This window comes from Nicotiana tomentosiformis, chromosome 11, assembly GCF_000390325.3.
Source record: "Nicotiana tomentosiformis chromosome 11, ASM39032v3, whole genome shotgun sequence".
NCBI lineage: Eukaryota > Viridiplantae > Streptophyta > Magnoliopsida > Solanales > Solanaceae > Nicotiana > Nicotiana tomentosiformis.
The window spans coordinates 125,233,711-125,292,501 of NC_090822.1; the positions used below are offsets into that span (position 1 = coordinate 125,233,711).

General features: G+C 36.4%; 3 protein-coding genes across 3 annotated transcripts; 2 read left to right on the forward strand and 1 right to left on the reverse strand.

Annotated features, from left to right (window-relative positions):
* The first annotated feature begins 7,489 nt into the window (after positions 1–7,489).
* Positions 7,490–14,794, forward strand: LOC104116472 (DNA (cytosine-5)-methyltransferase CMT3). Its single transcript, XM_009627332.4, has 21 exons — positions 7,490–7,868; positions 8,099–8,139; positions 8,266–8,365; positions 8,735–8,842; positions 8,924–9,043; positions 9,131–9,230; positions 9,638–9,810; positions 10,202–10,267; positions 10,345–10,611; positions 10,780–10,838; positions 10,924–10,990; positions 11,095–11,424; positions 11,503–11,571; positions 11,653–11,739; positions 11,846–11,933; positions 13,202–13,290; positions 13,375–13,479; positions 13,559–13,602; positions 13,699–13,768; positions 13,863–13,966; positions 14,438–14,794. The coding sequence occupies exons 1-21, from the start codon at positions 7,551–7,553 to the stop codon at positions 14,601–14,603; spliced, it is 2,571 nt and encodes an 856-aa protein (XP_009625627.1). The 5' UTR covers positions 7,490–7,550; the 3' UTR covers positions 14,604–14,794.
* An 848-nt stretch (positions 14,795–15,642) lies between these two features.
* Positions 15,643–17,803, reverse strand: LOC104116473 (probable rRNA-processing protein EBP2 homolog). Its single transcript, XM_009627334.4, has 2 exons — positions 17,712–17,803; positions 15,643–16,758 (listed from the first exon to the last, which is right to left on the reverse strand). The coding sequence occupies exon 2, from the start codon at positions 16,742–16,744 to the stop codon at positions 15,839–15,841; it is 906 nt and encodes a 301-aa protein (XP_009625629.1). The 5' UTR covers positions 16,745–16,758; positions 17,712–17,803; the 3' UTR covers positions 15,643–15,838.
* Positions 17,804–56,412: 38,609 nt separating this feature from the next.
* On the forward strand, positions 56,413–58,566 carry LOC138900780 (uncharacterized). The gene is made up of 5 exons (XM_070188341.1): positions 56,413–56,566; positions 56,971–57,031; positions 57,495–57,580; positions 57,833–57,924; positions 58,098–58,566. Exons 3-5 carry the CDS (start codon positions 57,567–57,569, stop codon positions 58,352–58,354), a joined length of 363 nt encoding a protein of 120 aa, XP_070044442.1. The 5' UTR covers positions 56,413–56,566; positions 56,971–57,031; positions 57,495–57,566; the 3' UTR covers positions 58,355–58,566.
* The last annotated feature ends 225 nt before the right edge of the window (positions 58,567–58,791 follow it).

Genomic DNA, 58,791 nt, shown 5'->3' on the forward strand with positions numbered 1-58,791 from the left:
TTTCTGTTTTTAGTAAAAAAAAATCAGTTTTTACAAAAAAAAAGTTGCTTTAGAAAATTATTTTTCGGGTTTGGGTAATGAGTCTTTTTAATTAATTAGGAGATATTTAGAATTGACCAACAAGACGATGACACGTGTCCCTCTATTTATATGAGGGGTATATTTGAACCCAAAGTATGACTCTAGGGGTATAGATAACCCAATAGTATAACGAGGGGTATTCTTAGACCATTTTCGAAAATACAGGGGTATATTTGGACCTTCGCCATATAAAATATAACTCAAAGTAACAATATGGAACAAGGAAAAATAAGCTAAGAGATATATAGAGAAAGAGAGAAGAGATTCTTATTTTTTCTTCATAACAAAATGATTTTACCCAAAAGTGATGGAATTAATTTTCCAATTTTTTTTTTCTAACAACCAAATATCATAAAATCAATTGCAATATTTTCTAAATTGTTATGAAAATAATTATATTGTGGATGTCCATTTATTACTCCGCTATAGATAATCTTCCTGAAGAAGATTATCTATTTAGTACTCTGTTGAAGTTTATCTACAAGCAGCTGATGCAGGCAGGTAGAAAGCAGCTCAATGAAATGATTTGCAGCAACTTCTTATTAAACAGGCAGGTTGCAAGCAGCTCATGCAGACAGCTTACAAGCAGCTAAAGAAAAAAGCCTTGCAGCTGCTTCCTGAAAAGCCTCGCAGCTGCTTCCTTTCTTCTATAAATAGAGGAGTTTTTAGTTCATTATGTATATAAGTTTGAAGTTTGAATAATATACCAGTTTCTCTCTATACTTGTCTTTACTTTACGGTCTTTATTTTATAACACGTTATCAGCACGAGACTCTGCTATCTCGAGTAAATACTTTGAAAGTATCACAGGTATGAACTTTCCTTTTCTAAATAATGTCAAATCTTTCTAAACTTGAATTTGTAGCCCTGAATATATCGGGCAAAAGCTATATGTCTTGGGTGCTTGATGCCGAAATTCATCTTGATGCGATGGGTCTGGCAGACACCATCAAGGACAAAAATCAGGCATCAAACCAAGACCGTGCCAAAGCAATGATATTCCTACACCATCACCTTGATGAGGGCCTGGAAATGGAATATCTTACTGTTAAAGATCCAATCATACTGTGGGATAATTTGAAAGAAAGATATGACCACCTGAAGATGGTCGTTCTTCCACAGGCACGATATGATTGGACTCATTTAAGGCTACAAGATTTTAAATCTGTCAGTGAGTATAATTCTGCTATGTTCAAAATTATTTTTCAATTAAAATTATGTGGTGATAATATTACTGATCATGATATGTTGGAGAAAACTTTAACTACTTTTCATGCCTAACATGCTCCTGCAACAGCAATATCGAGGGATGGGATTCAAAAAGTATTCTGAACTTATCTCACATCTTTTTATAGCCGAACAACATAATGAGCTATTAATGAAAAATCATGAAATCGACCTACTGGTTCTTGTCCATTCCCTGAAGTGAATGAGACGAACTTCCACCAAGCTAAGCGTGGAAGAGGACGTGGCCGTAGTCGGGGAAGAAACACTAATCATGGTAATAATAATGCACCAAAGAACCATCCTCACCATCAGTAGTGGAAAAGGAAAGAACAAAAATATGAAGCGGTGCAAGCAGCAAGCGCATAAAATGCATGTTATAGATGTGGAGGAAAATAGCACTGGTCACGTACATGTCGTACACCAAAGCACCTGGTTGAGCTGTATCAAGCCTCCCTGAAGAAGACTGAGAAAAATGCTGAAGCAAATTTTATTTCTGAAGATAATTTAGACTTCATGCATTTGGATGTAGCTGATTACTTTGCACTCGCGAAAAGGAAAAACAAGTCATGTGATTGGTAATGAATATGTAGAGATGTAAATATTTTAATTTTTGTTGTTTGTAGCAGATAGTATGGTTATGTAATAGTTGTAAATAAATAAAAGTTATGCTTTGATAATAATGTTTACTATCATATTTATTTTGTTTATGTCATTTTGAAGAATATGGATAATCCTCAAATTATGTTTTGATCAAAGACCAATCATGAAGGTATTTGTGTAATTGATAGTGGAATAACTCATGCCATATTCAAAGATCAGAAATACTTTTCTTATTTGCATAAGGAAAAAGCAAATATTTTTACAATTTCTGGTAATATAAGTTTGATTGAAGGCTCTCGAAGAGCCATTATATTTTTGTCTATGGGAACAAAACTTATTATAGACAATGTATTGTTCTCCTCCAGGTCCCGAAGAAACTTGTTAAGTTTTATAGATATTCACCAAAATGGGTATAATGTTGAGACAATTGATGAAATGAATGTGAAATATCTTTGTATTACAAAGAATATTTCTGGCCAGAAATGTATTGTAGAAAAGTTACCAACTTTATCTTCTGGCTTATATTGTTTAAAGATTAATACAATTGAAGCACACTCTATCGTAAACCGGAAGTTTACTGATTCAAATACTTTTGTGCTTTGGCATGGCCGTTTGGGCCATCCTGAATCAATAATGATGAGATGAATTACTAAAAATTCGAGTGGGCATCCATTAAATAACCTGAAGATTCTTACAAATGATGAATTTTCTTGTGATGCTTGTTATCAAGGCAAAATAATCACTAGACCATCACCAATGAAGGTTGGCATTGAGTCCCCTGCCTTTTTAGAGCGTATACATGGAGATATATGTGGACCTATTTACCCACCAAGTGGGTTGTTAAGTTATTTTATGGTCTTAATATATCCATCTTCAAGATGGTAACATGTAGCCTACTATTATCTTGCAACCTGGCGTTTGCAAAGTTATTAGCCCAAATAATTCGATTAAGGGCACAATTCCCAGATTATCATATAAAGGCTATTCACCTTGATAATGCTGGAGAATTCTCATCTCAAGCTTTTGATGATTACTGTCTATCAGTTGGGATAAAAATTGAACATATTGTAGCTTATGTTCATACTCAAAATGGCCTTGCAAAGTCATTTATTAAACACCTGCAGTTGATAGCAAGACCACTACTTATGAAAATAAAATTACCCACTACTGTTTGGGGCCATGCTATCTTGCACGCAGCATCACTTATCCGTCTCAGACCGACACATTATAATAAATATTCTCCGTCACAATTAGTTTTTGGTCATGAACCAAATATTGCCCATCTACAAAATTTTGGATGTGTTGTATATGTGCCAGTAGCACCGCCACAGCGTAGTAAGATGGGCCCGCAGAGAAGGTTAGGAATATATGTTGGGTTTGAATCACCCTCTATTATTCGCTATCTTGAACCATTGACGGGAGATTTATTTACTGCTCTATTGGCAGATTGTCGATTTGATGAAATAAATTTTCTACAATCACGGGGAGAGAAAAAGGAAATCAAAAGAGAAATTGTGTGAAAAGTTTCATCATTATCTCACTTTGATCCACGTACCCCTATATGTAATTAGGAGGTCCAGAAGATCATCTATTTACATAATATAGCAAATCAAATGCCAGGCACATTTACTTATTTGAAAAAGATAACTAAGTCACATATCCCTGCAGGGAATGTGCCTATCTGAATTGATGTCCCAGCAAGACCATCTACTAGCATAAGAGCTAGTGAACCTAAAGCACGCCTGAAACGTGGTAGGCCTTTGGGTTCTAAGGATCTAAATCCTAGAAAAAGAAAATCGACATATGATCAAAATGATATTATGAAGGGATCTCCTGAAGAGACCCACGATCTGATTAGTTATGAGATTCTTGAAGAAATCAATGAACCCGAGACTCAAATGAATGAGGAGCTTTTAATAAGTTCTACTGGTGATGGGATTAATATAAATCGATATGAAATAGTGGTGGATAATATATTTACATATAATATTGCACTTAACATTATGCAAGATAGTGAGAATCTTGAACCCCGGACTGTCGAAGAATATCGATAAATATCTGATTGGCCAAAATGGCAAGAGTCAATTCAATCGGAATTGAAGTCACTTAAATCCTCACAGACGGCGCCAAATTGTTTGACCAAAAAATGCATATATTGGTTCAAATAATTAAATTTATGTAGTTAAGGGCTAATCTTAATTAACAATAATATCCCTAGGTAGAGTTTTCAAAGAAGCAATAATATTAGATGGGTTCAATCAGACAATGGCAACAATATGTAATAATTGTTCTAGAAAGCAAGAGCAATAATGTAGCATTCAATAACAATGAATAGGAATAAATGACATTTAAGTAATTAATAGGAATGATTCACCCAATAAAGGATGGAATAAGTGGATGATCCTCCTCACAATGATAAATGACAGACAAATCCTTGAATATTCGAGTTATTCTCAGATATGATGGAAAAGTATGGACAAAAATCTTAGTGAAAATGTGGTGTTTGTATCTTAGCAAGAGAGAGAGAGACGAATCTTTAGGTCAAAGTGTGTTCTTTACAAATGAATCTCACATGCTCCTATCATTGTCTTTTTTTCTATTTATATAGGATATGTTTCTAAGAAACCCTAATAGAACAAGTGCAGAGAATATCCACTAAAATATTCTCTTTAATGTCCTATCTCGAAAACTAGTCATTACAGCTCTGTCAACGGTACTCGCCCTCGTCCCTTGTTGGCACCTCGACTATGGCTCTAGTTGATGATGGCCCTTGTTGACTACGACTTTTGTTGACTACGGCTCATGTTGACTCTTCGACCACATACTTTGCTGCTTCTTGAGCCATCTCGACAAATGACGACTTGAGATTTTTTTCCTTAGTATTGTCTGACTTAAATATTCCACAGAGAGATTTTGACCCATACAATTAGACCTAGACAAAACAATTAAGGAATACATAATACCTTTCCCTTGACCAAATGAAACTCTCAACTCGGAACTTATGTTAGCACATCTACAAAAGTATAGGTGAAAATTCAATGAGAAACATATGTTTATATCTTATCTAAATTGTTTTCGAACCATTGAGAACCTGATCCAAAGCAATCAATGTTGTTGGTCACTATTTGCTGACTCCACTGTCGGATATGATCCCAATCATATACTAGGAAAAAGTTTTGCGTTTCGTGCGATTATACAAAATTCACTAATTTAAAAGTTATTTATTACAAAATTTTAGTAAATGGGAAGAGATAAAATTCTTTATATATGCATACAATATATAATACATATTGATGTAATCACAAATTTAGTATTTCTTTTTATTACAGTTCTGATGAGCTGCATCTTTTATCCAACTTTCTTCTAAAAAGTGCTAAAGAAATTTTTCTTTTAAAGAAAAACTTATATATATATAAGGATTCTCACAACGACCTGGAGTCGATTATGAAGAAACATATTCACCCGTTATGGATGCCATAACATTTCGATATCTCATCAGTTTAGCCTTACGTGAAAGGCTTGAAATACATTTAATGGATGTGGTTACAGCTTATCTATACGGGTCACTTGATAATGAAATTTACATGAAAATTCCCGAAGGATTTAAAATGCCTGAAGCATATTCAAAATCTCGGGAAATGTACTCAATCAGATTACAAAGATCTTTGTACGGTTTAAAGCAATCTGGGCGCATGTGGTATAATCGCCTCGGTGAATATTTGCTGAAAGAGGGTTACATAAATATTGTTATTTGTTCATGTATTTTTATAAGGAAAATGGCTTTAGGATTTGTTATACTTGCTGTTTATGTTGATGACATAAATCTTGTTGAAACTCCAGAAGAGTTCCAAAAGGCAATTGAATATCTTAAGAAAGAATTTGAGATGAAAGATCTTGGAAAGACAAAACTTTGTTTTGGTCTGCAAATTAAACATTTAGCAGACGAGATCTTTATCCATCAATCTGCCTATACAGAAAGGGTCTTAAAATGCTTTTACACGGACAAAGCGCACCCATTGAGTACACCAATGGTTGTTCGATCGCTTGAAGTGAATAAAGATTTGTTCTGACCTCCAGAAGAGGATGAGGAACTCCTTGGTCCCGAAGTACCCTATCTCAGTGCAATTGGTGCACTAATGTATCTTGCTAATGCTACAAGGCATGACATAGCATTTTTTGTTAATTTACTAGTAAGATATAGTTGTTCTCCTACACTGAGACATTAGAACGAGATTAAGCATATATTGTGATATTTAAAGGGAACTCTTGATATAGGTTTGTTTTATGCTAACAAAGATAGTGCATATCTTGTTGGTTATGCAGATGCAAGTTATTTATCTAATCCCCATAAAACTAGATCTCAAACCGGGTACGTATTTACATGTGGAGGTACTATCATATCATGACGCTCCACAAAGCAATCTATTGTTGCTACTTCTTCAAATCATGCTGAAATAATAGCTATTCATGAAACAAGTAGGGAATGCGTATGGTTGAGATCAATAATTCATTTTATTCGAGAAAAATGTGGTTTGGAATGTGAAAAAAGGCCCATAATTTTATACGAAGACAATGCTGTATGCATAGTCCAATTGAAGGGAGGATTTATAAAAAGGAGATAGAACGAAGCACATTTCACCAAAATTATTTTACACACACGATCTTCAGAAAAATGATGACATTGATGTGCAACAAATATGTTCAAGTGACAATCCAACAGATTTATTCACTAAATCTTTGCCAACTTCAACTTTTGAGAAGATGATATACAAGATTGAAATGCGAAAACTCGAATATTTGAAACAAGGTTCTCATCAGGGGGAGTAAAATACACGATGTACTTTTTTTTCCTTACTAAGTTTTTTTTCACAGGGTTTTCCTTATAAGATTTTTAATGAGGCAGCTAGAAATGCATATTACTAAATATGTGTACTCTTTTTCCATTATTAGGATTTTTTCCACTGGGATTTTTCTAGTAAGGTTTTAGCGAGGCACGATATCTTTTAATGAACATCCAAGGGGGAGTGTTATGAAAATAATTATATTATGGATGTCCATTTATTACTCTGCTATAGATAATCTTTCTGAAAAAGATTATCCATTTAGTACTATGTTGAAATTTATCTACAAGCAGCTGATGCAGGCAGGTTGCAAGCAGCTCAATGAAATGATTTGCAGCAGTTTCTTATTAAACAGGCAGGTTGCAAGCAGCTCATGCAGACAGTTTACAAGCAGCTAAAGAAAAGCCTTGCAGCAGCTTCCTGAAAAGCCTCGCAACTTCTTCATTTGTTCAATAAATAGAGGAGTTTTCAGTTCATTGTGTACATAAGTTTGAAGTTTGAATAATATATCAGTTTATCTCTATACTTATCTTTATTTTACGGTTTTTATTTTATAACATAAATCAATATATTCCGAGAAATATTACCTATCATATCAAACAGACCCAATCACTAACCGGACGTGACCCCGCAGATTTCAATCCACTTCCGAAAATGCCTACAATTCCGGGTTCCCGCTTTCATCACGACGCTTCAAAATTTTCACCAAGTCCCAAAAGCTCTCCATATATATATCACTCATTTCACACTTTTTCTACTTTTTACACTCTCCAACCCCAATTCCCTTCCCTTTTCGGCACAATGCCGAGCAAACGGAAGGCTTCTACACCGAAGGCTTCTACGGCGGCAGCGACGAATAAGAAATCAAAGGGACGTGCAGTGGAAAAGCCGGATCCAGTAGTGGAAGCGGCATCTTCTACAGTTGAGTGTGACTTCGTAGAAGATGAAGTAGAAGTTGAGGAAACAGAGTGCGAGAGCTCGAACGAAGAATCCTCGTCTGCCCAAAAGGTGAGAAGAGCTGCGCAAGCGAATGAAGATCAGGAGTGTGAGTTTTCTGGTGATTCGATTTCGCATACAGAAGCTAGGCAAAAATGGCCTCATCGCTACATTAATCACAAGGTTTGTTTTGCACATTATTGAATTACGCGCTATTTTGTGCTTTTTGCATATGTCTACTCTTTAAGAAATAGTTAGCATTATGATACACTGATCAAGAAAACACTATGAGTAAATGTGTACTGTTTAGAGTCCATGGGCTCTTTAGTAGTAATATTGTTCTTCTTGTTGTTGTTTTCGCTGTTATTTAACATATATGTAATTTTTATTTTTTTATTTTTACCAATGAGCAGGATAGAGTGAAATCAAATGGTAAACCTATGACCTTAAATGAGTAAGTTTGCAAAGGCCGCATAAAGTTGTTCATTGCACAATAGATTTTGCCTTCTGTCTTTTAGCTTCATCTAGTTTATGTTTGTGTCATCTGTTCCTTATGTTATATATTTTGAATATGGTCCAGCCAAGATGATGGCGACCAATTAATCCAGGCTAAGTGTCATTTTACCCAGGCAGTGGTTGATGGTCAGATTTACAATCTCGGGGATGATGCGTATGTACAGGTAAATACTACAATGCTTAAGTATAGTTAGTCTTTCAGTTCGGAATTAATTACACCTTTAAAAATTATTGCATGTACTAGATACTATTTTGTTATTTCTTTTGGAGTTTCTAGATTCTAATTGATTTTCTTACCATTTTGGTAAGAGGTTTTCCTTCACTATTTGTTTGTGAAAAGAAGGAAGAACAGAAAAAGTTGCTTGCTTATCCCTTGAACTCTTCGGATAAGTTATGTTTACATAAGTTGAAGTGGGAAAACAACCTTAATAAGATGCATAATCGTCCTAATATTTCCTTTCTAATTATATGCATATGATCATTTTATGGATCCATATATAAATCAGTCATTATTTGCCTTTTTAAATATATAGGCTTCAAGCGATGAAGATGATTATATATGCAAGATTGTTGAATTTTTTCAAGCTGTTGATGGTATGCAGTATTTTACTGCTCAATGGTTTTACAGAGCCAAGGATACTGTAAGAAATTCCTAACTTATGAAGGCTAGTTCTTCTTGTCCTTTTGATGTTTGATGCTTCTAACCTTTGTTCTTTCATTAGGTAATTAAAGCTCATGACCAGTTTATCGACAACAAACGTGTATTCTTTTCTGAAATCAAGGATGATAATCCTCTTGGTTGCCTTGTAAAGAAAATCAAGATCGTTGCTATACCCTCAAATGTATGTTAGGTTTTGCTTAATAAGAAGATACATTGGCTCTCTTGGTTTTAACAAGCAACACTAATACGTGTTGGATTTTCTTTGTAGGTAAGGCCACCGCTCAAGGAAAGTTTGAGATCAAATTCTGACTATTACTATGACATGATGTACCTGCTTCCATACTCATCATTTGTTAGCTTACCACAAGGTATTTTTCAAGTGTAGTGTTCATTAATTTAAAGGCTGAAGCCAATTGTTTTCTTAAAGGTTTGTTTGGTTTGTCAACACATTTTCTTGGGTCAAAATCACTTTCCTTTACAAATATCTCAACATTTAGTTTTATTTTCTCCGGTCAATACTTAGATATTATCGTCAATTTTTAACAACACGCAACAATCTAATCAAATATTTAAAGCAAAACACTATTTAATTTGTTGTCATTATTATCAATCTTTAATAATACTTTTCAGGAGTTATTTTCTTCTCACCAATCAAACACTAGAAACTATTTTTCAAGAAAATAATTATTGAAGAAATCATTTTCCTTTATACCGAGCACACAAGTGAGATATTTCTCTGATAATATAGATAACAGCGACTGTGCTATTTTTGCAGATGTTTCAAGTCCCATTAGTGAATCAGATTCTACCATATCTAGCGATAGTGATACTGTAGATGTCAAAGAACAAAAGCTTGAAAAGAACCTCTTGGATCTCTATTCAGGTTGTGGAGCAATGTCCACTGGGTTGTGCCTGGGTGCTGATATTGGCGGTGTCAAGCTTGTTACTGTATGTTCTGTTACCTAATATGGTTGTTCTTGTCCTTTTCTAGCTGTATGTTTGCTTTTGTTGAATTGTGTAACCACCTTTATCTAAAAATTTAAACCATTAAAGATGACACAATTTTATTTACTTGAATGTGCCTTCAACGTACCTCTTCACATGCACGCCTACTTCTTTAACTAGCCAAGTTTGTGGAAAGACGTAAAGTGGCAGTGAGATTTGAATGCAATATCTTTAATGTTGTGATATCATATTGAAATGTGTGATTACTTTATAAAGGTTAATCTACTTTATCTTAAAGGTTAAGCTATAACAAAAAAAGATACTTTTATTTATATTATTATGTCTCAACAATTTTAGGTAGATTTATTTATTTATTTATCTATCTTGACTGCAGAAATGGGCTGTTGACCTAAATCAATATGCCTGTGATAGCTTGAAATGGAATCATCCAGAGACTGCGGTAATGAACGATAGCACATTATGTTTATCTATCTTCCTTTTGTTCTTTAAATGAATATAATTGTATGGGTTATGCAGGTAAGAAATGAGTCTGCTGATGATTTCTTATTACTTTTGAGGGAGTGGAGGCAGCTTTGTGCATCTTGTTCATTGTTGAGAAATAATACCCCGACACACTCTTTCCTGAAAGTAAGAGATGAGGATGACAAAGATGACAATGATAATGAAGACGAGGATGAGGGATCTGGTGATGATGAACAAGGTGAAATTTTTGAGGTGGAACAGCTTTTAGAAATTTGCTATGGAGACCCAAAGGAAAAAAACAAGCCTGGCCTTTACTTTAAGGTATTTATTCACCATGTTTGAACTCTTTGCATCCTAACTTGCCTACTTTACTGAGAACTCTTTGGTATAATAACTTGTATACTACTTCCAATGAACATCTCAAGCTTTTGTAGATAAGTTAGTGTGTTTCTGTTGGTTCCTCATCACTTAATTACTATTTATGTCAAGGTACGTTGGAAGGGTTATGGCCAAGAGGAAGACACTTGGGAGCCAATAGAGGGCTTAGAGTATGAATTCCAAACTAACCAACATATTGTGAATCCATATTTTGAATTATTAATACATTTATCTAAAGTTGATATTTACCTATAGTGGTTGCCAAGAGAAAATAAAGGACTTTGTGGCCAAGGGCTTCAAAGCAAGTATTTTGCCATTGCCTGTAAGTTGCCTCTCTATCTTTGCCTAGTTTTGGATCTCTACGATATGAATTTATCTTTCTGATTGTAATGCATTGAATCTAACTTTTCTATTGGTTGTACTTAGGGGGAAGTACAGGTCATATGTGGGGGCCCTCCTTGTCAGGGAGTAAGCGGATTTAATCGATTTAGGAACTCAACGAATCCATTAGGAGATTCGAAAAATAAACAACTTGAAACATTCATGGACATTGTGGAATTCTTGAATCCACGATTCGTATTAATGGAAAACGTAGTAGATTTGGTCAAGTTCGCAGATGGATTTCTAGGAAGATATGCACTGGGTAGACTTGTTGGAATGAACTACCAAGCACGGATGGGAATGATGGTAGCCGGGGCTTATGGACTTCCACAATTTCGTAGGCGTGTCTTCATGTGGGGTGCCCTTCCTTCAGAGGTAAAAGAATAATTACTTTTATGTGTTTATTTTCTTGTTCTTCCTTGTTCTCACTTTAAGTCTCATCTCGTTTTGCAGAAATTGCCACAATATCCGTTGCCCACACACAATGTTGTTGTGAGGGGTGGAATGCCCAAAGAATTTGAGGTACTCTACTGAACTTATTATAACACCATAGATTCTTTTATATTTGCTCTTTGCTGAATATGAATATGTATTTGAATGCAGTTAAATGTTGTAGCATATGATGAGGCCTTGAAAGTCGAGCTAAAGAGAGAACTTTTTCTTAAGGATGCAATTTCAGATCTTCCTCCTGTATGTAATAGATATCAAAGTTGCCTTAAGGACATACTTCCAATTGATTAAGCATATGCCTAACATAATTGCGTTCCTTTCTTTACGGAAATGTTTTTTAATTTAGGTGGAAAATGACGAGCCAACGGACGAAATGCCTTATATTGATGAGCCCAAATCTGCCTTCCAACATTTCATAAGATCAAGGAGAAATGGTGAGTCCATTTCTCTTGGTAGTAGTATGACATAGTCTGGAGTGACTGCTTTAGTGCGATATCATTGTACCTTTTTTGGATAGTTATAGTTTCCAGGTCAGCTTGTGGCACCTTAACTATTTCACCACTACCCAAGATACTAAGTCATTCCATCAAAGATTGGGCAAATAAGAAGAAATCACCTAGCTTTTTTTGTTTCTATTGGAAGTTGAACCATGATCTCGTGTTATTTTGTCTTTTTGATTGCTAGGCTACATATCTGCTGATTTTACATTGGCCATGTTGCTATCCCTTCAAAATCATTTGATATTTGCGATGCATAATAACCTGGGACGTTTCATTAGTTGTGCCCTTGGACTTGTTAATAAATGTGAAAGCTTGTAACTTTAGCTTATGTATGCCTGTTATGTGATCATGTATGATATCTTATTTTTATTCCTAGATCACCGTTTAAGTCTTATTATTCAACTTTATAATTTTCTCCTTGTATTGTGTATTCTCTGAATTAACTTTTGAATCTAATGTTAAATTATCTTTTGTCTATTCGTTCAATAACTCTTTAGAATCTTTGCATTCGTTCGTGCATGATAATTGAACTTAATCCATTATAAGAGTAAAGTCAGAGTAAAGTCATAAAACTAGTTTTTATGACATTAATATAACTGAACTTTACGCACTTAATAGTAAATTTGCGAAACTATTTTTTGTCATATTAAAAATAATTGATCTTTGCGCGGATCTCTCAGAAAATAAAAATGACCGGAATGTCAAATTTCTAGCACAGAACACAAATGACAATAAAAAATTCATCATGCAAAAAATTTGACTGTCCATGTTTTATGAAGCAAAAACAAATTAAAAAGGGGAAATTAATACTCAGCGCCAGAAATTTGTCCTTCTATTCATTTGTATTATCCAACCAATTCACACATAGTTTAGTTGCTTTAATGTTACAAAAGATAATTTTGTAACTTTCCTGTTATAAGGGTTAAAATTCAGTTATTTTGATGTGCTAAAATATAATTTTGTGATTTAATTGTTATAACTGGTAAAACTAGTGACATACATGAAATTAATCCTCAAAAAGTCACACCTTTTAGATGTTGGAAACATTGGCAAAAATAATAACTCTGATTCTGAAATTTTCTATCGCTTAACTAGATTTTACCTGAAATAATTCAGCATTTTACCAATGCATCTAGACCTTCAAATATGTCGGATGGTGGTGTAAGCCTTCTGTACATTTTGATAGCATTTTTATATTGTAGGGACATTAGGGTCTGTTTTGTATGATCATCGGCCCCTTCGGTTAAATGAAGATGACTATCAGCGTGTATGTCAAATTCCCAAACGGAAGGTATTACCCCTTTTACATCCTGCTATTTGTGGTAGTGATATGAACATGTCCCTAGGTTGTTGATTCCTTCTTCCATGATTATAGGGTGCAAACTTCAGGGACCTGCCTGGGGTTCGTGTTCGTGCTAACAATACTGTTGAATTGGATCCAGATGTAGAAAGAGTAAAAGTTGCTTCGGGAAAGCCTTTGGTATAATTTGCTTTTTGTGGGACTATGCTATTTTGACGTTTTTTTTCTTTCTATTTCTTATGATTTTTCAAACTCACAGGTCCCTGATTATGCCATAACTTTTGTTCGTGGTACTTCCACAAAGTAAAGATACAATGCTTTCCTAATTTGATTTAGCTTGCACTACCCTTTACCTACCATAATGGTTCTACTGTTGTCATGGTATTTGAAATTATGCAGGCCATTTGGTCGTTTATGGTGGGATGAAATTGTTCCAACAGTTGTTACAAGAGCAGAACCCCACAATCAGGTACCTTTGCCTTTGCTAGTTGTCTCAAAATAAAACATGCGCTTCTTCACTTGGTTTGTTCTAATGCCCTTTGTCGTTCTTGAGCCTCTTTCAGGTCATATTACATCCAGAGCAGGACCGAGTTCTTACTATCCGTGAAAATGCACGGCTGCAAGGTTTCCCTGACTACTACAAATTGACAGGGCCAATAAAAGAAAGGTAACTATTGAATCAAAATAGTGACCAGTTGATGGTGCATGTGTGTGATCTACTTTAGTAACTCATCCGCAAACATTTTCAGCTTACTCTTATTACGTCATTCTAAGGTCTAACAACTGCTCATGGACGTTTTTATGATATGACATGTAGAATATAATCTAGCTTGAATTGAACTCAGGAAACTAATCACTGAATATGCCAAATTTAACTTAGAGATCAGCCTATAGTTTTAAGGAACTGCTCAGATGTAGAGAGATTTATTTGAGCTGTTTTGGTCGAATGCAATTTAGCTTTCGTTATATCAACATATAAGTAGGACACTGTAAATTTTGTCTGAAAAATATCCTGCTTGAAGAGTCTAATTTCCAGAGTGAAATGTTTTTCAGTTATATAATGTTTTGCACTAGGAAATCTATAGCAACCACCTTTTAATTGCAGGGTCTGACTTGAATCTGTTTTTGTGTTTCATAGGTACATGCAAGTAGGAAATGCAGTTGCAGTACCTGTGGCTCGGGCTTTAGGGTATTCTTTAGCATTGGCATTGGAAGGATTGTCGGAAGAAAAACCCTTACTGTCACTACCACATAATTTTCCATGTCTAGAGGAACTGGGCTCCAATGAGGAATCTATAGATTAAAATGTAACTATTTGACCATCACACAAGCTATTCACCCGTAGGAAGATCTTGGGATTGATTGTTCCAATATCAATCATTCATTGCAAAATACATCGATTTTTTGTATGTATCACTTACTGCTATATTCGTGATTCACAGTTTAGCTGCTTTGGCATAAATGAATGCACAATTTAACGATTTTGATTATTCAACATATATGCACTTATAATGTTAAGATGTAATGATTTGAAGCCTGAAGGGCTGTGACATACATTTTGCTTTGATACTTGGAGAGTAAGATGGCAACAAAAAGTGTTAAGTAAAGATTGACTTTTGAAAGCTTTTGGTTTTAAATAAAAATGTGTCAGAAATGAAACACCATTTAACTTATCCATAATCCACTTACCTGATCTGCTACTCATAACATTCACATATAGCAGGTAGACAAATTGTTATCTTGTACGCAGTATGTCCCAGCTTTCTAGAGCGTGGTGTGCTTGCTCAAAGTCTGGAGGCAATGGCAGATGTAATGTATAAGTAACAAGTTCAACTGAATCCAACATTTTCAACACAAAGTATGGATACATATATAGGTGAAAAATCTCTCAAATTTAAGAAAATATTAAAACTTGAATGCATAATTATAAAAGTTTAATGGGTTCAGTGATAAGAGTCAAGGTCGAACACACCAAATTTAAATTCTGCATATGTTTGGAGTAGATAAGTAAATACCATTAGCTTTGAGTGCTATTTATGGAGAAAATAAGGGCAATTAAATTTGGCTGAGTTTAGAACTCACTGGTCATGAGTCACTTCATGATAAAAGAAGAGTATCAGTCAATCAGATGGCAAAGAATTCAAGGTTTCATCAACTTTTAGCCAGAACTGAAAGCTAAAACTAATGTGAAATGCAATGATGAGATAATGTTAACCTTAGAGCGGAGACACATAAAGAGAGAAGTAGTACTTCTAGAGACAGACAAAATAAATGAAATGACATTGAACAATAGACTCCTATACGGAGGAAAAGTTACACTTCAATATGGTATATAATGTGATATAGGGAAGACAAAGGTAAGGTATCATTCAGTTTCAAAGCCGGGCAAATTGACCATCAATTTGCAAAAACTTCTACTACAAGAGATATTAATTCATTCTGTTTGAAAAGCTCTCTATTAAATATTAATTTCATCCGCATTACAATGGAATAACTTTAGTCTAGTAGAACAAACTCTAGCAAGTAATAATAAGCAGAATCATCTCTTAGCTCGTTTGTTTTTTGCAGAAACTTCACCCTTTTGGAATCCTTTGAAATCATTGGTAGTCTCAGCAGTGTTCTGCTTCTTTAAACCTTTTCTCCCACCAAATCCAAACTTGGAGTCCCTAAATTCCCTGCTTTTCCTCTTCTTGTCTGGTCCCTTCCCTTTTCCACCAAACGTTTTCCCACCAAATGCCGCCTTTCCCCCTGAACGATCTCCAGGAGATACACCAGGTCTCTTCTTATTTGATCTCTGAAACGGTTTAGTCCCATCTTCATCAAAAGGCAAATCCAGGCCGGCAGCACCCTCCTTATCGAACCCACTCTGCTGCCTCTGCTTCCTCCATTTTTTAACGGACTCAATCTCCTGCTTCTTTTGCTTTGCTCTATCTTTCATCTTCTGTGCTTGTACTTCCTTGGCCAGTTTCTTGTTCTCTCTCGCCTTCCTCCTCTCTTCAGACTCCTCCATCTTCCTCTTCTCAGCTAAGAGTCGGCCCTTAACTTTCTCCATGTGAGTGTCAGTCTTCACCATTTCCGCATAATAATCAGCCGGCCTCAGAAAAGGTTCACCCTTTGACTGAAAGCTGAGGTACATTTGGCGTGCACCATCCAACGCCTGTGTGAAGAAAGAGTGCTCTCTCGCCAAGTCATCATTCACATCCACCACTTCTTGCTCTTCCCTGTCGATGTTAAGCCTGTGACTCCAATCTAAATTATCAGGCCAACTGATATCTCCCAGCCTTTCAAGCAAACCCTCCCTGTTATATACAGCAGTCTTTGAAGGTTCAGCCAACTTCACAACTTGCTGATCTTCTTCTTCATCTCCTTCTTCTTCCGATTCAGTTTCTGGGTCGGAATCCTCATTCTCTGGGTTCATAACGGCCAATTCATCCTCAACCATCATACACTCGACACTTTCTGATAAGAATAAAGAAAAGATAATAATAGAGTTACCAACTAACTTGTCCTATGCGAGCTTCACATTCTAGCTCAAATTGCCAGTCCCCAGCTCAAATAAAGGAGGCAGGTTGGGGATGATTGACAGCAATCATAAAACTATTAACAACCAAGTACTCTGACAAACCAACATTAACTCAACGACCATTCAGCTACACCAATTCAGATTAAATTGGTTTTTCAAATTCTCATTTATGAAAAGGGTAAGATTTGTAACCATTGTTTAGCAACTAGAATGCTCAAGTAAATGAGAAAAATTTACAGCTTTCACCCCAAGAACTGAACACTAAAAATCCAACAGAACACTAACAACATAGCAACAAAAAATTATCTTTTTTTATTTGATAAGTAACACAAATGATGCAAATAAAATAGTTTATTAGGTGAAGTTGTAGGAGTTAGCCATACTACATGGATACATGAGCTGACAATAATAACCAATTAGAATATGAGTTAACTAATTAGGTTAGCATTAGTGCTAGCTAATTAGCTAAATATTGGGCCTATAATATACACTCTTGTATTATATGTTGCAGTATGAATTTGCTCGCAAATTTTTTTTTTATCTTTTTAATAAACCCATATCTGTTCTTTGTTTTCTTTACCCTTTTCAATTCATATTTATAAATGATTGAAAATTATAAATTTCAACCCAGGAACTGAACACTAAAAATACACCAACAGAAATTGAACTTTACAAATTTCATCCCAGGAACTGAACACTAACAATACAACACCCAAACCCATATATTTTCTTTGTTTCTTATTTCTTTTTTCACTCTATATTTGTAAAGATTATTCTGTTTCAAGCCATAACCATAAAAGAAGCAAATAACATACAAATTAAGTGTCAAATAACCAAGACACAATAAAAAAACATAATTAAGGTTCCATAAGACAGAGAAAGAACTTACAACAAATGGAAGAATTCGAAAGAGATGAAGAGACAAAGTTCTGAGATTTTAACGAGGGTTTAGGGTTTAGTCTTAAATACAATTGGCGGGCTGAAATTTATGGGATTTTGGGCCAGAAAATATACGGGCTTGTAGGTACTTTGGGCTTTTATATTGTAACTCAAGAGGCTCAGGAATAGGCCCAGATGGCTAGATTCTCTAAATCTGATTCCAGTTTTTAATTTTTAATTTAGTTTATGCATATAAATTTATCGGAAATGGGTCAAACTACCCTCACTATTTGGCAAAGAGATTTTTACTTATCTATACCACATTATAAACTTATTTACTCATGTTAGAGAGGTTATCACTTAATTACATTATTATATACAATTTACCATTTATATACAAAATTTTATAAAGTACCATTAGAAAGGTATCTCCACCCTCGCCTTCTTTCTTGTGGGCCGCAAACTTCTCTTACTATTAAAAAGCACCATACTCTTATTATTCTAACTCAAATCAAATCAACTATCCTCAAAGCAAAACAAAGATCAAACCCTTTTTTTTTTTTATCCAAATGCTAAATAACTAAATTAGTTGTACTATATAAACATAGAAGTTAGGACATTGCAATTAATTCCGTGCAATTCACTTTCTGTTTTCAAATTTTAACGCTCAGTTTCTTGTACTCTACAGATTTGTTGGTTTAATTACAGGATGCTAGCTTAATATCTCTAAGTAGATTTCTTTTAGTTTATTGAAATCAATCAACTAAATAGTATTAATGAGAAGCAAGTAGACTGAATTGGGAACCTTGTTAATCCATTAAAAACTCCATTGATAGTCATTAAAAAGTTTTGAAGCTCTAAATTTGAAAATTGAAATTTGTGAAAGTGATATTTGTTTGGATTGGGTGTAGTTACAAATGATTGGGAATATTCTTTAGAGTTTATATCTAAATTTTGAGAGAATTGGATGAGGATTCAAGGTTGTTTTGGTTAGAATTTCATATTGACATTTGAAGAAGAAGACTTAAACAAGTTGTATATATTTTGTATTTCGGGTGTAGAAACGACATTCAAAATATATACAACTAATAGAATTGTATATATTTTGTATATAAACTGTACGTAAATTATAGTTTTTTTTTCGGATTCTGTAAAAAAAAAATTGAATTTAAGTTGTAGATATATTGTAGATTTTGACTGAATTTGTATATATTTTATAAAAAATATTAGTTACTTTCCGTAAATAGAAAAACTTAGACAAAATCGGGTAAATAAGTTTAAAATCTCGTATATATACAAAAAAGTCCCTTTGGTAAATGGTTTACATTTGCCCTCCATCCATCTATCAGTCCAAAAATACACACTAATTACATTCTTTTAGTAATAACCTACGCGATAGACCAAGTGGATCTTCAAATTAATCCGTTGGCGTCTTTTAGTGTCACGACCCAAAATTCCACCTCCGGCGTCGTGATGGCACCTAGTCTCTAAGACTAGGTAAGCCGATTTCAATTATATTTCAAGCTTTTTTTTTCTTCCTTAAATTAAATAGGTAATCAAAACTAACAGCGAAAACAAATATGAATACAACAACCACCCAAGACTGGTAATACGGGGTCACGAACTCTAACTGAATATATAGAATGATCACGAGAACCGAATATACAATACTGTTTGATTAAAAATTAATAGTACAATTGTCACTACTCGAAATTTCTACCTTCGGACCGTGATGGCGCCTAACATTTCACTTGCTAGGCAAGCCAACGTTAGAATAATATTAACCAATTTTTTAAAACAATTTTTACATTATTAATAATCAAGGAAACAAATGCGGAAGTAACGTCTGAAATATAGTGAATAATCCATAAAAATAACGGTGTCTAAATACCATCCCAGAATTGGTGTCACAAGTGTACGAGCTTCTAGAATAAATACAAATAAAGGCCTGAATAAAATAAAGCTATTTGGAAACAAACACACAACTAAAGTGAAGTAGATGGGGACTTTAGAACTGCGAACGCCGTGCAGTTATACCTCAAGTCTCCTCTGAGTAGCTGAAATTCGAGCAAGTCTATGGTACGCCGCTGAGATCAACTCCAAAATCTGCACAAGAAGTGTAGAGTATAGTATCAGTACAACTGACCCTATGTACTGGTAAGTGCTGAGCCTAACCTCGACGAAGCAGTGACGAGGCTAACGCGGGTCACTTACATTATCTGTACGCAATATTAGTAACAACAACAATAGTAGAAATAAATCAGGTAACTCATTTATAACAATTGAAGCCAACTCAGAAGTCATAACCAATTATCATTTCTATCAATTCTATTATTGTGTACAACCCGCTCCTCCAATATATTTATTTTAATCAAGTCTGTTGCGTCATGCAACCCGATTTCCCAATATATATATATATATATATATATATATATATATATATATGTGTGTGTGTGTGTGTGTGTGTGTGTGTGTGTGTGTCAACTTTTAAATAAGTCTATTGCGGCGTGCAACCCGATCCTCCAATATGGACTTTTAATAAGTCTGTTGCGGCGTACAACCCGATCCTCCAATATGGACTTTTAATAAGTCTGTTGCGGCGTGCAACCCGATCCTCCAATATATTCATTATAATTAATTCTGTTGCGGCGTGCAACCCGCTCCTCCAACATATTCATTTACCAATTCTTATAGAAGAATTTTTCCAATAAATACAATAATTAATATAAAATTATAAGACAACAAGCATACAATAATTATGATTTTATTACGAAACAAACAAAGGCTAATAACAATTTATTATAGAAATCAGAGAGAAAATATACAGTTTAATATTTAATATGCTAAATATCAGATAACAATTAAGACAAATAATTCAGATAGCATGTAACAATTAATGCAAGAATTCAAGAATTAATATTTGACAAAGCATATGAGAGAAATAGATATTATAACAATTAATTCATAATTTAAAATAATTTATGATTTTTCAAGTAAATACGCAAACAATTAATTTGACGACGTATAGACACTCGTCACCTCACCTATACGTCGTTCACATGCAATTCACATAACAATTAATTTTTAAGGGTTCTATTCCCTCAAGTCAAGGTTAACCACGACACTTACCTAGCTTTGCAAATTCCAATCAATTACTCAACCACAACTTTTCCTTTTAAATTTGTCTCCAAAAGCTTCAAATCTATTCACAAACAATTCGATATATTCAATACTAATCATAGGAATTAATTCCATATGAATTTACAAATTTTTCGGATAAAAATCTGAAATTTATTTAAATATTCGACAGTGGGACCCACATCTCAAATCTCGAAAAAACTTACGAAATCCGAACACCCATTCCGAGACGAGTCCAACCATACAAAAATTATCCAATTCCGATGTCAAATGGACCTTCAAATATTAAATTTTCATTTTTGGAAGAATTTATAAAAATCTAATTTTTCTTCCATAAATTCACGGATTCATGATATAAATGAGTATGAAATCATGAAATATAATCAATATAGGATAAGGAACACTTACCCCAATGTTTTTCCGTAAAAATCGCCTTACCCGAGCTCAAAAATGGAAAAGAGTTGAAAATGGGTCGAAACCCCATTTCCAGAACTTAAGTTCTGTTTCTGGGATTTTTACCCTTCGCGAACGCGGTTAGTGCCTCGCGTTCGCGAAGAACAAATTTGTGCTGTCCAATTTTACTCTTCTCGAACGCGAGGGCTACCTCGCGAATGCGATGCTTGCCTGGCTTGGCCTTCGCGAATGCGAGCTGCCCTTCGCGAACGCGAAGGCTAATTTTCCTGGCCAACCTCTTTCCCTTCGCGAACGCAAGGCTTCGATCGTGAACGCGAAGCTTCCAGCCTCTTCGCGAATGCGAGACTCCCCTCATGAACGCGAAGAAGGAAACCAGAAGCAGGTTTCTGCAGTTTCCTCAAGTCCAAAAATGATCCGTTAATCACCCGAAATCAATCCGAGCCTTCGGGGCTCCAAACCAAACATGCACCCAAGTCCTAAAATATCATACGAACTTGCTCGCATGATCAAATCGCCAAAATAACACCAAGAACTACGAATCGGACACCAAATCAAAGGAAATTTCCAAGAAAACTTTAAAACTTATATTTTTACAACCGGACGTCCGAATCACGTCAAATCAACTCCGATTCTCACCAAATTCGGCAGACAAGTCATAAATATTATAATGGACCTATACTGGGCTCCGGAACCAAAATACGGACCCGAGGTCAATAAATCCAACTTCAGTAATTTCTTAAAAATTATTAAGCTTTCAAGCTTTTAATTTTTCATCAAAATTCCATATCTCGGGCTATGGACCTCGAAATTCGATTTCGGGCATACGCCCAAGTCCCAAATCACGATACGGACCTACCGGAATTGTCAAAACACTGATCTAGGTCCATTTGCTCAAAATGTTGACCAAAGTCAACTCAGTTGAGTTTTAAAGCTGTATTTCACATCTTAATCCATTTTTCACATAAAAACTTTCTGAAAAATTGTACGGACTGTTCACGGAAGTCGAGGAATTATACATAATGCTTTTTGAGGTCTTAGAACACAGAATTACTTATTAAATTTAAAGATAATATTTTGGGTCATCACAATAATGAAATGAAAAGACTTCAAGGGACTGCGACGACCAAGCAACTCTACTTTGAATCCTTACGATCCCGCTTTAACTCTTTCCAAGTCCATTATCTCCAATACCTGGCTCTGCACAAAAATGTATAGAAGTGTAGTATGAGTATACCACGGTCGGTACCCAGTAAGTATCAAGACTAACCTCAGCGGAGACGAGGTACAGTCAAGACACTCACTAGTAAAAAAACAAACTGTGTAATATGATATACAAAATAGTAAGAAACAAATAACAATAAGGACAACACAAATCAATCAGTGAAATGCACAGCAGGACAACAAGAACACCGTTAATATTGCTCAACAAATAATAAATACAAGTACATCCAATTAAATCAAGTCTTTCAAATATAAATCTTTCGCCTATATACTTTTCAAATAATAATCTTCAGGATATAATACTTTCCAATAAATATATTTCGAATATACTCCCTTCAAATAAATATCTTTTAAATATAATTATTTCAAATAATCTTTTTCAAATATAATTCTTTCAAATAAATCTTCTTGAATAAAAATCTTTCCAAATAAATATTTTGAATATAATTCTTTCAATTAAAAAGTCACCATGTGACATCTCATTTCATAATCATACAATTACGGGTCTCAGCCTATTTTCATATTTTTTATAAACACGGGCCTCAGCCCACTTTTGTATTTCCACGGCACTTCGGGCCCATAATTAAATCATCATATTTTTCCGGCATCTCGTGTCCACTTTTCATACCACATTTGTACGGACAATTCACGTGCCAATAATGAAACCATCATATTTACTCATGGCACCTCGTGCCCACATTTCATTTCATAATCTGCCTGGCAATAGCCACAGGCTTCTATTTTCAACATAGATCTGACTATTATCAAGTTTGCCGAAACAACAAGACAATTTCACAAGATATAAAAAGAAACATAAGAAAGATCACAACATCACATAGAAATTACCAACGCAATAACTCCACATCATCATATATCGTCCCTGACAATAGCCACCCTTATCTCTCATATATCCACCCTTATCACTTCTATAATAGCCTCCCTTATCCCTCTGCCCTGACAATATCAATAGCCACCCTTATCGCTCCTATAGCCAGCCTTATCTCTCTTATAACCACCTTTATCGCTCCGCCCAGACAATATTCCAACAAACACAACAACAGTGAAATACCACCCTTATACCCACATAATATCAACAGTGGAATGCCACCCTTATATCCTCAAAATAACAACTCACACAAAATAATAATTTACACGAAAAATTATCACGGCAACATAGCAAAATCAATTCATATCATAATTTGCCCAATGGCCATAACCAAATTCCAAAGATACAACCAAATAAATTAATTTCACAGCAAATAGCCGAAGGCTCCACACAATATGTATAACACCACAATAATAATCAACAGAGATAGAAATTATTCAGTACAAAGCAAAGCCTTCATTAGTCCAAATTTAGATAATTATATTAACACATCTTCTTAAGCTTGCTTAATTAATTATCTGCATGGGGAAAATTCATAATGAAAATTAAATTCCAAGAAATATCAATAATCAAACTCACGGAATTCACATAAATATACAAGTAATAATTATATCAAATTGTCATATAAAAACAAATTCAATAAATGTGATTTGAGGCATGGCAAACAAATGATTAAATATATGCCAACAATTATCCAATTTACTACACAATATTCCCAAGACTTTAACTCAATACATTTTGCACATATAAGCCCGAGTACGTACTCGTCACCTCGCGTACATGACTTTTCACATTTCACAAAGGGCACATAAGACTCAAAGCCTAAGGGGTAATTCCCCCACTCGAGGTTAGGCAAGACACTTACCTTTATGATGTTATGTCGATATTTCAAAATCATCTCCTTTCTTGAATTGACCTCTGGAAAGCTCAAATCTATCCAAATTAATTGTATAACTTCATTAAAATTCATCGAAAATAATTTCGGATAATAATACGTTGACTTAAAAATTTATTCCAAAAAATCAACAAAAGTCAATGCGGGACCCGCCCCTCGGAACATGACATAATTTTTATTAAATCCGAAAATCCATTCCGATACGAGTTCAACCATACCAATTTTATCGAATTCCAATAACAACTCAACCTCCAAATCTTAAATTTTCTTTTTTGGAAGATTTTACAAAAATCTTGATTTCCTCCATTTAAATCCGAATAAACGATGAATATAATCATAGATTCATGAAATATAATCACTTTAGGATATAGAACACTTGCCCAAGTCAAAGTCTTGAAGAACTCCTCCAAAAATCACCCAAAAATCGAGCTCCAAAATCCCAATCGAAAATGGCAAAATGACCAATTTTTGTCCTTAATGTTTATGTCCAAAACCGCTTCTGCGGAAAGAATTTCGCATCTGCGGTCTCGCTTTTGCGAGACAAAATGCGCTTCTGCGATGATCACTGCCCAGCCACAAAGCTCGCACCTGCGGAGCAATTTTCGCAGGTGCGCATCATTTCCGCTTCTGCGCTGCCTCGTCGCGTCTGCGTAGAAAATATCGCACCTGCGATTGCGTAGGTGCGGAAGGCTGCCCGCATCTGCGACCTTTCTCCAGTTCTGCCCAGGTCTCTTCTGCAACGAAATCTTCGTTTCTGCGAGGTCCCACCTGCACCCAAATTTCCGCAGGTGGGATTCCAACAGCTGCTGCCAAAAACCAGCATTCACAGAAATTTCCAAACAATCCGCTAACCTTCCGTAATCCACGTGAGGCCCTCGGGACCTTAACCAATTTTACCAATACATCCCAAAATACAATACAAACTTAGTCGAGGCTTCAAACCACATCAAACATCGCTGAAATTACGAATCGCACATCAAATCGAATTATAAATTTTCAAATCTTCTAACTTCTATATTTTGCGCCGAAACATATCAAATCAATACGTAACGACTTCAAATTTTGCAAACAAGTCATAATTGACGTATTGGAGCCATTCCCATTTCCGAAATCGAAATCCGATCTCGTTATCAAAATTTCACCCTTCGGTCGGACTTTCTAAAATCTTCTATTTTCCAACTTTCGCCAAAATGCGTCGAATTGTTCTACGGACTTCCAAATCCAAATCCGAATGTACGCCTAAATCCAAAATCATCATACGAATCTATTGCCATCATCGAAATTCCATTCCGGGGCCGTTTGCTCAAAAGTCAACTCTCCGGTCAACTCTTTCCATTTAATCTTCTAAATAAGAATTGTTCTTTTAATTGAATTCCGAATCTTCAGTAAATCAAACTCGACCACACCCGCGGGTCATAATACATATTGCGAAGCTGCTCGGGACCTTAAGTCACTGAACGAGGTGTTAATTCTTAAAATGACAAGTCGGGTCGTTACATTCTCCACCTCTTAAACATACGTTCGTCCTCGAACGTGCCAAGAATCTTTTTGAGAATTTTAAATTACTGAGTGTATTCTTATACACATACTTGTGGGTGATTCTACGTTCCTGCAATTTAACACGGGTTCGACAACACCATCTCAATTGAGATTATTTCTTTTCTCCATTCTTATAAGCTTTAAAGCAAATTCCCTAACTCTCCAATCATTTCCAAAATGCTTGATTTTCACTTTGACACACGATATTAGTCTCAACTGGCTATAACAACTCATGCCTATGCACACATCAACTTTCTTGATAGTATTGAAGTACTTCGAAATCTTTCTGGGGTGTTACATTCTCCCCCGCTTAGGATCATTCACCCTCAAATACATAACATAACTTATCTCTTCTTTCGAACATATCAATCTCCCAAATTTTTCTATCTTCCAAATTTTTCAGAAATTTCGGCAGAGTCTCTCCTGTAAATGGGCCTATCCACCTACCATAGTAACACCAAAACAACTCCTAACAACACATCCACAACCCAACAAAGTACCACAATGTATATAACAATAACACTAATCTCAGTATTACAATCACTGCATTATCATAATGATATCAGGACATGAAGCACATCATATGTATGCCCATCACCACATCTCTGGTCTTAAAAGCTGTTCATAATTAATTCTAGCATCATCAATTAACCTCATATTAGCCAAAATCTCATTTAGAATTTTCACAACACTGATAACAGAATGTGAGGAATGAATACCTCATAAGAAGATGCCAGTATGCACGAACCAACCTTTGGGAATGAGAATAATCAAAATAAAGAAAAAGCAAAAGGTAACCAAGTTAGTAAGTAATATTAAAAGAGTGTTTGCGATATTAAAACATGTTTTACAAAGTCATGCAATAATTCGCGTCCTAATTTGGGGACCTCATTGTGCCCGAGGTAGGCCTAAGCGACACGTAGACTTGGAAAAAATTGATGCCAATATTTGCGTCATTTCATTAATGCCAAAAATGTTTACACAATAATGATCAACACGTTGGCATATTTTTCTCCAAGTAATGCACATAGTATGATAGCGTCCATTGGGATTGTGGAAATCCCGTCGGACTTTGGACGAGGTTCATCTTCGCGAGTTGTTACGTTAATAACGCTTCAACCTGTACTAGGTTTAGCATGATGCATATACATTCAATGTTGGAGTGAGGTTTCTAGAATGGCCTAGACTGGTACTGCCAAGTGGACAACTTGAGAGGGAAAGGCACGGGACCGTCGACTGCACCGCTGATCGACTAGTCTACCGCAAATAAGCCTTTCCGATTTAAAAAGGATAATTCTGGAAGAGCGCAGACACTCATCAAGTGCCGCTATATTGATAATTGGCACGAGTGGAGTATGATGTGGAGCATGCTTTATGCATTGATAATAATACGCTGCCAAGTATTTGCATAGTAAATATGTAAAAACGGTAAATGCAGTATTAAGGTAAAACATGAAAGGCATAAAAGAAAGACAAGGGAAGAAGTTAGTTCGTAGAATATATGAGAATGTAATAAAGCAAGCAAGGGAGTAGGGATGGGAGAGGCATGATATAGCAGTCTTTAAACAAATGAAGAGCAGTTAGAGCAAATAAGGGCGAATAGGGAAAGGGATGTGCATGTTATAATAAATTTAAGCAAATAAAGGTGGAGAAGGGAAGGGATGTGCATGTTATAACGGGTTTAAGCAAGTAAAGGTAAACGCGAAATGGATGTGCATGTAATAGCAAAATTTAACAAATAAAGATGGAAAAGGAATGCGTATTTTATAACAAAGAAAACTAATCCACATAAGCCAAGTTCATTATGGTAAGAGCTTAAGTATCCCCAGCAGAGTCGCCATGCTGTCGCGCCCCGTTTTCTTAGCGAAAAACGGGTTTCGACGTGTGACAACTCTTTTAAAAGGAAGAGATTAAAGGAGGAAAGTTGCCACCTAATGATTTTTAGGGTGCGTTAGGGCACCTATTTGCAAATAACTCTGTTTTAACTAGTCAACACCACCAAAGATTGGGTAAGGGCTCAAGTTACCTCAAAGAGAAGGTGTTAGACACTCCTCGAGGTCCACAACTGTGGGTCCCGGTCGAACTTAAATTATATGGATCAGTCTATGTGATCAAGTAAACAAAGAGAGTACAAAATCTAAGAATCTTATTACAAAGAGATCTTGAATAGGGAGGTGCAACTATTTTTCATTATAATAGAAAAGAAACAAAAAAAAAGGGGGGGGGGGGCTAAGGTTTTTTAGCCTAAAGGATTACCCCGTGCAACATAAATAATATTTCGTAACTCCCTTGAGATAGGGTGTTACTCATATTATCCAGTGGGCACAGACTATCATCTCCTGCTACCCGATTACTATGTTAAAGTTGTTTACTTAAAAGCGCTCTAATTCAATTATAAATCGTACCTTACGCATGCACTACCCGTCCCATGCCTATGGCCCAGGAGGCTTTGGACCTACTATTTGGATGGTTTTAGACTTTACATAGGCTGCTCAGAAATGTCAAAAACTAGGCGACATACAAAAAAAAATATTGGACTTCACATATAGGCAGTTAAGGCTCAAGTTTGCCTCCACACTTAAGCAACAAATGCACGCAAGACAAACTTCATTGTTAAGCAATCTGGAATTAGGAAAACTTAAATCCCTATAGGCATAATTTCTACGTGACAAGGCATCAGGGCTTGCAAATAGTTTCAAAGTCCAAGCATTGCTCACAGACAAGATTATACGATTTGCATGCTAATAAATGAAGTTGCAGATTTCCAGTTATTAAGCCTGCTGTGTCTAGGTGACTCGTGCAGTAAGGAATAATGAAAAGACAATTGGGAGGATCCCAGAAGTGCATAATAAACTATATATAAAGGTGCAACTTTGACTCTTATTAAGACGAAACAGCGTTGTCCTATAGACAGGATTTCTAATGTTTAGCACTTGGAGCTGATTTTATCATTACACTTAAACCTATAGACATGTTTTCTAGGTGAACAGTGTGATGTAGTGACGAATGAGATGATTAAAATTCTATAGGCATGGTTTCTAATGAACAGTACGAGATAATAGCAAATGAGATGATCAAAATCCTATAGGCATAATTTTCTAGGTGAGCAGTGCCAAGTAGAATAATTTCAATCCTATAGGCACGATTTCTAGTAGGCGATGAGGATTGACAGAAACATCGATGAGAAACTAATTCCTATAGGCAAGTTCTCTAATAACACATAGCAGTAAGAATAATTGCAGCATTTGAATTCATGTTTGCCAAAAGATAGTGTGTGTATGTGTGTGTGTTTGTCCTAATGACATGGTTTCTACAGTGCACATATAAATTGAACGTCACATGTAGCAAGTGAATCAATGGGTCCTATAGGCATGTTGTCTACCTATTTTACAAAAGCATTAAGAATCTACCCCTTCCCCATCTTTACTAACACCCCAATCATTTATACAAAAAGTTATTATATGCCAAATAATGAGTAAGATATAAATGTTATACAGATAATGACAATAGGCCCACATCAGGACCAAATAAAATATCCAACACTGTCTGGACCTTCAACAGCATATCCAGACTTTCAACAAAGAGCCATGTTCATCAACACAACCCAGAATCTATAGAGGAGCTCAAAGCCAAATCACACAATCATATTGCCAAGCATTGAATTACTTAGACCAACCAGCTTACATGTTCATGCGACAATATGAAGAAAGAACTTGGATAATTCAGGTTCCAGTATTAGGAGAAATGATTAGGGACCCAAATCCTAGTGTGTCAGAGTTCACAAGGGCCTCAAAAGGACCCCGAGCAGTGCTCACACTAGGAGGTCAGCAGTAAAGCCTAGGTAGCCTTGGCTTTTAGCCGGCTAAAGATAAGAAGTTCAGAATAGCACAAGTAGCAAGTGAGGAGAATGGACAATGGCCGAGGGACAGAACTGGGGGTACACTTATAACCTAAAGTAGACATAGCCAAATTGAGCATACAGAGAAACTAATCAAGGAGGCCAGTAGGTTCAGTAGGATTTCCATACATAGCAAAGTATCACATAGACAACCACATTTTGAAAGAGTTGGGGAAGAAATAGGTTTGCATGGGTATACAAAGATTATCATGTACAGATGCATGATACTAAACAAGTTGAGATCTAAAGAGGTCCAAATTAAGCTAAGTATGCATCCTAGTATCATAAGATAGACATATTAACTCTCATCAGGAAACAAGATTGCATTGAGACATGATAGGGAGCACACATTATGACAAAAACCACATGGGGGAAGGGTCAAGGGAGAAACAAGTTTGCAGTCACAGATGCACAATACAAACAAGTTAAAACCTAAGAGATTATGCTGAACATACATCCTAGTGTCATGCTAATCAATATTTAGACATGATGGGGGATGCACATTGTGACAAGCCAAATAATCACAGGATATCAGATGAACCATAGACATGCTGGGAACATATTAGCACAGAAGCAAGATCATGGAGAATAGTCTTAATACAAATTGAAACACATTGTACACGCAAGACAAATATTGCAGAGATTCAGAGCAGTATGAGATATCAAGTTCATACCAAATAGCACATGTAGGGATTCTGGGATTGACACAATAGACTAATTAACTAAAGAAGATCTAAGTTATGCCATAAAACAAAATGGTTCAAACAGGGCAGGGAAAACAAGTTGAGGTAACTGTTAAGATTCAGTCAATCACTACTGGGGTATGGGGATCATGCTGAGTGACACAATAGCAGGGGAACATGTCATAATTAACACAGGAAGTTCTAGCACAAGTGTGAAGCATTCATTATAGAGATTAAGGACAAAGCAAATAAGCATGTCTTAGGGAACATTCATGCACCAATACACTGGCTAAACGAACTTAAGAGGGTCAGATTATCTAAGTTAGACTTAGGCAATCTCAGAACTAGCAACATTAGGAGGAAGTTAAATTCTAAAGAGACTTAGAACAAAGTAGAATTAACAGAATCGTGCACACAGTAATCCAAAAAATATATTAAGCCATGGATTTCAGAGGTGAGAACACATGTAAATCAAAGACACATGGGGATAAAATTGCAAAAGTCAAGTGGCTTACCAATTAAACAGACAACGATAAAGAACAAAAGATCCACAAGATCATAGAAACCTCGATGCGTCAAAGTTCCCAAGAGTTTCGAAAGAACCCCGGGCAATGCTCGCACCAAGAGAAGGTTCGAACAGTAGACTCTCAGTGGCTTTGGGTTTCATCCGGCCAACACAAACACAGAACAAGATAATGAAGGAATTAACAGAGCAAAGCTTCAAATTTTAGTGAGATTGTATCCATCTGGTCCCTTTCAACGGGGAATGAGGAGGGGTTTATATAGTGACAAAAATCGAACAAGTAAACAAGGAAAACTGTAAAATAAAACATAAATAAGGAAGTATTAACATGCATAATAAATAAAATCGGATTAGGGAAAAAGAAATTAGGTAAACCCTAATTGACAGAAATCAAAGATTGGCCGAAAAACTTGGCTAATCGGACCCATATAGCCTGACCATGATGCACATGGGTGAGATATCATCCAAATTCAAGCGATTAAGGTTGAACGACCAGATTCTGAGAGATAGTACTTGCCATGTTTAGGAAAGTCCTAAGTGATACCATGATCTTGCAGGTAATACTAAAATAATACATAAAAGGCAAGAAATCATGGAAGGAATCCATGATTGAGAGAGATTCGGAGAAGAACGAGAGGGCGGCTAGGGTTCGTAGAAGAAAGGGGGAGGGTTTCAGGGCGGCGGGTTAGAGGGAAATGGGATTAGGGTTTGAGGTTGGGTAATTTAAAAGGGGATCAACGGCCAGAAATTTAAAGAGGGATTGGGGCCGGTTAATTAAATGGGTATGGGTGGTGGGTTGCTTGTATTGGGCTAGGGGTTATTCGGTTAGGGTATTGGGCCTTTTGGTCCGAAAATTAGTTAAAACAAATTGGGCAAGCTCTTTTAAATAGGAATTAAAAGGGAAATAATTTAATAAAATAGATAAATAAATATATAAAAATGCTACTTATGCAAATTAATACTTTAAACAATAATAAAAGACTTATAAAAAATGTAAAAATATTATTTTGACCCTAAATAAAATGTCAATTGCAATAAGAATGCAAAATATAGGCTATTATTGCAAATTTAGGCGAATAGCCTAAAAATACAATTGTAATTATATAAAAATGAAGTGAAAATATTTTAAAAAAATGTATTAGGGATGCAAATAATAATTTGAAGTGATTAAGTCATCACAAATAATTTAAAAGGGTAGTTACTGAATTTTTTTATGTAAATTAATGCGAGAAAATTAATTTAAAAGCTCTAAAATTATGGACAATTATAATAAGTGCTTGTGTAATTTTTATAAATTAAATAATAATGCAAAAATGATGTTTTAAAAGTATTTATACTTATTTGAAAAAATATGAGGGCAAAATTGGGTATCAGTTGGTTATTAGATTCGTGTGTCTTGGTTTTACCATGTATGATGAGCTCATAGCATTTCAGTTGTAGAAGTGCTTGTTGAACTTGCGCAACGGTTCTCTTCTTTGAAACATTTTCCATTTTTGGGTACACGGACTGCACAGTTTGCGGCTTGAATTCGATTGGTGTGGCATATTTGTGGGATAGTTGGGTTTAATAATATATGGTCATTGGACCTAGAATGGGTACTATCAGATTTGATTGTGGTATATTTGGGAGGATGACATTGAAAGTCTGCTTAGAAAGTGATTATGGTTCTGGTTGGGGCGAGATAACTCCATGACTCGTTGATCTGATAAGAGGTTATGAGATTTCACGTGTTTCTTTTATTATTAACAGTGTACGAAAGTTTGGGACAAGGTTATGTGGGATGTGGGGTTTAATATAGTACTTGGTTGGTTTGGAGTAGTTACTGAGATCGAAAATGGTGCTGCGAGTATGCGAGTTGTGTGATATATCATGTGATTACTATAATGATTAGGCCAGTCATTTTAAGGATTTAAGTCTCGTCCGGTGGCATAAGGCCCTGAACAACTTCGTATTATGTGTATTAACTTGCGTGCGTGGTTGAATTCAATTACCGGGTGATTCAGAGTGATTTGGGACACTTAGTCCCTAAAACGGAAGCTTAAGTCTTAGGATTTTGACCGTATACGGAACTGTGTGAAGACGACTCCAGAATGGAGTTTCGTCGGTTCCGTTAGCTCTGTTGGGTGATTTTGGACTTAGGGGCGTGTCCGGATTGTGTTTTGGAGGTATGTAGCTCATTTAGGCTTGAAATAGCGAAAGTTGAATTTTTGGAATTTTTGACCGGATGTGGACTTTTTGACCGGATGTGGACTTTTTGATATCAGGGTCAGAATGCGATTCCTAGAGTAGAAACAACTCCGTTATGTTATTTGGGACTTTCCTGCAAAATTTGACATCATTCCGGGTTGGTTAGTTTGGTTTCGGCATGAGTTTTCGAAGTTGGATGTTTTGGAAGTTCATAAGTTTGATTCGTGGTGCGATTTTTATTTTCGGCGTTGTTTGATGTGATTTGAGACCTCGAGCGAGTCCGTGTTAGGTTATGGAACTTTTTTTGTGTATTTAGACAAGGTCTCGGGGGCCCCGGGTGTGTTTCGGATGGGCTACGGGCCATTTCCTTCTATTTTTGAACTCCCGTTTTCTGTCATCTGGTTTCCTTAATCGATTTCGCATCCCTTCCTTCGCGTTCGCAAAGAGCAATTTTGGAGGGAATATTTGTTCTTCGCGTTCGCATTCCTTATTTCGCGATCGTGGAAGCCAACCTTTTCCTTCATCGCGTTCGCTTTCATCCCACACGTTCACGTAGCTATGCCATTCCACTCTTCGCGTTCGCGTACTACTTCACACGTTCACGAAGAGCAGTCGTTGGACCATCAGACTTTTCCTCTACGCGTTCGCGAACGTGTTGTCACATTCGCGAAGCACAACTAGTCAACTTTTGTTTTTCTTCTTCGCGAACATGGTTGTTCTTCCGCGTTCGCGATGCTTAAAGACGTGGGCAGAATATAAGATTTCCAAATCGAGGGTTAGGCCATTTTTATCATATCTTGACTTATAGAGCTCGATTTGGAGTGATTTCTTGTGGGTTTTTCAAGCAAATCGATTGGGTAAGTGTTCTTCACATAGAATTTATTATATTCCATGATTTTATCTTTATTTTTATTATTTAATTTATGTTTTGAGTTGAGGAAAATGGAGTTTTTTGAAGAAAATATTCAAAATGAAAAATCATGATTTGAAGGACGAAATGGTATCGGAATTTGATAATTTTTGTTCGGTTGAACTCATATCGGAATGAGGGTCCGGATATTTATGAAATTTGTCGGGTTCCGAGGTGCGGGCCCGGGGGTCGACCTTTGGGTCGATTTTTAGATTTTGATAAAGATTGAGACTTTATGATCTGGAATAGTTTCTTATGAATTTTATTTGTGCTTTGAAGTTATTTTGGTTAGATTTGAGTCGTCTGGAGGTCATTTCACCCGAGAAGTTCATTTTTGAGTATCGGTCTGTCTTCTTTGAGGTAAGTATCTTACCTAACTTCGTAGTTCCTTAGGATTTGAGTCTTCTATGCTAATTGTAATCCATGTACGATAGGTGACGAGTACGTGCCCAGACTTATTTATGGAAAATTAGCCTTTTAGGGATTCTTAGGTCCTTATTTTCATCGAATATGCAGTTGTTCTCGTTACGATTACACTTCTTAATTTCCAGTTTTACTTCTACCTACTTTAATTAGAATTAATTGCTTCATGATCCACTATTGTTTTTCATTTGATTCATATGTGCCTTAACTGAAATTGTTATCTCTTCTATTGCCGTGTTGTCTTTTCCCTAACTGCTTATCCTTATCTGAAACTATAATTATCTCTTCTGTAATTGTTCATCCTTAATTGAGGCAAATGATTATCCTTATATTGCTTATCCTTAATTAAAGTTGTTGTATCTCTCTCTTAATTGCCCAACCTTAAAAGAAAGATATCCTATATTTTAGTTGAGTTGTCCTTATTTGGAATTATTTGTCTCGTGTTAGCTCCCTCGTTGTCGAACTGTACATTGTGGACCGTTGTTACATAATATTTCCTTTCTTGTTGAGCTGTTCTTATTATGACTAGCGTTCTCTATTGTGGCTACTCCTTGTGAATTAGTTCCTCCATTTTCGTGAGTTCTGGAATTTCTGAGTTGACATATTTATCGTATCCTTGTATTATTATCATTGTTGATGTTGTACTTATTGTGGTGATGCACGAGGTTTCTGCCATGCGGTTGTTGTTATTGTGATGCATGAGATTTTTGCTGTGCGGTTGTGGTTATTGTGATGCACGAGATTTTTGCCGTGCGGTTGTGGTTATTGTGATGCACGAGGTTTCTGCCATGCGGTTGTTGTTATGGGGTTGCACGAGATTTATGCTGTGCTATTGTTACTATTGATATTTGCACATGCGGCGTGACAAGGCGGGATATATATATATATATATATATATATATATATATATATATATATATATATATATATATATGTGGGTTGCGCATGTGGCGATACAAGGTGAAAACATTGTTATGCACGTGTTGCGAGACAAGGCGGGCACTTACTTTATTATTGCACACGTGGCGAGACAAGATGGGCTGTTTCCGGGATTGATTTATGATGATTTGTGATGGCCTGGGGAATTCTTGTTGTTGATATTTGTGTAGTGGTACACTTACCCGTGTGAGCTTTATCTTGTGAAAGTTGTGAGAAAATATTCCACGTGCTGCCGTTCTTTTTCCTTATGCTTATTTGCTGGTATGGACTATGTTATGACACTTGCACAAGCATACACATAGTTAAGCACTCTTATCGGATAAAAGGTTTTCTTGATATTGTCGAGCATAGATGCTCACCCTTGTTTACCTGCCTTCTATGTGAGAATGGCTCTATTGGCACGTGAATCGTCAGTGTGGTTATGAGGTGTTATGAGGGCACAGGATGCCCAAGTGTTAGGGTTCAGGTATTGAGACCCGTGAGTTGTGATTTGTCCGAGGTTCGATACCTCGTAGAGTTTGATGACTAAAACCTGATGTAAAAGCGGTTGTAGTTACTGAGTTATTACTTGTCCTTGCTGTATTTGTGATTCCGGATTTAGGTTGTGTTCCATTCACCTTTCTATGTCATTTTTATGGTATTCCGCTGATACTTGTTGTTTTCTTTCTTATTGCTATTACTGTATTGCGAGCCATATTACATAGTTTATATGTAGATATCATATTTATGCTGTTCATATACTTATACTTGATCAGTTTATTAGACACTGGACCGCTTCACCATCCCGGGACCGTCGAGTTCTTGGGTAGCCTGGCAAATTAGCATGAATTACTTTATGGGTATAAGGGTGGCATTTCACTATTGTTATGTTTGTTGGAATATTGTCTGCGCGGAGCGATAAAGGTGGCTATAGGAGAGATAAAGGTGGCTATAGGAGCGATAATGGTGGCTATTGATATTGTCAGGGCGGAGGGATAAGGGAGGCTATTATAGGAGTGATACAGGTGGCTATATGAGAGATAAGGGTGGCTATTGTCAGGGATGATATATGATGATGTGGAGTTATTGCTTTGGTAATTTCTATGTGATGTTGTGATCTTTCTTGTGTTTCTTTTTATATCTTGTGAAATTGTCTTGTTGTTTCGGTAAACTTGATAATAGTCTGATCTATTTTAAAAATGGGAGCATGTGGCAATTCCAGCAGATTATGAGTGAAATAAAATATGGGCACGAGGTACCGTGAGTAAATATGATGGTTTTATTATTGGCACGTGAACTGTCCGTGCAGTTGTGGTATAAAAAGTGGGCACGAGGTGCCGGGAAAATATCATGATTTAATTATGGGCACCAAGTGCCGTGGAAGTACGAAAGTGGGCTGAGACCCGTGTTTACAAAAAATATGAATATGGGCCGAGACCCGTATTTGTATGATTATGAAATGAGATGTCACATGGTGACTTTTAAATTGAAAGAATTATATTCAAAATATTTATTTGAAAGGATTTTTATTCAAGAAGATTTATTTGAAAGAATTATATTTGAAGAAGATTATTTGAAATAATTATATTTGAAAGATATTTATTTGAAGGGAGTATATTCGAAATATATTTATTGGAAAGTATTATATCCTGAAGATTATTATTTGAAAAGTATATAGGCGAAAGATTTATATTTGAAAGACTTGATTTAATTGGGTGTACTTGTATTTATTATTTGTTGAGGAATATTAATGGTGCTCTTGTTGTCCTACTGTGCATATCACTGATTGATTTGTGTTGTCCTTATTATTATTTGTTTCCTACTATTTTGTATATCATATTGCACAGGATATTTTTGACTAGTGAGTGTCTTGACTGTACCTCGTCTCCACTGAGGTTAGTCTTGATACTTACTGGGTACCGACCATGGTGTACTCATACTACACTTTTGCACATTTTTGTGCAGAGCCAGGTATTGGAGATATCGGACTTGGACAGAGTTAAAGCGGGATTGTAAGGATTCAAGGTATAGCTTCTTGGTCGTCGCAGTCCCTTGGAGTCTTTTTATTTTATTGTACTGTTAATTTTTAATCAAACAGTATTGTATATTCGGTCCTCGTGATCATTCCATGTATTCAGTTAGAGTTCGTGACTCCGTATTACTAGTCTTGGGTGGTTGTTGTATTTATATTTGTTTCCGCTGTTAGTAATTGAAAAAAAAAGCTTGAAATGTAATTGAAATCGGCTTACCTAGTCTTAGAGACTAGGTGCCATCACGATGCCGAAGGTGGGATTTTGGGTCGTGACAGTTGGTATCAGAGCTCTAGGTTCATAGGTTCTACGAGTCACGAACGAGTCTAGTAGAGTCTTGCGGATCAGCACGGAGACGTCTGTACTTATCTTCGAGAGGCTACAGAATTGTTAGGAAATTTACACTTCTTTCATTCTTGTCGTGCAGATTTGTTGATTGTGGAATTTGAGCCTTTGTATCTCTATTCTCTCACAAATGGTTAGGACACGTGCTACAGGGTTAGCTGAGAAGGCATTTGCACATACTGCTAGGGCTGCAAGAGGCCGGGGCCGAGGTAGAGGCCGAGGTAGAGGTCGATGAAGGGCACGTGCCGCGACTAGAGCACTTGTCAGAATAATAATTGAAGAGCTGTCGGTAGCTCCAGTTGGGGGACAGGTATCAGAAACACCTGTTGTTACCCCTAGACTTCAGGAGACTTTTTCATAGTTCCTAAGTATGTTTGGTACATTAACTCAGGCGGGATTGATCTCTGTTGCACCAAATATATTGTAGATTGGGGGAGTAGCTAAGACTCCTACCACAACTCTAGAGTAGCAGGTTTATGTTGGTAAGGTTCCGGGTGTAATACCGGTACAACCTATTATTCCGGTTCAGCCTGAGGTCAGGCCAGAGGCATCAGAAGAAGAACAAAAGAGACTTGAGAGGTTTAAGAGGTATAGCCCACCTACTTTCAGTGGCATAGTTACAGATGATGCCCAAGGATTTCTAGAAAATTGTCACCGTATTCTCCGCACTATGGGTATTGTGGAAGTGAGCGGAGTTGCCTTTACTACATTTCAACTGTCAGGCACAGCGTATCAGTGGTGGAAAATCTATGAAGAAGGTAGACCATCAGATGTAACACCACCAACTTGGGCTCAATTTTCAAAAATATTCTTGAAAGAGTTTGTTCCCCAGACTCTCCGAGATGCGTGGTGCACAAAGTTTGAACGGTCGTGTTAGGGCTCTATGACAGTGTCAAAATATGCTATCAGGTTCAGTGAGTTAGCCCGTCATGCACCTATCTTGGTTTCTACAATCAGAGAGCGGGTCCGCAGATTCATTGAGGGGCTCGATTATGATATTAAAATATGCATGGCTCGAGAGTTGCAAACTGATACTCCATTTCAACAAGTAGTGGAGATTGCGAGGAAGATTGAGGGTGTTTTAGGCGAGGAAAGGGAGTCCAAGGAGGCCAAAAAGTCTCGAGGCTCTGGAGAGTTCGGTGGATTTTACTCTTCAGCTAGGACCCATTATAGCAGAGGCTCGTGCAGTCGGCCAGCTCAGTCCACACATCAGATTACTCGAAGTACTCCAGTAAGCTCTTACAATGTACCACCGGCACGAGATTCCTATAATGGTTGTTTTAGTTATCCGGCACAGACTTAATATGAGCAACCGCGACCTCAGAGGGGCTGTTATGAGTGTGGTGATACTAGGCACCTTATGAGAGATTGTTCCAGACTTGGAAGGGGTGAATTTTATCAGAACACTCAGACTATAGGCCCCAGTGCAGCTATTACCCCACGTGCACAGCCAGTTAGGGGTGGAGGACAGACGGGTAGAGGGCGCCTAAAAGGTGGAGGCCCGATCCGTTGTTATAAGCGCTATGATTTGGCTAAGGCCGATTCACCAGATGGTGTCGTTACAGGTACGATCCCGATTTGTTATATAAGGATATTTTTCCTTAATTTGATTCGGTTCTGAATATTGAGGTGAGTCCTCCTATTATGCTCTGCTTATGGGTGAGCTTCGTAATTTTGTGACCCACTTATATGTTTATCCCTGTTGGGAGATTTGAAGATGTGAGCCCGTGTCTGTCATTTTTATTTTGTGCACCATTGAGGGCTGTAAGTCCAAAAGTAATTTTTATTATTCATTACAGTGAGTTTTGATGTGTTTCGGAATAATTGATTCTAATTTTATGAATTATATGCCCTACCAGTATGAGGGTTCATTATGTGTTACGAAAAATATTTACGAAATTTATTGAAAAGAAGAAAGAAAGGAAATTGAAATTTCAGTTGGCACAATGTGCATAATACTTGTGATTCGGAGTTGAGGACGAGATCCTCACATTTTTATATGATGTGAAATATTTAAATCGGACTGCAAGACGCGATAGAAGTTATATAAGGACGAGGTCCTTGTGGTGAAATATTTATGAGTTTAAATTCTCCCTTTGTGAAGTTTAATTTGTACTATAGTACTAATAGGGAGTTACGCCTGATATGCTTATGTGATAATTCTTTTGTGTGTTTCTATGCCATAATTGTGCTGTAATTATAATCACTTTAGGATATAGAACACTTACCCAAGTCAAAGTCTTGAATAACTCATCCAAAAATCGCCCAAAAACCGAGCTCCAAAATCCCAATCGAAAATGGCAAAATGACCAATTTTGGTCTTTAACATTTCTGTCCAGAACCGCTTCTGTGAAAAGAATTTCGCATCCGCGATCTCGCTTTTGCGAGACAAAATGCGCTTCTGCGATGGTCACTACCCAGCCACAAAGCTCGCACTTGCGGAGCAATTTTCACTTCTGTGATGATCGCAGGTGCGCGACCTTTCTCCAGTTTTTCCCAGGTCGCTTCTACCACGAAATCCTCGCTTCTGCGAGGTCGCACCTGCGCCTAAATTTCTGCAGGTGCGATTCCAACAGCTGCTGCCAAAAACCAGCATTCACAGAAATTTCCAAACTATCTGCTAACCTTTCGTAATCCATCCGAGGCCCTCGGGACCTTAACCAATTATACCAACACGTCCCAAAATATAATACAAACTTAGTCAAGACTTTAAACCATATCAAACATCGCTGAAATTACGAATCGCGCATCGAATCGAATTATAATTTTTCAAATCTTTTAACTTCTATATTTTGCACCGAAAGATATCAAATCAATCCGGAATGATTTCAAATTTTGCACACAAGTCATAATTGACGTAATGGATCTATTCCCATTTTCGGAATCAAAATATGACCTCGTTATCAAAATTTCACCCTTCGGTCGGACTTTCCAAATTCTTCTATTTTCCAACTTTCGCCAAAATACATCGAATTGGCCTACGGACTTCCAAATCCAAATCTGAACATACGCCTAAATCCGAAATCATCATACGAAGCTATTGCCATCATCAAAATTCCATTCCGGGGTCGTTTTCTCAAAAGTTAACTCTCCGGTCAACTCTTTCCATTTAAGCTTCTAAATAAGAATTGTTCTTTTAATTAAATTCCGAATCTTCAGTAAATCACACTCGACCACACCCGCGAGTCATAATACATATTGCGAAGCTACTCGGGACCTTAAGTCACTGAACGGGACATTAATTCTTAAAACGACAAGTCGGGTCATTACATTTAGTGGGCCACATGGCAATCTTGTCCTGAAACCAAATATGGGTTTAATTTCAACCCATTAATCGGATCCGACCCTAGTTTTGTTATCACACCCACTCACTTACCTGACCACCCCCTTTCTTCTTCTCCTGCCATAAACCATCTCCGTGAAACGAACATGCCAAGAATCAAAGAAAATATGGGAAATAGCTGGACCCTCCATTTTCAGCTGATTGGCCATGTTTTCTCTCACTGTTATCAATTAATCCTTTGTCGGACACTTGGGTAACCATGACCTCGACGCCGTTTTCCTTGCCACCATCTTCTTCATACCTATTACCTTTGGCTTTTGGACATGTCATTCTTTTTAGAAAATTGGTGGACTTACGACAACAATGAAATCATAGAGCATGGAGGTAGCAAAAACATCAAGAACAAGCCAAGAAAACATCAATGGTATTTCCCGACCATATCTAAAAGATTTAGATCATGTTCATGACTACTTGTCATTGCTGGTTACCATTTCCAGCGAAGAGATCCGATGGTCTCCGTGGGCGGTGGTGGAGGAATGGTGTCAACAGTAGCACCCTAGAGAGAGATAAAGAGAGAGAGAGAGAGAGAGAGAGAGAGAGAGAGAGAGAGAGAGAGAGAGAGAGAGAGAGAAAGAGAGATGGGTTAGGTGTGATGAACATGAGATAAAGAGAGAGGTGGAAAGGTACGTGTAATGCTAGATTTCTGATGATGGCGGTGATTGGCCTATGGTAACGTCGACAGTGATGGTGATGGAGGAAGAGAGGCTAGGAAGAGGATTTTTTGGGGGTTTATATGGGTGGGGTTGGTGTGTTGGGTGAAAAGGAAGAAAGAGAAAGAAAAAATCAAAGAAAATAATGAGGCATGTCAAATAAATGGGGCGTGTAAAATACCTAGGTTTGATTTCAGTCCGATATTGCCATGTACCGAGTAAAAAAATACCACATCATTAATTTTGAAGGCCTATCTATTCTACCATTAGACGTAGGGGCAATTTTATTAATAGAATTAATGTCGTATGTATTAGGACGAAGAAGATGCCCGATGAATGGATGTGGAGTACGATGATTTCTGTGTATAAAAACAAGGGCGATATCCAAAGTTGCAATAATTATAAATAGGGGGATTAAGCTACTAAGCCATACTATGAAAGTTTGGAAGAGGGTGGTTGAAGCGAGGGTGAGGACCGATGTGTCTATTTATGAGAACCAATTCGGTTTCATGCCGGGACGTTCGACTATGGAAGCCATCCATATTGTGAAGAGGTTGGTGAAGCAGTATAGGGAGATAAAGAATGACTTGCACATGGTATTCATTGACCTAGAGAAAACATATGACAAAGTCCTGAGAGAGGTGCTCTGGCGATGCTTGGAGGCTAAAAGGGCCCCAGTAGCCTACATTAGGATGATTAAGGACATGTATGATGAAGCTAAGAATCGGGTTAGGGAAGCGAGAGGAGACTCAGAACACTTTCCGATTATGATGGGGTTGCACGAGGGATCAACTTTTAGTCCATTCCTATTTTCCTTGGCGATAGACGCATTGACGAGACACATTCAAGGTGAGGTGCCATGATATATGTTATTTGCTGATGACATAGTTTTGATTGACGAGATGCGGGGGTGGTGTTAACGAGAGGCTGGAGATTTGGAGGAAGACCTTAGAGTCTAAGTTTTTCAAGTTGAGCAGGACCAAGACGGAATACTTAGAGTACAAGTTCAGCAACGGTACCCAGGAAGGGGATATTGAGGTGAGGCTTGATATGCAAGTCATCCCCAAGAGAGGTAGTTTCAACTATCTTGGATCTATAATACAAGGTAACTGGGAGATTGATGAAGATGTCATGCATCGAATCAGAGTAGGATGGATGAAGTGGAGGCTCACTTTCGGTATTTTGTGTGATAAGAATATGGCGCTGAGACTTAAAGGTAAGTTCTATAAGGTTATAGTTAGACCAACTATGTTGTATGGAGCAGAGTGTTGGCCGGTCAAGAACTCTCATACCCAGAACCTAAAAGTAACTGGGATGAGTATATTGAGGTGGATGTGTGGGCATACCGGGTTGGATAAAATTAGGAATGAAGTTATTCGGGAAAAGGTGGGAGTGACCCTTGTGGAGGATAAGATGCGGGAGGCGAGGTTGAGATGGTTCGAGCATGTTAAGAGGAGAAGTATAAAATCCCTAGTTAGAAGGTGCAAGCGGTTAGCCTCGGCGGGTAGCAGGAGGGGTAGAGGTAGGTCTAAGAAGTCTTGGAGAGAGGTTATTAGATGAGACGTGGCGCAACTGGAGCTGACTGAGGATATGGCCCTAGACAGGAGGGTGTGGAGGTCAAAGATTAGAGTAGAAGGTTCGTATGTAATCGGGCGTTTCTCTTTGTCTTACTCATTTCGTTAGCATTAGTGTTAGTATGATATCTTTTATCCATAGATGACTATTACTACTTAGAGTTTGACTGCATTCTTGGAATCAATCTTATTTCATCTTGCTGTTATTCCTACTTGTTGTAATTACATCTTGCTGTTTTTTCTACTTGTTGCAATTACCTTTTCTTTTCAGCCGTTCTCTAGCCGAGGGTCTATGGGAAACAACCTCTCTGCCCTTTCAGGGGTAGGGGTAAGGTTGCGTACATCTTACCCTCCCCAGACCCCACTTGTGGGAAACTACTGGGTTTGTTGTTGTTGTTGTTGTTGTTGTTGTTATTATTGTTGTTGTTGTATTGTTGGACTAATAGATGGACGAAAGATATCTATAAACCGTTTAGCAAATAATAGGAATAGTTTTGACCCTTTTCCGTAATTTTATTACTATATATTCTTTTGCGTAAGAATACGTGGGAAAATTAATCTTAATTGTCAAAAGCTATTAAAAAATCTAACCTGAAGTCGTTGATATATATTTGAAGAGTTATAATTAGAAAAATAATTGTCTAGACTGTCACTCATGTGTGGGTCAAACCAATAATATATGCTTGTTTCACTTTTTACATTAATTTTTATCACCTAAGGATAGTACAAATAGTTCAAAGAACTTCAATACCAGAATAAAATACTTTAAAATTCATAGTAATGATTTATGATCAATGAAAGAAAAATTATAAGAAGAAAAATAAAAAGAAAAAGAAGCCATGTTAAGCCATGAACCATGAAAATGAACGCTAGCTAGACCATAACACATAAAAATAAATATAATAAACATTTGTTAGTATTACCAAAACACATATATTTTAACTTTTCAATATTAGTTCCTAGAGTTAAATCAACTAATAAATAATTTGAAAGTTATCTCGACAGACCTTGATGAAAACCTAACCAAGCACGTCATAATTGAGAAAATGAAAGATCCATTTCGACCTAGAAAATAAACCCTGACCTTTTTATTTTTATTTTTATCATATTTATATAATTTCAATTTCAATACCCCAATGAATTTATGATAGTATACGAAGTCATCTCTCGTCGTCTTCACCGAGCTTTTCATAGAATAGTTCCATAAAGAGAGATTAATTAAGGAATTGTACATACATTTTCTCATTTTGGCTTGTCACATAATTATCAATAAATATGTAAAAGAAAAGCTAAATCTCACATTAATAAGCACGTCTGATTTTGTGAATTCACTCCGGATGTAATTCAGCAAGTATTAAGCCAATGCCAAAGCCCATTTGCACTTCATTAGTTCCATATTTAATTAAAAAGACGGATTGAGAATTTAAATTTTATGTTACATTAATAATCGGGCTAACATACTAGATTATGTACATAATAGATTATGTACTAAATATTCTTATACATCCGATGATTTTTTAATACAAATATAGAGTCGAGGCAAATGCTACTAGGTTTACATTAACCTATACCTAGTAGGCTAATACTAAAATTCGCTCTATGTCTAAAATGTTACACATTTAATTTGCTCATAAAAGGTAAAAAAGTAAGAGTTCCTCTAAAGGGCGCCTCATATTATTTTCTTATATACGTTGTGAAGTAAAATATTGTCCACTATAGGTTTTAATGTTTTATACACCTTTCGAATTTTGTTTAGTGCATGTGTGTCCCGCCTTGAAATCCTTCGCCCTATACCCACCCTCTCTAGAGTGTATGCTTCAGCAGAAATCACACAAAAACCTGTAGTAAAATAACCGCTCATAACCTAACCTACAAAATATGTCATCACTGAAATTATTCTACTAGGTACTCTTTTCCGCTCTTCTTATATTTGAAAATCCAAAATACCCCAAGAAGTGGTGAAAACTCCATATACATTAACCTGTAGCATTTAAAATAGTGATTAATTAAGACTAGCATTTAACAAATGATAACAAAATTTTGTAAGTACACGAGTTGCTGTTGTTGTAATTAATGTTTACGTTATATTTTGCTAGTAGTTTATTTTCATATATACTTTTTATTTTCTCATTGCTTTCTCCTACTTCTTCTTCTTTAGCTTCATTTTTTTTTCTTCCAAATTTTTAGTTACTTCTGGCAAATTTCCTTTGTTCATTCCTTTAGAGTGTATCGACGTTTAATTTCTGGTTTGTGTTTACAATTTTGTCATAATATAAAACAAATTTTAAGATGACACTTTTTGACTATCATGTCAACTATAGTTTTAAATGTATGTTAATCTCTACAATTAAATCTACTTCAGATTATGTGAATCTTCAAAACCAATTTTTTAGTAAGTTAATACAAGTGCTAACTACTTGCCAATGGTTGATTTTGAATTGAGAAAACCAAAGAGAAGACTAGTAAATTTTTGTTCTTGTGATTGTGAGAAAAACAAAATACAATCAAAATGTTTTCTTCTTCCCTTGAATTCTTGTCAAAAAAGAAATCAAATCAGATGTCAAATCTCCAGAGTTTTCTTCAATCAGTTACACCCATTGTCCCTTCAAAACCTCTACCAAGGGTAATTCTTTAATTATTTTTAAAGAGACTTCTGAATATTTATTTGAGATTGAGGCATAGTAATAGATCGATATCAAGTTTTCTTGTTTGCTTATTTGTATATGTTTTCATACCTCATATATTCAAAGATATCATAAATTCCTTTATGTATATAGCTTTCATTTTCTTTCTGATGAATATGATATATAATCTATTTAGCTTATATATAGATCTTTTTAAAGCACATGAGATTCAAATGATAAAATCAAATATATTTAGTTCTCACTCCGCTTGTTTATCTAAGTAGAAAATTGGAACAATCTTTGATTTTAATGGCAAACTAGAGTTTATTTTTGTTCCTTTTTAGTCAGGTGTTCTCAGAAGAAAAATAATCAATTTTATGAACAACATTTATAGAATGCATCTAAAGTAATCATTTTATTTTCTAAAATTTGCTTGATGGTTTCAAAATTTATTTCCTATGCACTAGATATTTTTCTAAATTTGTGAATATATAGACTCTTTTATCACTTGTCACTTTTTCCTATTTCCTTTTTTTCATTTTGTTTTCTTTATTTTTACCATTTATCTCTCATTAGTTTGCTTTCTTTTTTAAATGTTGTAGAGTTACATGAATGATCCAATTGCAAAGGAAAAATCTGAATATTTCACACTTGGAGATTTGTGGGATTGTTACGAAGAATGGAGTTCATATGGTATTGGTGCTCCTATTGCTCTGAAAAATAATGAGAATGTTGTGCAATATTATGCTCCTTACTTATCAACCATCCAAATCTACACCATCAAATCTCCAACAACACTTAGGTATTATACTTTGATTCTCTTTACTATTTTCATTAATTATCGTTCTTTATTGATAATTTATCGTAATATTTTTTTATCGGTATTATGATCATAATATTTTTTGGCGGTATTACAATCCTTTAATCATCACACGAGTTTTAGAATATTTTCGTTATTTATTGGGGTTAAACTTATTTTGAACTCGCGTAATGAACAAACTTACTCTTTGCATGTACATTAAACCTATATATTACCCTTCCTCTCCCCCATATTAGGGAACTTGCTTCCCTTTTCTTTTTTCTTCTACACAACAATATTTTCTTCTTCTCTTTTCACTATTTTATTTCACACCATCTCCTCATCGAATCTCGATCTACACTTATTTCTATTGAATTCCTATTTTTTATTTTCTATTTAATTAAGTTCTCTTATCAGATCTCGTGATCATACTCTTTATCCAAGATATTGATCCAAAGATCGTGTGATAATAAACACAAGTTTTAATTTTTATTTTCACTTTACTCCTCCATTACCACCATGCAATTATCCTTCACCCATGAATCTTGAATTCACTCTATCATATTTTAAAATTTTTTCTAAAAGAAAGAGAAGTAACCAAAGGATGAAAGAGTACTACTCGTAGCTGCATTGGAAGAAAAGCTTATAAAAAAGTGGAGTGATTATGAGTTTGTAGAGAAGAATTCACGGCAAGGAGAAAACTAATTAGTAGACAACCCCAAACTCACATTGCAGTACATGCATCCTATTGAATAGAAGACATAACTCTTTATAGGAACTTCATCAGGGGTCATGCAAACCCTAACCTTCTCACATGAGATAGTCCACACGTGTAACCTCATATCGACCTCCTCTAAAGCCATTGCCACAGTTATATCCATCATGGAATCAATTAATCTTCATGGGTCCACACTCATCCGCCGACCGTAAGAATCCCTTCATCCATTAACATTACCCGAAGTTCCAACAATATGTAAAACTCAGGGCCATACTACATCCCCAAAATGATGATCAAATATTCACATTTTCCTACATTCCGATCAAGCCCCTTCTCGTCACATTCGAACTTTCTAGGTACATAAAACAACCCGGGTATCATCTCCCTCGAACCATCAACACTAGAAACGCCGATTCGATCCTGAAGTCGCAACACACAACCATCTCTGATAACTTCTTCTTAGGTACCATCTCTCAACACTGTGCCCAAATGCAAACAAATGAAGACCAACATGCCTATGATCCTCAATGCGTTCAATCAAGGACGGTGACACCACAATATTAACAAGAATTTCACCAAATTCAGAGATATCGAATCTCAACCGTAGGCAACACCAACACTGGGATGAAATGATAGAACACTCCTCCACAAGGTGACGATACTGGTCTCCCCCGCATTCTTAGGAAAAAGCATATTGCACCACATTTGTACTATCTTCACAACTTGTCGGTGCTCAACCAATAACAAATGCCCGACGTCGCATACGAATGGGTAGGGAGGAATCAAAGGCATAAAACTTTGACAAAATCAAATCGCACGATGAGGAATCAAGGAAGGGAAGCTCTCCTACCAACCATGTAGCCTCTCGATGATAAGTATAGATGTCTCCGTACTAATCCGCAAGACTATACTAGACTTGCTCATGACATGTGAGAACTAAATGAACCTAGTGCTCTGATACCAAGCTTTCACGACCCAATTCCCGCTATAGGTCGTGATGGCGCCCAATGTTACCGTTAGACAAACCGACGGTGAATCATCTAATTAATTATTCATTTTATTACTTTTAAAATCACAAGTTCTTATTAAATAAAGAAATTTGCGCATTTAAAATCATGGATACATACAATGCTAGTAAGATATAAAATAAAAAGTGATAATATTGGAGCAAAACCATTAACATCAATTAGAATATTCCAAAATTCGGTGTCACAAGTGCATGAGAAACTACTAAGAAATACAATACCAATACAACATATGTCTGGAATGTAAAATAGATAGAATAACATAAATGAATATGAACGACACTCTGTGCGTTGCGGATTGTAACATGGGATGCAAATCACCGTAAAGTTCCCGTAATAGCTGCGCCTTTGCGACCAAATGACCACAAAAAATATATACCTGCACAATAAGTGCAGAAGAGTAGCATGAGTACGAAAATCAACGCATACCCAATAAGTATCTAGACTAACCCCGGATAAGTAGTTGCGAGGGATCGACATCAACACTTACTAGTGGTCTAATAAATCAAGTACAGTAAATAGTAGACAATTATGAAGCATGGGAATTAAACAGTGAAAACAAATATAAGTACATGTTCCGATCCTCATCTAAACAGTACACATAAAGTCCTCAATTATCGATTACTTCCTCAAATGGAGTATATAATATGGTCCCTACCAGATAGATCATCACATCTCAAGTCAGGAAAACCCACAGATGCACTGGCTTCTTGTAAAATATTATGAACGATTCTGCCGAGGCGGGCGACCCGATCCCATAAGAGTATTTCATAAAATTTCCGAGGCGAACGACCCTATCCCATAAGAGTGTGATACATAATACTGCCGAGGTGAACGACTCGATCCCATAAGAGTATGTTACAAATCCTGCCAAGTCGAACGATCAGATCCCATAAGAGTGTAATACATGATATTGCCGAGGCTAATGACCTGATCCCATAAGCGTGTGATACATGATATTATTGAGGCGAACGGACCGATCCCATAAGAGTGTGTTACAATATCCTGCCGAATCAAATGACCCGATCAAATAAGAGTGTGATACATGATACTGCCGAGGCGAGCGACCCGATCCCATAAGAATATAAAGCTTTTACGGTTCTTTGACCCCACTCACGAATATATGTGTGAGTTATTAAATTCAAAAAAAAACTTTCCGATGAATATGCATAACGCGGGAGAAACCCGTAAGGAAAGTACAATTTCTACGACTAATCAAGTAGCTCGTCAAGTATCTAAAATAGCAAGTCCGATACTCTACGCGTGTCTAGTATCAGGTTAAATGTAAATTAAAGCATTTAAACATGCAAGAATAACTCAAATAGCACAATTTAAGCATGGCGTGAGTCTAAATCTACCCGAACATAATCAGGAATTCTAGCATACGCATGGACACTCGTCACCTCATTCATGCGTAGCTCCCACAGCATGTAGCACATAATAAATATGACACATGCAGGGTAAATTCTCCCTCACAAGATTAGATAGGAGACTTACCTCGCTCTGAAGTTTCATAACCGGCTCCAACGCCTCTCTAGCACCTCAAATCGATGCCCATCAATCCGAAACTAATCAAATAAAGTACAATCAATAAAAATATATTCCAATACTCATAATTTAACAATTTATAATAATTCTCAACTCTGCTCGAAAAGTCAATAAAGTCAACCCACGGGCTCACGTGCCCAGATTCCGAAAATTTTCGAAGATAATTACTACCCATAACACCATGAACTCAAATATATACTTTATTCCATATTCCATGTCAAATTTCGTGGTCAAAATTCAAAAATACCAAATTCTAGATTTTCTTCCAAAATCCCACAATTTCTACAATTGTCCATGTTTAAATCCTTATATAACTCATGTATTTAACTTACAACAAGTGGGAATCACCTACCTTATATTGCTTGATAAAATGTCCTCAAAATAGCTCCCCAAATTTAGCCACCCAAGTGAAAAATGAGAGAAAAGTGAGTCAAATCCCGAATTAAAACAGCATTGCTCGGGCCCGACCTTCTTCGCGATCGCGGATGCCAACCAGCCTCACCTAGGAAATTGCTCTATGCGAACGCAAGATCTTCCTTGCGATCGTGAAGCATAGCCTGCCCAACCGCGAATACGGCCAAACAATGCAAACACGAAGGCTTAACTTAGCCTTAACGACTTTCCTCCTACGCGATCGCGTGAATCCTTCCGCGGTCACATAGAATAACTCTTCCAAACAGGCCTGCCTCCTCAACCCACCGCATTCATGACTCAGCCTATGCGAATGCGAAGAATCACCAGCTCAAGCTCCGCGATCACGATCCCTTCTACGCGATCACGATGAACAAAACCTCCACCAACCCAGCTAACCCTTCGCGATCGGATACTTACTTCCGCGATCGCGATGCACACCAAACACACTAGAAACCAGCAGTGACAAAAAATAGAGAATTTGTCCGAAACACACCGGAGGTCCCCGAGACCCCGTCCAATTACACAAACTAGTCCCAATACCTTATCCAAACATATCTAAAGGCTCGAAACACCACAAATAACCTCAAAATCATGAATCAACGATCAAAATCCTTCTTTCAACTTTCAAACATTTAAACTTCGACGAACGCTTCCTAATCATATTTAAACATTCCAGAATGGAACCAAACTTTATGTACAAGTCATAAATCACGATACGAACTTATTCCAAGGCTCGAAATCTCAAATGGACATCGATAACACCAAAGTCCACTTCATATCAAACTTAGGAATTTATAATAATCTTCAAAATGCAAACTTTCCACAATAAGCGCAGGAATACTCTCGGGCCACCCAACAATCAACTTGAACAAACGCCCAAGTCTAAAATTATTATACAAACCTATTGGAACCTTCAAATCCCGATTCCGAGGTCGTTTACTCAAAAGTCAAACCTTGGTCAACTCTTCCAACTTAAAGCTTCCGAATTAAGAGGTTTCCTTCCGAATCAACTCCGAACTTCCCGAAATTCAATTCCAACTTCGCGTACAAGTCATAATACATAAAGTGAAGCTACTCAAAGCCTCAAACTTCCGAACGATGCGCTAGACTCAAAATGACTGGTCGAGTCATTACTGTTTATAAGTATCCTCCGTCCATCTATCCGTCCAAGAAAGCACACAATATTAATTTTATTAACAAAAATATACCCACGTCTAATGGCATAATTGGTGGGCCTTTCATTTAATGACAAGTTTTTACCGGGCCACGTGTCAGCCAAAAATGAAACATGGGTCTTATTTCTACCCATTTACCAGATCCAATCCTATGACATAAAGTAAGGGTTAATATAACTTTTTTGACCCGGGTAACAACCCATAGAAACATTAAATTTCACTGCATTATTACTCACTAACTTTCCTAAAATTCTCACCCATTTCATCATCTCATCAAGAAACGGAATCACACTCTGAAACCAATGAACCATAAGCCATTCATTATAATACAAATCTGGATACGCAATTTCATTCCCATTCACATCATTAACCTTTATAATCTTCAAACTAAGCTCATTATACGTAATTCTCAAACCTAGTCCGATTCTCATTCAACTCATTCAAATCACTCCAATAAAACACAAGCGGAATTTAATCTAAAAATGATTATTGGGGATACAGTAAGGACTCAACTTGAAATTCAGGTTTCGATTTGTATTTTGGTACCTGAGTATCAACTTGACTGCTTCCCAATGTTCCTTTCCAGGATTTTCAAGGAATCTGCTAACAACACCAACTGCATGAGCAATATCAGGTCTGGTGCATACCATTGCATACATCAAGCTTCCGACTGCTGAAGAATAAGGAACTCTAGCCATGTTCTCCTCCACTGTTGTAAGACACATCTTCTTGCTCAACTTTAGATGACTAGCAAGAGGTATGCTAGCTGACTTTGCTTTTTTCATGTTCAAGTATTCCAGTACACGTTCAATGTACTTCTCCTAAGACAACCACAACTTTCTGCTTGTTCAAACTATCTTCATACCCAGAATTTGTTGTGCTGGCCCCAAGTCCTTCATATTAAATGACTTGGACAAATCTCCCTTCAACTTTGCGATCATTCCCTTGTATTTTCCTACAATTAACAATCCAACCACATACAACAAAAAAATAATAAAGTTGTTGTCAGAAAAGCTTTTGAAGTATACACATGGATCATAATATGTCTTTGTCTAAGGTTGACTTTTCATGAATGAGTCAAACTTCTTGTACCACTGCCTTGGTGCCTGCTTCAACCCATAAAGACTCTTATTCAGTTTGCACACCATGTATTTCCTTTCAGCTATTTCAAATCCTTTTGGCTGCTCCATATAGATTTCCTCTTCCAAATCTCCGTGAAGAAATGCAGTTTTCACGTCCAAATTCTCCACTTCAAGATCTAGGCTAGCTGCTAAGCTCAAGATTGTTCGAATAGAAGTCATTTTGACAACAGGTGAGAAAATTTTGTCAAAATCAATACCTTTCTTCTACTCGAAGCCTTTTACCACCAATCGAACTTTGTATCTAACCAGCTTGCCATTTCCATCTTTCTTGAGTTTGAAGACCTATTTGCATTTGAGTGGTCTTTTACCCTTTGGAAGTTCAACCAGCTTGTACGTGCCATTTTTCTGTAGAGATTCCATCTCTTTTTGCATGGCTTTAATCTAGTGGTTCTTTTCTGGATAGGACAACACCTTCTTAAGACTCTCTGGCTCCCCTTCAACACTAATGAGGATATACTCTGTGGAAGGGTACCTACATGACTCTACCCTTGGCCTATCTGATATCCTCAGAGGTTGAGGTTCTTCTTCTTCCTGAGTGGGGTGCTCCACTTACTCGACATCATCATCAAGTTGCTCTCCCTACTCTATAACCTCACCAGGTTTCTCCCCCTGCTCGGCAACCTCGTCGGTCGTACTTTCTGCACTTGTGAGATAGTTAGAATAAGAAGGAATAGTAACAAGGTTAGGGATTATACCATTCTTTATCTTCTCTGATTGATCATCTACAGCTCCAACTTTATTTTCTCGGAAGATTACATTTCTGCTTCGAATGACCTTCTTCTTTATAGGATCTCACAATCTGTACCCGAACTCTTCATCTCCATATCTGATGAATATGCATAGAACAAATTTATCATCCAACTTTGTTCTGTGCTCCTTTGGTACATATGCAAAAGCTCTACAACCGAACACCTTTAGATGTGAGTAGGACACTTCCTTGTTGGTCCAAACTCTCTTTGGGATGTCAAACTCCAATGGAACTGATGAAATCTTATTGATTAGGTAACAGGTTGTCTGAACTGTTTCACCCCAGAATTACTTAGGTAGTTTAGCCATTCTGAGCATGCTTCTCACCTTCTCAACAATGGTGCGGTTCATCCTCTCGGCTACACCATTGTGCTGTGGGGTTCTAGGAACTGTCTTTTTATGTTTGATCCCATAACTTGAACAATACTCTTCAAATTCTCTTGAAGTGTACTCACCTCCATTTTCACTTTGGAAACGCTTTAGATTTTGGCATGTCTCCCTTTCCACCAGAGCAAGAAACTTCTGGAAAACTTGAAACACTCGATATTTGATTTTCAAAATATAAACCCATAATTTTCGTGACGCATCATCAATAAAAGTAACAAAGTATTTGTTACCGCCCATCGATTTAATTTCCATTGGACCACAAACATCAGAATATACCAAATCAAGCATATTCAATTTTCTTTCAGACGATGTCTGAAATAAGACTATATGTTGCTTACTAAATAAACAATAGTCACAAGGTTTTACCGTTGTACTTTTGGTATAAGAGATGAGTGATTTCTTGGAAAGAATATGTAATCCCTTCTCGCTCATATGACCCATTCTTTTGTGCCACAAATCTGCAGAAATATTATCTTGTGCCGCGCTCAATTCACTTTGGCATATTTTTACATTTGTCCTGTACAATGTACCACGAGCAACTCCCTTTGCAATCACCAATGATCCCTTGGTGAGTCTCCACTTTTGATTTGCAAAATAGTTCTCGTATCCATCTCGGTCTAAAGCAATTCCTGAGATCAAGTTCATCTGCAAATCAGGTACATGTCGCACGTCCTTTAGAACCAATGTGCATCTGACATTTGTCTTGATACAAATGTTACCAATCCCCGCAATCTTTGAGTAACTTGTGTTACCCATTCTCATAGTGCCGAAATCACCTGCTACGTATCTGCAAAAAAGATCTTTTACCGGTGTGGCATGGTAAGATGCAGCTGTATCAACCACCCATTTCGACTCTGGACCTGATAAGTGCATGCATTCCTCTTGCTTGTTTATAAAGAGGACAATATTATCATTGTTTTGCACCATGGCGGCTGTGTTGTCGTCATTCTTCTGGCCACTAGTTTCACCTTTGCCCTTCCTTAGATTTGGGCAATCTCTTTTGAAGTGACCTGGTTGATCACAGTTGTAGCAATTTTTTGTTCTTGATTTGGATTGGTTCTTAGACTTCCCACGAGCTCCGGATCTACCATAGTTTCTCGAACACCTTTGATAACTCCTGCCTCTACCTTCTGTGATGAGAGTCTGTCCTTGATTTTTAGGCTTCTTTCTCATCTTCTCATTGAGTAGAAGAGCTGATGTGACATCTTTCAACTCAATGGTAGTCTTACCGTGCAGGATTATTGTTGCCAAATTATTGTATGAAGATGACAACGAGTTCAATAGCAAGATGGCTTAATCTTCTTCCTCTATTTTCACTCCGAGGTTGGCGAGCTGTGTGATTAGTCCGTTAAAGACATTTAAATATGACAAAAAATTCGTGACAAAGAATTTGTACCTTCACCCATGTGTAGGGAGTATAGCTGCTTCTTCACGTATAATTTATTTGTCAGCGTTTTGGACATGTATAGCTTTCCAACCTTGTCCAAATGCCACGTGCGATGTCTTCATCAATGATGTTATTGACCACATCATCTGATAAGTGCAACCTGATTGTACTAGCAGCCCTTTAATACAATTCAGTCCAATCCTCAGCTTTCATGGTATCAGGCTTTTTGGTATCAACACCAAGTACCTTGTGTAATCCTTGTTGAATGAGCAGACCCCTCACCCTTCTTTGCCATGTTGAGAAACCGTTTTCTCCGTTGAATTTTTCTACCTCATACTTTACTCCGGACATATAGTACTACCGACAGTGAATAGTACTTCTATGAACGAGTAGAACCTGTGCTCTGATACCGGTTGTTGGAAATTAACCCCCTACAGAAATAATATTCATAATAATAAAAGCGGAATAATAACGTAGTACCGAGATATGGTAATTAACAAGAATAAAAGAGTGACAACAATATCAAGATTTTTACGTGGAAAACCCTTTTGAACAAGGGAAAAACCACGGCTCCGGGACGAGCAATTGATATCACTATAGCAAGAAAATTTACACTTTGTTGGTCCGAGTAAAATACTCCAAAGACCACTACAACACTCAAAAGAAATAACCCTCTTTTGATATTCCATCTCACTACAATATCACTCACTCTCTATTTTTCTCACAGACTATTTTTTTTATACCTTGTGTGTGAAACTTCACTCTTTCTTTTTCTCTTTGTTGGTGTTAGAAATGAGAGCCGAAACTCTTCTTTTATAGCCGAAGCCTCACTCTCTAAAGCCTACTATATTTGACAATTTGCACACACTGTTCCTTCTTTTTCTTCAATGTTGACAATTCAACAAAGTTGGCTACCAAACCAAAAAAATTTAACAAAGTTAGCTACAAAATCAAAGAAATTCTCAGTCAAATATTTTTCTTAAGCACATGCCCGTTACTTTAGTTTTTGAACGAGATGTACCCCATCATGTGTACTATGCAAAACCTGCCCAGAAACCTCCCAACGCTTGTTTTCTTTGACTGCACTTTCTCAAGAGGCTTCTGGCAGAATATTTTGAGCTGGTTAAAGTGGAATAGAGATGTACTGCCTTGGGAAAGGGATAAAGGCAATGGACACTAAAGGAAGCGAGACGAAGAACAATACAAGGAATACTGCTAAAAGCTTGTTTTGTTGCTGATGTTTATGATGTTTGGATTGAAAGGAACACAATGGATACATCTCTCTCTCTCGTGCGCGCACGTGTTTGATGGTGGAAAAAATGGTTAAATCGACACAGCCAACTCAAAATTATTTTTAATTGTTTGTTTATCTATTATATTTTGCTTAGTTACGAAACTAAACTATAAGAAAAAAATAAGCTTTTTTGCTCTCTTTATCATGGTTAACATAACAAACCAAAACTGAGATAAATTTTCTTTTGCAATGGATGTATTAATTCTCTACATTCTTTTTTCTTTCTTGTGGCCGATACATTTATTTTTTTATATTTTATTTATATTTAACTATTTAGATTTTGATAGTAGTACATAAACGAGATATATGGTTACCAACCGTGCACATTACGTGCTTGGTTTGTGACATATTTGTGCTTGTCAAATCTGTAAGTTTCTTGAATCAATATATAATAGTGATATGTCATTACTGATACTCTTTTATTTTCTGTAGAAACTTATCAGAAGACCATGTTATTGATGGACTTGATCTTGAGCTGGAGTCAGTGAGTGAAGTAAGTGGTAATGAAAAACTCTCGAGGACTTCCAGCAATAACTCAACTGACTCTACTTTTGAGCATGTAGAGGGCTCAAGAGATCCTCTTTCGGGATCAGTTCCGTTCCGAGATGTAGTAGCCAATCAAAAAAATATTCAAAGAAGCTATGCACCTTCAATGAATGTTAATGAAAATCGCCTTGGCTATATGTATTTTCAACATTCTGAGATTGCCTCTCCCTGTTGAAGAATTCCCTTGGTGGAAAAGGTGTGTAAACTTAAGTTTTTTAATAATTAGTTAGAAAATTTTAAAATAACATGAGAATATGTGACGTTAGGTCAGAGTTTGATGAACATGAGATTTTCCTACTTTTTGATAAGTTGGGACTATTTTTGAAAAGAATTTATTTTTAATAGTCACTTAGTATTCTTAATTTTGTATTTTAAAGTAATATTTTTTGATTTTGTTTTGGATATTTCAGATATATGAATTTAGTGAGAAGCATCCAGGACTTCAGTCACTGAAGAGCATTGACTTGTCTCCTGCAAGTTGGATGGCTGTTGCTTGGTATTTTTTTTCTTCTTCCTATTTTGACCTTTGTCATAATTTCAAGTGAAATTCCAATGATACATTGATGAAACAATTATTTTTTTCACATAGCAATAAAATTTATCAATTCAATATCATATAGAAATTTGGAATTGATGTTAATGATAATTGTTTTCTAGAAATTATTATTAAGGAAAAAATTCTCTCCATTATTCATCTATTTATTCAATTTAGAGAATTTGAGTTAATTTTCTCTAATTTTATTGTTAGGTACCCAATCTACCATGTACCAATGAAGGGAATTACCCAAAATATATCAACATACTTCCTTACTTATCATACATTATCAGCATCATTTCAAGGTACGTCTTTCAATTTTCCTATTCGCGTAAATATAAGTAAAATCTGGTTCTTGACCGTGCACGTTATGTGCTTGGTTCGTGACATATATGTGCTTGTCAAATCTTTAGTTTCTCGTACTTAATCAATATATATATATATTCTAATTTTTATACATTATATTGCAATATTGCAGATGACTTTGATGATGACATATGTAAAGATCTTCCTATTGAAAAGAAAGAAAAAGGTGGAATTCCTCTTCCACCTTTTGGGCTTATACCATACAAGATGCAAGATAACATTTGGTTAAATAAGGTACAAGCCTATGAAAAATTCAATGATCTTTATAATGCTGCTGATTCTTGGTTAAAGCAGCTTAACTTTAACCACCAAGATTTCAAATTCTTCACCTCAAATTCCTATAATATGGACCATGTATTCTTATATTAACTCATTTGAAGCCAAGGTCATGTTGTATTTTTTATTTGGTGTTGTATTATCATTTGAGATCTTATTCTTATTGTAACATTTTTGACTCGATAATATGGGAAATTGAGTTATTTGTATCATTTTTCTATTGTATGAGAATTAGTTTATTGCTCGTAAATGTGAAATCTTACCTAGACCTATTTGGAGAGTATAAAATAGTTCCTTTGCTGCAATGTGTTCAAATATTTAAAAATTGTGACTTAAATGATTTTTCCTTGTATTGACTTAGATGTCTTTTCCTTACATTTGTTAAATATGTAAATTTTAATTTTAAAAGTATAAAGAGTGAATGTTTGATTTTATAGCACTCAAATTCAAAACGTCATTTTTTATTGGGCCTAAAGTATTTAGCACCAAAATTCTTCAAAAAGAAAAAATAAAGAGTGATTTGTATAATG

Excerpts from the sequence above, each read along its gene's own strand:
- LOC138900780 (XM_070188341.1), top strand. Across the intron at positions 57,925-58,097 it reads ATTATCAGCATCATTTCAAG|ATGACTTTGATGATGACATA; the intron begins GTACGTCTTTCA and ends GCAATATTGCAG.
- LOC104116472 (XM_009627332.4), top strand. The coding sequence starts at position 7,551 with ATGCCGAGCAAACGGAAGGCTTCTACACCGAAGGCTTCTACGGCGGCA. Across the intron at positions 8,366-8,734 it reads GGGATGATGCGTATGTACAG|GCTTCAAGCGATGAAGATGA; the intron begins GTAAATACTACA and ends TTAAATATATAG. Across the intron at positions 10,612-10,779 it reads AGCCTGGCCTTTACTTTAAG|GTACGTTGGAAGGGTTATGG; the intron begins GTATTTATTCAC and ends ATTTATGTCAAG.
- LOC104116473 (XM_009627334.4), bottom strand. The coding sequence starts at position 16,744 with ATGATGGTTGAGGATGAATTGGCCGTTATGAACCCAGAGAATGAGGAT.